At 40.2% G+C, this 72,089-nt stretch overlaps 2 protein-coding genes and 2 pseudogenes across 2 annotated transcripts; 2 read left to right on the top strand and 2 right to left on the bottom strand.

Annotated features, from left to right (window-relative positions):
- The first annotated feature begins 4,309 nt into the window (after nt 1-4,309).
- On the top strand, nt 4,310-5,325 carry LOC127102100 (26S proteasome regulatory subunit 10B homolog A). Its single transcript, XM_051039516.1, has 3 exons — nt 4,310-4,509; nt 4,591-4,676; nt 4,768-5,325. The coding sequence occupies exons 1-3, from the start codon at nt 4,377-4,379 to the stop codon at nt 5,035-5,037; spliced, it is 489 nt and encodes a 162-aa protein (XP_050895473.1). The 5' UTR covers nt 4,310-4,376; the 3' UTR covers nt 5,038-5,325.
- A 107-nt stretch (nt 5,326-5,432) lies between these two features.
- LOC127101899 (pectin acetylesterase 8-like) lies at nt 5,433-6,209 on the bottom strand (annotated as a pseudogene).
- A 16,531-nt stretch (nt 6,210-22,740) lies between these two features.
- LOC127105121 (26S proteasome regulatory subunit 10B homolog A) lies at nt 22,741-23,608 on the top strand. The gene is made up of 3 exons (XM_051042285.1): nt 22,741-22,861; nt 22,943-23,028; nt 23,120-23,608. The coding sequence occupies exons 1-3, from the start codon at nt 22,768-22,770 to the stop codon at nt 23,387-23,389; spliced, it is 450 nt and encodes a 149-aa protein (XP_050898242.1). The 5' UTR covers nt 22,741-22,767; the 3' UTR covers nt 23,390-23,608.
- A 176-nt stretch (nt 23,609-23,784) lies between these two features.
- LOC127101900 (pectin acetylesterase 8-like) lies at nt 23,785-24,563 on the bottom strand (annotated as a pseudogene).
- Between the last annotated feature and the right edge of the window lie 47,526 nt (nt 24,564-72,089).

Genomic DNA, 72,089 nt, shown 5'->3' on the forward strand with positions numbered 1-72,089 from the left:
CAACTTAATTGAAATTACAACTAATTAGATCGCAATCAAACGAAAAACTCCCTAAAATAAACAAATATGAATTAAGACCTAAGACCTGATATTAACCTATAAAAACATAAATAATTGAGATGAACAGGACCACACAAAAAAACCCTAAGGAAAATACTTCAGTTGCTGCAAATTTCAATCCATCAGCAAAGCTTGAACTAGACTGAGATTAAGGTTTCACACTGAAACCCTAATTCCTATGAGCTTAGCCTTCATCAATTACTAGAGGTACCTCGCAAAAAGGAAAAGAAGAAGTTATAGAGGAGAATGAAAAGAACAGTAGAATCAAAGGTGAAATTCTGGTATCAGATATGAGATGTCGAAGGTAATGTCACGACACTAATATCTGAATAATACAAACAGGATAAAAGATAAAGAACAGTAATGCAAGAGACACAAGCAATTGTTAACCCAGTTCGATGCAAACTCACCTACGTCTGGGGGCTACCAAGCCATGAAGGAAATCCACTAAATAGAATAAGTTCAAAGACTCTCAGTAAACAACAAAAGTTACAGTCTTTTTCACCTAATCTCAACCCGTGTGACTTCTACCTAAGAACTCTTAGATATGAGATCCCACTCACTCCCCTCAATCACACCAGTGATATAAAACAAGAATTACAATGAAAAGAAGACACTCTTCAAAGACACACACTTGATCTTACTTAACAGCTTCAATCAAGTAGACACACACTCATGCTTAAAAGCTTTGATGACAAATTACAACTCAAAAATTAGACCAATTCAATCATCTATGGATGAATTGAATGGCTTACAATTCACACTACCACACAAGACTTAAACCCTTATTCTCTCTCAATATTTCGTTCGTTATTTCTTGTGTCTCAAATCAGGTTTTCCATGTCCTTTTTATAGAAGCATTTGACTGGGCTTGGACATCATAAAACCCTAACACTATTCTCCATTCATATCTTCTCATGACAGTTGATTAGATCTCTTTGGAAAATAAGTTAATCTCGTTGTAATTACTAATTGATAGCGTGTTCACTCATGTCGCACCTCGAAAAAAATGGGGATACGACTTCAAAGCGAAACACAATCGCACGCTCGCAATGATGGACTAAACAGAGTCGCCACCGAACTTTATTTATTCCTAAAAAGGAAAGGGGAAATATCGATAAAACCCAAGACAAAAGAAAGGATAAGATATAGTCATCGCAACCAATATCAGGGTTCGGGAGTCGTTTACGCAAGGGGAAGGTATTAGCACCCCTCACGTCCGTTGTACTCAACGGGAACCATTAGGTCAGTTGTGTGCGTTAATGTTAGTTGAAATGTTAGGCTTTTCGATTTATTAGGTGGGAAAGAAAGAAAAGATGAGAAGAGAATGTTTTTGGATTTTTTAACAAAGGACTAAACCTAAGTTTTTTATTAGTGGGCCTGACAGGATTTAAAAATCCTGCTCCTACGTATCTCAAAAGAGAAATCAAGGCTTACGTAGTTCTGGGTAGAAAAATGTTTGTTTGTTGGTCGATTTTAGCGAAAGCTATCCTGTATTAATCGACGAAAACATTGTTTTACCCAAAACAGATAAGGAGTGGACGCATACCACACATCGAACGGATTTATAAATCTACATTCGGAAAAGCGTCATTATCTCTACTCAACAATCGTGGCCGAAACATTGTTTTGTATCACTTAAGACAAGATACCTTTCGTTTATGAAAAAGGTTTTTGATTAATCGCACGGAGGCAAGAAAAAAGTTTGATTGGTTGGATGTATTTTGAGTGATGGCGAGGACTTGGATGAGCGAGATATACATCTCGAATCCTAGCCTCAGGAGTGCATGGTATACACCATGTTCCATTTCCATCTTTATTGAAAGAGATTAAGATAGGAATTAAGTATTTTGGAATTTGATTGTGAAAGGGTTTGAAGAAACCGCATTGACAGTTTTAGATGATGGCGAGAGTTAAGATTGGCGAGGCATACGTCTCGAATCTTAACCTCAGGAGTGCATGGTATACACCATGTTCCATTTCCACCTTTATTGAAAAAGTATTAAATAAGATTTAGGTATCTTAGATTTGATTGAGAAAGGGTTTGACGAAACCACATTGACAATTTTAGACGATGGCGAGAGTTAAGATTGGCGAGGCATACGTCTCGAATCTTAACCTCAGGAGTGCATGGTATACACCATGTTCCATTTCCACCTTTATTGAAAAAGTGTTTAAGTAAGAATTAGGTGTTTTGAGTTTTGTTGTGAAAATGACTTGACCTAGATCAAGTATTGATGGACGTTTGAGAAATTTGAATGAGTGTTTGAAAGAAAACAAAGTGGATAAACTTGGATGATGGCGAGAGCTAGGATTGGCGAGATATACATCTCGAATCCTAATCTCAGGAGTGCGTGGTATACACCACGTTCCACTTCCATCTTTATTGAAAAGGTCTTAATTATGAATTAATATTTTTTGAGTTTTTTATTATGAAAAAATGGCTTGACGTTGAATCAAGCATTTGATGAAGTTTGAAAGAAATGGAATAGAATAGGAGAGAGAAATGAATTGATTTGTTTATTGAGAAAAATACTCGACGTTGGATCGAGTCATATTTTTGTATTTTTTGAAATGGTTGATTTTATTCTTGTGTTAGTAGCTAACTAAATAGCCAAATAATAAAGAAATAAAATAGTACAAGATTATTACACATCGGGGGAGTGGGGTACATTTTGTCAAATGGGGATTAAAAAATCATGAAATAATTAAATCGGACCCAAACAAATAATGCATGAGTGTAAGTGCAAGAGAGCCGGCTCATTGTAAGAAAGCCCAAGAGTAAGCTATGTGAGGTTGGCGGCGATGCTTAAAAAAGCAATCGACTTACAAGGGTGTGAAAAAGGGCTCGATATTAAATCGAGAAAAGTATGATTTTTATAAGTTAAAAAAATGGTTTCGAATGCATGATGCAATTAAAAGAAAAAAAAACAAATCATATTATTAAACAATATATAAAAAAAGGAAATAATAATAAAACATAAATATAAAAGAAAATATTAAAAGAAAGAAAAACTACACCTAGGAGTATCGAACCCACTACACTAAAGATCTAGAAGCCACTCCCCTCCACCAGACCACTTACTAACTAACTGATATTTTAATGCTAACTTAAATGTATAAACTAAGATAAACATAAAAAGAATTAAAATGAAAAAATTAAATAATAAAAAACTGTAGAGTTCCCTAATTAAATCCCAACCTCTGGCCGTTGGTTTCTTCAAAAAGAGAATGGGAAATGAAAATATTAATTGGCTGTACCTAGGAAAATTAAAAGATCCCTTTTTAATAATGTTTCTTTTTAAAACTAATTACTCTATTTAATACTAAATTGGAAAAAGAAAATAAAGGAAGAAAAACAAAAAAAAGGAATCGTCTCTCTCACAAAGCTCGTTCACTTCTCCACCGCTCGACTTCACTCTCGGCCGCTCCCCACCTCTCGCGATGCTCTCTCTCAAACACTCTCACTCAAACTCTCAAACTCGTCTAACTCTCAATCTCAACCGCTCTCAATCTCTGCAAGAAATCGTGGCTGAAAAGAAAAAGGAGCTCACCTCCGGTGATGGCGATGGCAACGATGAGGTTCGAGCCTCCCTCCTTCACCTCTTCACAAGGTTTGCTTTTGATTGATATCTTTTGATTTAGGGTTTTCTGTTTGGCCGCCTCTCTCTCAATTTTTTCGTCTCCCTCTCTCTGAATCGCTCTCTTCCTTTTATCCCTGCAGCTTAGGGTTTCAAACGGTACTCAAAAGTTCAAAGAAGAAAAATTCCAGAAGTGTTTTTTGGTGCTCAGAACCGAGTTATCCTGTTTGATGCTATTTTCCGGAAACGGTAATCTGTACTTAGCTTTTCCTAATCTCTTTTGTCTTAACTCCAATTTGGGTAATCTTCTGAACTTAACCGACTCAGTCATTATTTTGTTTACTGCAGTGAAGATCGGAGGTGAAGGAAAGTGAAGCTAGTTGATCCGTTGGACTATTGCTTTGTTGGGAAATAATTCTCAGGACATCCACGGCTTTAGCAACCTTAGCCTTGAGAGCATCAGGTGATTTTATCAAATGCGAAACTTCAGGCTGATCCAACACCAAAAGTATGCCGATAACCTCCCTGCGGTACCGACGAGCAGATGAACTGGTTGAGGAAGGTGCATTACGTCCTCTTTTAGACTGGTACCCCCTGTTGTAGCCATAATGTGGATTTTCAATTTATCCTGACCAAAAAAAATTTTATGCAGGAATGGCTTCGGTGTGATCGGTTATGGACCAGGGACACAACTGAAACGGGACCACAATAGAATTAGGATTTTTACATTCGCTGATGAGATCTGATATTCCATTGCCAAATGAACAATCAAGAATGGAAATTCTTAAGATTCATGCTGCTGGAATTGCTAAGCATGGTGAAATAGACTATGAAGCGGTTGTGAAGCTTGCAGAGGTAAGTCCGGGTGGCAGCTTGGGTTACGATAACTGACATTTGCTAAATGTATAATGTATCATCTGTTACAAAATTGACAGGGTTTTAAATGGAGCTGATCTCCGAAATGTGTGCACTGAAGTTGGAATGTCAGCAATTCGTGCAGAGCGGGACTATGTTATCCACGGAGATTTCATGAAGGTAAGCTCTTTTGCTCAGGAAGCAATTTTTCCTTTGTATGAATTTCTCTATGAAGGCTCTACCTTACTGTATCTCTTTACATTGCTTCTAGGCCGTAAAGAAATTGAATGAGGCAAAGCAACTTGAATCTAGTGCACGCTACAATGCTGATGGTAATCTCCAAGCTGTTTGTCGGTCCATCTCAGAATTGGTGTTAAGAAAGCCTGTAAGAAAGACATATCTTGCTCACCTTCAACCTTTGGAACGCAGGCTTTTTAAGTGCAACCTCTCCTGCTGGCCCCGTTGTTCCATCAGTGATATTTTGTTTAACTGCTCTAATGCATGCAGTAAAATCCCATGCTCCTTTGTGATAACATACTGACGAAATAAGACCCATGCATAGCAGGTGTGATAGATTGATCTTGAGAATAGAGTGACCTATCTTGTTTATGGACACGGAATTGGTTAGAAGGAAAGAGGTTTTGCCTTCAAGTTCAACTGTTCTGATTTTAAAATCGACGCCAATGGTGCTAATGTAGCTGTCAACATAAGAGTCATCGGCGAATTTGAGAAGCAGGCAAGATTTTCTAACGGAGGAGTCACCGATAATAAGAAACTTAAACAGGTAATCGTATTCGTTGCTCATGATGTCTTCTTTTCTGCTTTCAATTCCACAACCTCTTCTTCTCTTCATGGCATTAAGAAACAGAACCTTCTGTCACTCATCCAAGTCCAACCTCATCATTGTTATACGATGAACCCTTTTCGTTGTTTTGGCTAACCGTTGTAATTCTCAATATTGGAAAACTTCAGTTGTAATTGTTGGTTGTATGTCATGAAGATAGGTGTACTGATATATACGACCTCATTTTGCGAACAGCAACACAGCACAGGCGAAAGTCTTGATGCAAGACGAAGGCAAATTCTTTGTTGAGGCATGTGTTTGAACGGCTTGGCTGCAGAATTGTTCAATGTGTTGTGCTCCAGAGACCGCTTTTGCATTGATAAGATAACCGGCACCTGGGACGCATTTAACTTCAGCTGCTGCAGGAAGTGAAGTTCTAAAGCTATCACATTGTAAAATAGAAGTCCATTCTTCGGCAGAACATCTAGATAGAATTGTATTTTTAGCATTTTTGATTCGCTTTGCTTGTAAATCCTCAATGACAAATATTCTTCCTCCTCTGTAGTGCAAATTGGTTGCTGAATCAACAGCTTTAACACAACTGGTAAATGATGAACCGTCACGAAACCTAACCTTGATTTTGTTCCAATTGTAGACATCTGGATTAAAACTCTTTTTTTTTATTATTAAAAGAAAAACGAAAAGGAAAGTGATGTATCCATTTTCTTGGACGATCCTAATGGGGTGTCTCTACGGTTATCAATTCCGGCATCAAATCCCTTATCAAAGTGGTAGGTCGGTGGACTCCCATCCAACCAAATAGCCCCTTTTTGTGCTGCACTTTGAACATAAGCGATTGGCACAACAAACCCCTCAGCTGACCTTACTAACAGCAGTGTGCATATTACAAGACTTAACAAATGCTCCATATTTGCACTTTTCGTTATTTAACTGGTGGAAGGTTGAATGGAAGAAGAAGAATGAATTGTATGGTTAAAGTTGTAGTTTGAACTTGATGGAGATGATTGTGAAGAATAAGAATAGTTGCAACTTGGTTTATGGAAATGGATATTTGGTTCCAATGGATGCGGATTTTGCATTGTTATGCTTGAATGTTGAATGAAAATGTATGTATGAAAATGAGTTCGGAAATAACTGAAAGTTTAATGTTACTGAATGTCATGAAATGTGCGTATGTATTGTTTCGATTTGAAATGCATTATGGACACAAAATGGATTTTGGATTTTGGATTTTGAATTTTGATCATAAAAATGGATGTGGATTTTTTTAGGAATAATCCAATATTAGTTTGAATATCAATTTAATTACTAATCAAATCAGCAAAAAAACCAAATTAAAAACAAAATATTCTATAATTCATTTAAAATTACTTGGATATCAACTCTAACATTCATTTGGAAATAAAAATTGATTAGAGTTTTAATCATTAGTAAAAATAAACAATTAAGATTAAATTGACAATTGGAATTAAACTTAATTTAAAATTAAAATCAAATTAAAAATAAAAAAGAGAGTCAAGATATTAAAATCCATTTTATACTGATGAATGTATGCAAATGAACCTTAGGCCAAGTGCAAAAATAAAAGAAAAAATGGAAAAATTTCAGGATCAAAATCGGGGTATGACAGTTGCCCCTATTTAAGCGTCTTCAACTAGATCATATGAAGCAGGACACTCTTCATATGATCATAGTGGGAGATGGTTAAATATTAAGTAGACCCGGATTTTGATCCTGAATCCCTATGACATGATATGATATGATATGATATGATATGACATGATATGACATGACATGATATGACATGATATGACATGATGATTTTTTTTTTTTTTTTTTTTTTTAAATTTTCTTCCCTGCTAGGGATATGGTGGACCCTTGACAGGAGGTGCTACTAGACAGACCAATATGTGGGGAATGCTGATGATCCACAGGGAGACAGACAAATGGTAAGAAACAACTTGCTGGGAAAACATTCCTGCTGGAGAATCAGACGCACACTGGGGAGTATTCAAAGTGAGATTTGATAAACGACACCTAGAATACAAGGGATTTCGGTAGTAAGTTCACACATGACTTACCGAAACCAAATGAAGGAAAAGATGCTACAACAGGTTCATATATGACCTGACAACGCTGGGGAATAATCAAGGAGAAAACTCTTCAGAACAGGTTCATGTATGACCTGACACCGGAATAAGGGTTCAACAACAGGTTCAAACATGACCTGAATGGTATTGAACAAAAAGAAAAACAACTTCAGTACAGGTTCAAGTATGACCTGACACCGGAATAAGGGTTCAACAACAGGTTCAAACATGACCTGAATGGTATTGAACAAAGAGAGAAACAACTTCAGTACAGGTTCAAGTATGACCTGACACCGGAATAAGGGTTCAACAACAGGTTCAAACATGACCTGAATAGGATTGAACAAAGAATCTTCAGAGCAGGTTCAAGTATGACCGGACCCCGGAATAAAAAGGTTCAACAACAGGTTCACATATGACCTGAATAGGGTTGAACAAAGAATCTTCAGAGCAGGTTCAAGTATGACCGGACCCCGGAATAAAAAGGTTCAACAACAGGTTCACATATGACCTGAATAGGATTGAACAAAGAGAGAGAAAATCTTCAGAGCAGGTTCAAGTATGACCTGACCCGGAATAGCAAGAATTGGACTTTGACCGTAAGCAATGGACTACAACCAGCTTTTAACGGATTTTGCCAACAACAATTGGACTTGAAAATGACTGCGAAAACCAGATGTTGGTTTAAGGATACCAAAGACAAACTGGAATTAGAGGTCCAAGGACATAGGATTGACACCAAGACCTAGGTCAATGCACAATGAGCACGAAATACCTTTCGGCTATGCATGATTTGAATTTTTTTGATGTATGAATGATCATGATTATGAGAATGCTGACACTTGGCAGACGGGGTGTTTGTAGGGACAGAGATTCTGATTCCACACCACCAATAACTCATACTCGTACGATTAACAGGCGCATCCAGAGGAGAAACTATCATGATTGACAGTCATAAATAACCAAGGGTCCATCCTTCTAGAGGATTAATGAGTTATATTCCATGGGGACTTTTGTTGGTGATCCTGGAGTATTTATGCAAACTTTGAGCCTTTCGGGGAAACAAATGATTTTCCTTCGATTTTCACATGTATCAAAGTAAATTTGTTCTAAGTTTCAAATTCTTTTTCCAAGTTTCAAAATTTCATTATTAACAAATAAATGACATTTTGCATAACAAAGAAAGCATAGATGAACACAAATTAACAATGATTGGGAAAACTTGTATTTTATTCAAGAATGGTAGCACACAAATGGCATAGCTCCATAGAGTGTTACATTTTTTTGAAAATGGCAATAAGGAAAGGTTTACATCGAATTCAGTGACCACTAACATCCCTACTAGATATGACTTCCCAAAACCTTGCTTCTAAGGGGAGTGACTGGATTAATCTTCCACCTCAAATTCTTCGGTGTAAATCAGTAACAACTGATGCAGTTTATGCCTTTATGCCCCTAACTTTTGCCTGGATCGCCCTTTCGGGTTTTCGATCCACCGGGACGCTCCTTTTTGCCTAAGTCGCCTTTTCAGGTTTTCAACTTAGCGAGCTACCATTTTTATTCATCCCTAACTTTTGCCTGGACCGCCCTTTCGGGTTTTCAGTCCGCCGGGATACCCTTTTTTGCCTAAATCGCCCTTTCAGGTTTTCGATTTAGCGGGTTTTTATTAGGCATAGTATTTTTTAACTACATCAGAGTTCACGGGGTGTGAGAGCTCTTCATCATCCATAGTTGTGAGAATCAAGGCACCTCCGGAGAAAACTTTCTTCACAACATATGGGCCTTCATAATTGGGAGTCCACTTCCCACGTGAATCCTTGTGTATTGGCAAGATCTTCTTAAGCACGAGGTCTCCTTCTCTGAATTCCCGAACACGTACTTTCTTGTCAAAAGCCCTTTTAAGCCGTTTCTGGTATAATTGTCCATGGCACAAAGAAGTCAATCGCTTCTCATCTATGAGGTTCAACTGATCAAATCTATTTTGAATCCACTCAGCCTCTTCTAGCTTGGTTTCCATCAAGATTCTCATTGAAGGTATCTCTACTTCAATTGGGAGAACTGCTTCCATCCCATATACCAAAGAGAACGGGGTTTCCCCTGTTGAAGTGCGGACGGAAGTCCGATATCCATGCAATGCGAAGGGTAGCATTTCGTGCCAATCCTTATAGGTTTTTACCATTTTCTGCAGGATCTTCTTGATGTTTTTGTTAGCGGCTTCAACAGCGCCATTCATCTTTGGACGATATGGTGAAGAGTTATGGTGCTCAATCTTGAAGCTCTCGCATAATTCCTTCATGGTCTTATTGTTCAGATTCGTCCCATTATCTGTGATGATCCGGCTTGGAATTCCATAACGGCAAATGATCTCTTTCTTGAGAAACCGTGCAACCACTTGTTTTGTCACATTAGCATAAGAGGCGGCTTCTACCCATTTGGTAAAGTAATCAATGGCAACCAGGATGAAGCGGTGACCATTGGAAGCTTTAGGCTCGATGGCGCCAATCATGTCGATGCCCCACATTGAGAAAGGCCAAGGTGACGTCAAAACATTTAGCAGGGTCGGAGGCACGTGTACCTTGTCGGCATAGATTTGGCATTTATGACATTTTCTAGCATAATTGAAACAGTCGGACTCCATGGTCAACCAGTAATAACCAGCTCTCAAAATATTCTTGGCCATGGCATGCCCATTGGCATGAGTTCCAAAGGATCCTTCATGAATCTCCTTGATCAACAGGTCCGCTTCACGTCCATCCACGCATCTGAGCAGAATCATGTCGTGATTTCTCTTGTACAACACACCATTGCTTAAGAAGAATTTAGATGCTAACTTCCTCAATGTTTTCTTGTCAAGGGTTGTGGCATCTGTTGGATATTCTTGATTTTGCAAAAAGCACTTGATGTCGTGAAACCAGGGTTTACCATCGGCTTCCTCTTCAACTGACTGGCAGTAGGCAGGCTCAACTTTCCGCTCGATTTGAATGAGAGGTGCTTCATTATGGAATCTGACCTGGTACATTGAAGCCAACATAGCCAAAGCATCAGCAATTTGATTCTCAGTTCTCGGGATATGACGGAAAGTGATTTCGTCAAAGTATTTTATTAATTCCATGACATAGGCACGATATGGGATCAACTTGGTATCACGGGTTTCCCATTCGCCCTTGACTTGATATATCACCAAGGCTGAATCTCCACATACTTCAAGGATTTTGATTCGGAGATCAATGGCTGCTTCAATGCCTAGGATGCACGCCTCATATTCTGCTATATTGTTCGTGCAATCAAAACACAACCTTGCTGTGAAGGGAGTGTATCCACCATTTGGATTCAACAGGACAGCTCCTACGCCATGCCCCATGTAGTTGGAGGAACCATCAAACATGAGCTTCCACCGAGATCCGGGTTCAGGTCCTTCATCGAGTCCTGGGATTTCACAGTCTTTCACTACCATGATGTCTTCATCCGGGAAGTCAAACTTCAACGACTGGTAATCTTCAACGGGCTGGTTTGCCAAGTAATCAGACAACACACTTCCTTTTATGGCTTTCTGAGACACATATTGGATGTCATACTCAGATAGTAACATCTGCCAACGGGCGAGTCTTCCAGTCAAAGCAGGCTTTTCAAAGATGTACTTTATTGGATCCATTTTTGAGATCAACAAAGTAGTGTGGCAAATCATGTATTGTCTTAGACGACGAGCGGCCCATGCTAAAGCGCAACAAGTTTTCTCTAAGAGTGAATATCGGGATTCACAATCGGTAAACCTCTTACTCAGATAATAGATGGCATGTTCCTTTCGACCGGTTTCGTCATGTTGTCCCAACACACATCCCATTGACTTTTCAAGCACGGTTAAGTACATAAAGAGTGGTCTCCCTTGAACAGGTGGAATTAGAATAGGGGGCTCTTGCAGGTACTGTCCGATTCTCTCAAAAGCCATTTGGCAGTCAGAATTCCATTCAACTGCTTGATCTTTTCGAAGCAATTTGAAGATAGGCTCACATGTGGCCGTCATATGTGAGATAAACCTTGAGATATAATTCAAACGCCCCAGGAAGCCTCTAACCTCTCGCTCGGTGCGTGGAGCAGGCATCTCTTGTATAGCTCGGACTTTGTCAGGATCTACCTCAATTCCTCGTTGGCTAACAATGAAACCAAGCAACTTTCCGGATCGGACACCGAAGGTGCATTTAGCAGGATTTAGTCGTAGTCGAAATTTCCGAAGACGCTCAAACAGCTTCTGCAAGTGGTCTATATGATCCTCTTCACTTTGAGATTTTGCAATCATATCATCCACATAGACCTCAATTTCCTTATGCATCATATCATGGAAAAGAGTGACCATTGCTCTTTGGTAAGTTGCCCCAGCATTTTTGAGACCGAATGGCATTACCTTGTAGCAAAATGTTCCCCAAGGGGTGATGAATGTGGTCTTTTCCATGTCCTCTGGATCCATCTTAATTTGATTGTAACCCGAGAATCCGTCCATAAAGGAGAAGACTGCGAACTTAGCAGTGTTGTCTACTAGAGTGTCAATATGTGGCAGGGGGAAATCGTCCTTTGGACTAGCTTTGTTTAAATCCCTATAATCAACACACATCCTAACCTTTCCATCCTTTTTGGGTACTGGCACAATGTTGGCCACCCATTGAGGGTACTTTGCAACTGCTAGAAAACCGGCATCAAATTGACGTTTCACCTCGTCACAAATCTTTAGAGCCATGTCAGGTCTTGCTCTTCGGAGCTTCTGCTTCACTGGCGGACAATCTGGCTGTAGTGGTAGCTTGTGGACAACAATGTCAGTATCTAAACCCGGCATATCCTGATATGACCAAGCAAATACATCTACATACTCATATAGCAACTTGATCAATCTTTCTTTGATGCTTGCCCCAAGTGTAGTCCCAACTTTGACCTCTTTCTTATCTTCCTCGGTGCCAAGGTTGATTGTTTCCACTGGTTCTTGATGTGGCTGAAGGGCCTTTGACTCGTGCTCGAGCATCCTTTCCAGTTCTTCTGGGAAATCACAATCTTCCTCACTCTCCTCTTCCGCTTGGTAGATGGGGAGTTCAAAATTATAGGAAGTAGCGGGGTCATCGAATTCAACTGGTTTATTGATTATTCTGCATGTTTTTTAATGATGGTTTTTTTAGAAAAATGGAAATAACATGCAAAAGAAAGTAAAAAAATATTTTTGTAGTTTTGAAAGGATTGCCATTTTAAGAAAAATATCACATAAATGAACGACAAGAATTTGAACAAAATGCTCTTTATTCGTCATAATGATTTTTGAAATTCAAAAGGGGCCCTACAAATGATCCATTAGCCTTGGGCAGAGCTAAGGATTTTCAAAAAACACAAAGGAAAACAACAATTACTTTGACACAGGAAAAACTTCTGGAATCTCAACCGCTTCCCAGTTTGTCAAGGTTGCTTCACACCGGTATATTAGATTCGATGTTTCTTCATCCTTAGTGTCATCTTCCACTGCACCAACTTGTTCTCCATGGATAAATCCCTTGCTCAGGAAAACTTCTTGAATGCTCCGCACACGGTCCTTTGCAGGGACCAGGGCTCCTCCATTAGCAGAAGGCTTGTACCCCAAACCAAAACGGTCATTCTTTTCATTGACGTTGATAACTTGCCCCCAACCTGCAGGGCCTCCACTTTCAATTGCTGACTTTGCGCTCTTCAAAGAAGCGAATGACAAACTAGCTTTCTCAACAGGATCCTTAACCTCTTCAAGTGTAGCATTGGATATTTCAAGGGCTTGAAAGGAGGTTTCTAAGGCATCTTCATCAGCCTCAATGTAACGGAAAGAGGAGAGTTGACTGATAATAAAGTCCTCTTCGCCTGAGACAATAACGAGCTTGTTACCGACAACGAACTTCATCTTTTAATGTAGAGTAGAAGTTACTGCCCCAGCGGCATGTATCCACGGGCGTCCCAAAAGGCAGCTATAAGCTGGATTTATGTCCATGACTTGGAAATTGATGGGAAATACATGCGGTCCAATCTGTATCGGTAACTCTACCTCCCCCACCACTGTCCTCCGTGAACCATCAAAAGCTTTCACCACAAGCGCACTAGGTTTCAACTCCGAACCTTGGTAAGACAGTTTAGCAAGGGCCCTCTTTGGTAGAACATTTAGGGATGATCCAGTGTCAACTAAAACTCTGGCCAAAGCATCTTCTTGGCACTTTATGGATACATGCAAAGCACGATTGTGATTCTTCCCCTCTTTGGGCAACTCTTCATTGCTGAAACTTAGAGTGTTGCAGGCTGTGATATTGGCGACCACTCCATCGAATTGGCCAACCGTTATATCCTGGGTAACATGAGCCTGAGCAAGCACTTTTAGTAGAGCCTCCCTATGAGCTTCGGAATTCAGAAGCAAGGACAAGATAGATATCTTTGATGGTGTTTGATGTAATTGATCAACTATCTTGTAGTCAGATTTCTTTATTATCCTTAGGAACTCACTTGCTTCGTCTGTTTGCACAACCGACTGTGCCCCTCCCTGTTCTGGGGTAGGATTTACATTTGCAGCTCCCCTTGTTGGCTCTTGAGGATTCACATCAAAATTGGGAGTATAAATCCGACCACTGCGGGTCATCCTGCTTGTTCCTGCGATATTAGTGATGTCGGTGTCAAGACTCTCCAAACCTTTCTTACTTTCAGCATCTTTGGGCTTTCCATCCACCACTCCATCTAACACTGTTATGTCGTACTTCCAGGGTACCGCCTTGGTGCTCTCAAAAGGAAATGGGGTAGGCATACAAACTACCATGGGTGACGGATGAACAATGTCTCTCTTGTGATAAGTCACCTCAAATGGTTCTGGTATGTTAAAGACAGGTTCAATGACCGAAATTTCCTCATTAATTGTTGGACCAGAAATTTGCAAAACGCCTTGATCCATCAAGTTCTGAATATCCTTTTGTACTACTTTACATCCCTTCGGCTGAATGGCACATTCTTCACAGCTATCGTGACAGGTATCAATCAATCTAGCCCTCACCAATCCTGCATGAAGCACTAGCAACGGAGTTTTAACATCCTCCACATTCTTGATTACACACACATCAGAAGCATCTTCGACGGCATTGACATCACCATGTGCTGGCAAAGGGTTGTTCTTGACATTGGGTCCGACGTCTCGAAAGGACAGAATCTTCTTTTCAACCAGGTCTCGCACAATATGCTTTAAAGCATAACATCCTTCTAAATCATGTCCAGGGGCACCCCCATGGAAAGGACAATGAGCATCTGGATTGTACCATGGCGGTAAAGGATTTGGTGGAGGACCCAAAGATCTGGGCGTCACTAACCCTTTTTGTAGCAATGACGGGTACAATTCAGTGTATGTCATAGGGATTGAAGCAAACGGAACTCTGCTTCTTGGCACCCTATTCTGATTTTGAGGATTTTGCGGACGAGGAGCCTGTGCCCTCGGCTGTTGATAAGCAGGTGGCGCGGGCGCTTGCTGATATATCGGCGCTTGTTGAGCAGGAACAGGTTGATAAATTGAAGCTTGTGGTTGGTTAAAATTTGGTGTGACAGCTGCCACATATGGTTGTTGAACATATTGGACCGGGTAAGCTGGTTGTTGTTGAGAAAATTGGTGTTGTTGAGTAAATTGGTGTTGTTTCTTCCATGACTGACTCCTTCTTTGGCTGGTTGACACTGCATTCGTATCCCCCTCCTTCTTTCTTTGAAATCCTCCAGGAAACTTTTTGGCATTACTACCAGATGTTTCAGAGGTAGTCGTCATCTTTCCATTCTTTAATCCAAGTTCGACCTTTATGCCTACAGCGACCAGGTCAGAGAAACTTGCAGATACGCTACTTACCATTCTTTCATAGAACACAGGTTTAACTGTATCCATGAACCAATCCGCTAATTCCTTCTCAGCCAGAGGTGGTTCGACTTGCGAGGCCACTTCCCTCCATCGTTGCGCATACTCCTTAAAAGACTCCTTGTCTTTCTGGGACATGCTGAGCAGTTGTCTCCTATCTGGGGCCATATCCATGTTATACTTGTAGTGTTGGATGAAGGCATCCGATAAGTCCTGGAAACACCGAATCCTACTCTGATCCAGGCTTAGGTACCACTTGGAGGGAGCACCCCTCAAGCTGTCTTGAAAGCAATGTATCATGAGTTTATCATCCTCCACATGCGCAGCCATTTTTCGATAGTACATAATGAGGTGACTCTTAGGACACGAGTGGCCCTCATACTTATCGAAATCTGGGGTCCTGAACTTTGCAGGGATCACAAGATCGGACACCAGGCACATCTCCTTAGCTGTAGCACCAAAAACTTGGTCACCTTCCATAGCCCTCAATCTCTTCTCAAACAGCTGGTAGTTCTCCTTCATCCCTCTTAGGTCCTCCTGCCTTTCCTCATCTTCATCTGAAAAGTGTGGGGCATGTTGTTGGTCCTCAAAGTAGGGTTGCACGTGTGCACGAACGAGAGGAGGTGCGAACGTGTGAACCACTGGATGATCTTCATTGATGGTCGGTAGAGGAGCTGTCTGCTGAGCAGGTGGTGCAAAACCAGGGGCGCCTTCAACTGTAGGCGTGAAACCGGGAGGTAAACCATAGGTTGGCCAGGTTGTTGGTACCGCCCTCGCAGGTTGGGGTTCAATCGATGGACCTGCGATTTCAGAAACAACCGTTGTTTGGGTGTCTAACTTTGCCCTGATGACCTGTAATATCTCCATGACCTGCCCCATGTTTCCACGCAGGTCTTCGAGCTCTGAGCTCACTCGCTCTAATTCATGCTCTTGATCTGCCATCCTTTGACGAGCTCGGGCACGAGTATTATATTGATGTTGAAAATTCAGCGTGAAACTGGAGGAAGAAAGGACAGAATGAGACTCTGTTTTGAAAAATGCATGAATGCATGTATGAATGCATTTTGTTTGCAAAACTCTTGGTTAGTTTCAATCATTCATTTCAAAATGTCACAACACTTGTTTGCAAATATTTAAAATAATAAGGCAATGAAACACAATAAAACGAATCTCAAAAGCGATTTTTCATTAATCTCATATTCAAGTTCAAATACAAACAACGTGCTCATGGTTTATGGGCTTTCCGAACCGTAGCAAGGTCGGTAGTTAACCCTTCTAACATTGCCTTACAAAACTTAATGAAATTATAGACTTGATGCGGGGTGTTTTCTGGACACATGCACCAATCAGCTTCCTGCAGCTTCTCAGGTAGCTCTTGCATGATGGAACTCGCAAATCCGGACAACTTCAGAAATTTGCCCTTCCACTCAGTGTAAAGCCCTTGGAGATCTTGGATAATGCGCACGTCTTCAGCCTTTGTCACCTCTATGTCCCTATAGAGGTTTCTCCAATATCTGCATTCATTCAGCAACACCATATAGGCAGCATCCTGATGCCCACCTTCAAGCGCCTGGATTCTGGCATCGGCTCGATCCAAATGATGTTTCAATCGTGTGCACACTCTTTCTGACTCTTCGGTCTTCAGCTTCTCACGTTCCAGTGTATCCTTGTATTTTTGAATGGTATTCTCCAGCTCACGAGTACGAATCTCGGAAATTAGCCGTGCTTCCCTTTTCATCTCAAGGGTCAGCTCCAAAGTCTTGTTGAGTTTCTGAATCCGGAGTAGAGCTCTATCCAACTCCTCTTCCTTTGATTTGAACACAGATTTAGTGCTATAGAGTGCTTGTCCAAACTTCTCCCTCCTCGCTTCAGACTCTCTGGCTCTTTTGTTGGAGACTTCAAGCTCTTTGTCCTTCTTTTGTTGATCGTCTTTCAAGTTCCCATTTTCTATCGAGACTCGGCCAAGCCTGATTCTCAAATCAGTATTTTCCAACTCCAACTCCTTGATACGGGCATTGAGCTTCTCTACATCTTCAGGTAATATGGGCTCTGGCTCAGGAACCACTGGATAGATGGAAGGATCAAATGGATAAGGGAGTTTAATCATCTGAACCCTCTCTCTAACCCAACAAGTGTAAGGCTCTTGGGCAATGACATTTCTCTTACCCAACTACTTACCCTTTCTGATGACTGCTTGCTAAGACCTCTTGATCTTTTTCACCATGGGATGATCCGCTTCAATACCATGTAAGATGAAAGGCTCTAGAGCTTCAGCTTTTGGAGGGCCATTCATAGGGTATCCATGCTGCCTTAGAGATAACATGGGGTTATAGTTGATGCAACCCTTGGTTCCTATCAACGGCACATTGGGGAAGTCTCCAATGCTGACAATCACATTCTCGGTTTCCCAATCCCTGATATACCACCTAACATGACTGGAGGTGAGGGAAGCTAACTTCTGGAAAGGCTTGAGTTCCTTGGAGACAAAAGGACCTTCTTCGGGCATATGGGTTCTGAACCAGGCATGTAGCAACTGTGCACAACATAGGACGATTCCTCCCTTCTTCTCATGACGATCATGGAGAGTGTAGTAGAGATCTGCCAAGAGGAACGGTACAGGGTTACCAGAGAGGAAAATTCTCACCGCCAGGTGGTCCACGAAATGGTCAATATTTGGGAAGAGGACTATCCCATATATCAACACGGCTAACACAGCATAGAAGGATTCCCAATCCCCTTCTTTTTCCATCTTCTTGGCCTGATCTTCCATGAACTTCCTAGAAAAACCACTGAAAGGTCCTTTCACATCCCAATTGTCCACGACTTCGGCAACTTTCAGACCCAAAGCTGAAGCTATTCTCTTGGGAGGGATATCTTCATCGAACTTAGGAAATGGGTTATGGTCCTTCAAGCTCCGGCCTACGATCCTCTCAACCTCCTCCAAGGTAGGAGCTAACTGGAAGTCAGAAAACGTGAAACAACGTAGAGGTGGATCATAGAACTGAGCAATAGTCACTGCGGTCATCATGTCCATCTTCTCATTCAGGATGTCCAGAATTCTTCCATAGTTTTGTACAAAGCTGTTGAGTTTGAGTGGTGTTATTTTGGCACTCAACTTCTGCAGGCTGGTAAGGTCCACGTTCTTGTATTTGAACTGAAAAGTGCCTCTTCTCTCAGGATTCATCTTGCTAACAAGTCTTGGACTCCTGAAATAATGCGAAACAACTAAGAGCTTTGCTTTTTATGCATATGCAATGAATGAATGGATGCAATGCTTTTTTTTTTTTTTTTTTTTTTTTTTGGATAGGTTCAACGGTTCGAGGTATGGATAAATTTGATTGCTTTTCCAAAACGGGGTTCTCACCGGGTATGATCTAGGGCTTTGTTACAAAGGATCCCCAGAGTCATTGATTCACAAGACTGTTTGACGCTTACGGGAAATACTTCCCGGTCGTCAACTCCATCAAGGGAATCTATTCTGGGTGAGGTTCTCGTACCGACTCTTACGAAGTATACACCTCGCGAGTCCGTACTACGCAACCATCGACTGGGTTCTAGACAGGGTACTCAGAGTCATGGATTCGAAAGACTGTTTGACGCTTACAGAAAATACTTTCCGGTCATCAACTCCATCTAGGGAATCTATTCTGAGCGAGGTTCTCGTATCGATTCTTACGAAGTATACACCTCGGGAATCCATACTACGCAACCATCATTTCTAGTTGGCCAAAGGTTCAATGTTCTAAAAGGTCCTTAGAGTCATGGACCCCTTTGAAACATCGGCGCTTACGAGGTATACACCTCGGGCGACAATATTTGCAAAAGGATCTACTCTAAGTGAGGTTCTCGTACCGACCCTTACGAAGTATTCACCTCGGGAGTCCGTACTACTCAACCATCGTCCTATCTTATGTTTTTCACTCTAGACTCGGGTGTAGAGTCTTTCCCACATGGTTTGCAATCAAATACCCAAGTACCAACAATCACAATAGAACCAATATTCAACAGATATATCAATATAATAATAAAGATCATAACAAACAATAAATAAGGAAAAGCCACACAATTAAACAAACAAAGGCACACAAACGTCCTAACTAGGCTTGACTCACTTAGGGACTTGATATTTCCCCAGCAGAGTCGCCATCTGTCGCACCTCGAAAAAAATGAGGATACGACTTCAAAGCGAAACGCAATCGCACGCTCGCAATGATGGACTAAACAGAGTCGCCACCGAACTTTATTTATTCCTAAAAAGGAAAGGGGAAATATCGATAAAACCCAAGACAAAAGAAAGGATAAGATATAGTCATCGCAACCAATATCAGGGTTCGGGAGTCGTTTACGCAAGGGAAAGGTATTAGCACCCCTCACGTCCGTTGTACTCAACGGGAACCATTAGGTCAGTTGTGTGCATTAATGTTAGTTGAAATGTTAGGCTTTTCGATTTATTAGGTGGGAAAGAAAGAAAAGATGAGAAGAGAATGTTTTTGGATTTTTTAACAAAGGACTAAACCTAAGTTTTTTATTAGTGGGCCTGACAAGATTTAAAAATCCTGCTCCTACGTATCTCAAAAGAGAAATTAAGGCTTACGTAGTTCTGGGTAGAAAAATGTTTGTTTGTTGGTCGATTTTAGCGAAAGCTATCCTGTATTAATCGATGAAAACATTGTTATACCCAAAACAGATGAGGAGTGGACGCATACCACACATCGAACGGATTTATAAATCTACATTCGGAAAAGCGTCATTATCTCTACTCAACAATCGTGGCCGAAACATTGTTTTGTATCACTTAAGACAAGATACCTTTCGTTTATGAAAAAGGGTTTTGATTAATCGCACGGAGGCGAGAAAAAAGTTTGATTGGTTGGATGTATTTTGAGTGATGGCGAGGACTTGGATGAGCGAGATATACATCTCGAATCCTAGCCTCAGGAGTGCATGGTATACACCATGTTCCATTTCCATCTTTATTGAAAGAGATTAAGATAGGAATTAAGTATTTTGGAATTTGATTGTGAAAGGGTTTGAAGAAACCGCATTGACAGTTTTAGATGATGGCGAGAGTTAAGATTGGCGAGGCATACGTCTCGAATCTTAACCTCAGGAGTGCATGGTATACACCATGTTCCATTTCCACCTTTATTGAAAAAGTATTAAATAAGATTTAGGTATCTTAGATTTGATTGAGAAAGGGTTTGACGAAACCACATTGACAATTTTAGACGATGGCGAGAGTTAAGATTGGCGAGGCATACGTCTCGAATCTTAACCTCAGGAATGCATGGTATACACCATGTTCCATTTCCACCTTTATTGAAAAAGTGTTTAAGTAAGAATTAGGTGTTTTGAGTTTTGTTGTGAAAATGACTTGACCTAGATCAAGTATTGATGGACGTTTGAGAAATTTGAATGAGTGTTTGAAAGAAAACAAAGTGGATAAACTTGGATGATGGCGAGAGCTAGGATTGGCGAGATATACATCTCGAATCCTAATCTCAGGAGTGCGTGGTATACACCACGTTCCACTTCCATCTTTATTGAAAAGGTCTTAATTATGAATTAATATTTTTTGAGTTTTTTATTATGAAAAATGGCTTGACGTTGAATCAAGCATTTGATGAAGTTTGAAAGAAATGGAATAGAATAGGAGAGAGAAATGAATTGATTTGTTTATTGAGAAAAATACTCGACGTTGGATCGAGTCATATTTTTGTATTTTTTGAAATGGTTGATTTTATTCTTGTGTTAGTAGCTAACTAAATAGCCAAATAATAAAGAAATAAAATAGTACAAGATTATTACACATCGGGGGAGTGGGGTACATTTTGTCAAATGGGGATTAAAAAATCATGAAATAATTAAATCGGACCCAAACAAATAATGCATGAGTGTAAGTGCAAGAGAGCCGGCTCATTGTAAGAAAGCCCAAGAGTAAGCTATGTGAGGTTGGCGGCGATGCTTAAAAAAGCAATCGACTTACAAGGGTGTGAAAAAGGGCTCGATATTAAATCGAGAAAAGTATGATTTTTATAAGTTAAAAAAATGGTTTCGAATGCATGATGCAATTAAAAGAAAAAAAAACAAATCATATTATTAAACAATAAATAAAAAAAAGGAAATAATAATAAAACATAAATATAAAAGAAAATATTAAAAGAAAGAAAAACTACACCTAGGAGTATCGAACCCACTACACTAAAGATCTAGAAGCCACTCCCCTCCACCAGACCACTTACTAACTAACTGATATTTTAATGCTAACTTAAATGTATAAACTAAGATAAACTAAAAAGAATTAAAATGAAAAAATTAAATAATAAAAAACTGTAGAGTTCCCTAATTAAATCCCAACCTCTGGCCGTTGGTTTCTTCAAAAAGAGAATGGGAAATGAAAATATTAATTGGCTGTACCTAGGAAAATTAAAAGATCCCTTTTTAATAATGTTTCTTTTTAAAACTAATTACTCTATTTAATACTAAATTGGAAAAAGAAATCAAAGGAAGAAAAACAAAAAAAAGGAATCGTCTCTCTGACAAAGCTCGTTCACTTCTCCACCGCTCGACTTCACTCTCGGCCGCTCCCCACCTCTCGCGATGCTCTCTCTCAAACACTCTCACTCAAACTCTCAAACTCGTCTAACTCTCAATCTCAACCGCTCTCAATCTCTGCAAGAAATCGTGGCTGAAAAGAAAAAGGAGCTCACCTCCGGTGATGGCGATGGCAATGATGAGGTTCGAGCCTCCCTCCTTCACCTCTTCACAAGGTTTGCTTTTGATTGATTTCTTTTGATTTAGGGTTTTCTGTTTGGCCGCCTATCTCTCAATTTTTTTCGTCTCCCTCTCTCTGAATCGCTCTCTTCCTTTTATCCCTGCAGCTTAGGGTTTCAAACGGTACTCAAAAGTTCAAAGAAGAAAAATTCCAGAAGTGTTTTTTGGTGCTCAGAACCGAGTTGTCCTGTTTGATGCTATTTTCCGGAAACGGTAATCTGTACTTAGCTTTTCCTAATCTCTTTTGTCTTAACTCCAATTTGGGTAATCTTCTGAACTTAACCGACTCAGTCATTATTTTGTTTACTGCAGTGAAGATCGGAGGTGAAGGAAAGTGAAGCTAGTTGATCCGTTGGACTATTGCTTTGTTGGGAAATAATTCTCAGGACATCCACGGCTTTAGCAACCTTAGCCTTGAGAGCATCAGGTGATTTTATCAAATGCGAAACTTCAGGCTGATCCAACACCAAAAGTATGCCGATAACCTCCCTGCGGTACCGACGAGCAGATGAACTGGTTGAGGAAGGTGCATTACGTCCTCTTTTAGACTGGTACCCCCTGTTGTAGCCATAATGTGGATTTTCAATTTATCCTGACCAAAAAAAATTTTATGCAGGAATGGCTTCGGTGTGATCGGTTATGGACCAGGGACACAACTGAAACGGGACCACAATAGAATTAGGATTTTTACATCCGCTGATGAGATCTGATATTCCATTGCCAAATGAACAATCAAGAATGGAAATTCTTAAGATTCATGCTGCTGGAATTGCTAAGCATGGTGAAATAGACTATGAAGCGGTTGTGAAGCTTGCAGAGGTAAGTCCGGGTGGCAGCTTGGGTTACGATAACTGACATTTGCTAAATGTATAATGTATCATCTGTTACAAAATTGACAGGGTTTTAAATGGAGCTGATCTCCGAAATGTGTGCACTGAAGTTGGAATGTCAGCAATTCGTGCAGAGCGGGACTATGTTATCCACGGAGATTTCATGAAGGTAAGCTCTTTTGCTCAGGAAGCAATTTTTCCTTTGTATGAATTTCTCTATGAAGGCTCTACCTTACTGTATCTCTTTACATTGCTTCTAGGCCGTAAAGAAATTGAATGAGGCAAAGCAACTTGAATCTAGTGCACGCTACAATGCTGATGGTAATCTCCAAGCTGTTTGTCGGTCCATCTCAGAATTGGTGTTAAGAAAGCCTGTAAGAAAGACATATCTTGCTCACCTTCAACCTTTGGAACGCAGGCTTTTTAAGTGCAACCTCTCCTGCTGGCCCCGTTGTTCCATCAGTGATATTTTGTTTAACTGCTCTAATGCATGCAGTAAAATCCCATGCTCCTTTGTGATAACATACTGACGAAATAAGACCCATGCATAGCAGGTGTGATAGATTGATCTTGAGAATAGAGTGACCTATCTTGTTTATGGACACGGAATTGGTTAGAAGGAAAGAGGTTTTGCCTTCAAGTTCAACTGTTCTGATTTTAAAATCGACGCCAATGGTGCTAATGTAGCTGTCAACATAAGAGTCATCGGCGAATTTGAGAAGCAGGCAAGATTTTCTAACGGAGGAGTCACCGATAATAAGAAACTTAAACAGGTAATCGTATTCATTGCTCATGATGTCTTCTTTTCTGCTTTCAATTCCACAACCTCTTCTTCTCTTCATGGCATTAAGAAACAGAACCTTCTGTCACTCATCCAAGTCCAACCTCATCATTGTTATACGATGAACCCTTTTCGTTGTTTTGGCTAACCGTTGTAATTCTCAATATTGGAAAACATCAGTTGTAATTGTTGGTTGTATGTCATGAAGATAGGTGTACTGATATATACGACCTCATTTTGCGAACAGCAACACAGCACAGGCGAAAGTCTTGATGCAAGACGAAGGCAAATTCTTTGTTGAGGCATCTGTTTGAACGTCTTGGCTGCAGAATTGTTCAATGTGTTGTGCTCCAGAGACCGCTTTTGCATTGATAAGATAACCGGCACCTGGGACGCATTTAACTTCAGCTGCTGCAGGAAGTGAAGTTCTAAAGCTATCACATTGTAAAATAGAAGTCCATTCTTCGGCAGAACATCTAGATAGAATTGTATTTTTAGCATTTTTGATTCGCTTTGCTTGTAAATCCTCAATGACAAATATTCTTCCTCCTCTGTAGTGCAAATTGGTTGCTGAATCAACAGCTTTAACACAACTGGTAAATGATGAACCGTCACGAAACCTAACCTTGATTCTGTTCCAATTGTAGACATCTGGATTAAAACTCTTTTTTTTTTTATTATTAAAAGAAAAACGAAAAGGAAAGTGATGTATCCATTTTCTTGGACGATCCTAATGGGGTGTCTCTACGGTTATCAATTCCGGCATCAAATCCCTTATCAAAGTGTTAGGTCGGTGGACTCCCATCCAACCAAATAGCCCCTTTTTGTGCTGCACTTTGAACATAAGCGATTGGCACAACAAGCCCCTCAGCTGACCTTACTAACAGCAGTGTGCATATTACAAGACTTAACAAATGCTCCATATTTGCACTTTTCGTTATTTAACTGGTGGAAGGTTGAATGGAAGAAGAAGAATGAATTGTATGGTTATAGTTGTAGTTTGAACTTGATGGAGATGATTGTGAAGAATAAGAATAGTTGCAACTTGGTTTATGGAAATGGATATTTGGTTCCAATGGATGCGGATTTTGCATTGTTATGCTTGAATGTTGAATGAAAATGTATGTATGAAAATGAGTTCGGAAATAACTGAAAGTTTAATGTTACTGAATGTCATGAAATGTGCGTATGTATTGTTTCGATTTGAAATGCATTATGGACACAAAATGGATTTTGGATTTTGGATTTTGAATTTTGATCATAAAAATGGATGTGGATTTTTTTAGGAATAATCCAATATTAGTTTGAATATCAATTTAATTACTAATCAAATCAGCAAAAAAACCCAAATTAAAAACAAAATATTCTATAATTCATTTAAAATTACTTGGATATCAACTCTAACATTCATTTGGAAATAAAAATTGATTAGAGTTTTAATCATTAGTAAAAATAAACAATTAAGATTAAATTGACAATTGGAATTAAACTTAATTTAAAATTAAAATCAAATTAAAAATAAAAAAGAGAGTCAAGATATTAAAATCCATTTTATACTGATGAATGTATGCAAATGAACCTTAGGCCAAGTGCAAAAATAAAAGAAAAAATGGAAAAATTTCAGGATCAAAATCGGGGTATGACAACTCATCTTATCATTCATACACAGATTAGCATTAAAAACGCAATCACATAATAGATAACATTCAGACTAAATGTTCTGTATACAGATGTCATGACATCGGGTCTGACATCCTGGTAAAATCCTGCATAATTACATTTTAAACATCTAGCAGATACATGTTATGTTATGTTAAGATAACACATGTGACCTCTTGTTAACACTTTAGGTTTTACCAAAATTGCTGCCAACACAAGAACCAACAAACTCCCCCTTTGGCAAATTTTGGCTAAAACATATATCAGTCCATTTCTTCACAAGAGTAAACGCATATCAGCAGTTAAGAAGCAGCAGAAGCAATAAACACACTATTACTAGCTATAATAGCAACTAGTAATAAACACACATTAAACACATGGGTGCTTTTTCTCCCCCTAAGTATGTTCAACACATACATCTCCTTCAATAACAACTGCACTTGTAACATTCAGAATCTCCTTCTGACATCTCCTTCAACATCCCCTGTACAACACAGAACATTATTCTGTTCAACATCAGTTGTCTATTAACTGCAGCTCTCCACATCTCCACACATTAACTGCAACTCTCCACATATTAATTTATCCCCCTTTTTAGTCAAAATGGACCAAAGTGACCAATTAGACAAAATAAATGTCAATCAGTCCAGCAGAGAATGTCATAAAGGATGTTATAACATATAAAATGTTAAAACATAAATGTCAGGTGGTACATACCCATAATTATACACAGCTGCATTAGCTAAGATAATCAGAAATCCAGAGAACTCATAAAGAGCCCAAAAATTACATCATGCATCAGAAAGGACTGCCAAAAAAATTAGAAACATCAAACAGAAAACATCAGAGCATCCAATCATCCAAGCATCCAGAACACACATCATTAAAATAGGGGGACCATCAACACCACAACTTAGTCTGAGGAGGTAGCATCTTCATCACCTTCAGATCCACAACTGCCACTAGATTGATCTTGAGAATCAGACCTCTCATTTGAGGTGTGGGCATCTGTTTCCTTGGCTTCACTAACATTGTCCATCTCTTCTTGCTCTAAGCTACTAATTAGAACCTCTAAAGCCTCTTTCCTAGCCTTAGCCACCCTAATCCCAGTTTCCAACTCTTTACAGGTTTCTCTTAATTCAACAATCAAGCCACCTTGAGAGGCTGGCTTCTTCATTGCAGATGTCATGACAATGTCATTGACATGACTGCCTTCAAATAACTTGTAATGAATTGACAGTGGAAGCTTCCTTCTACTGGGGATATCACTGGTGCTTAAAATACCAGGTTGCTGACTTAGAATTATCCTACAAATAATTGAGGGAAAGGCAATTGGCAGCTTCACTACATTTGTGAAAGCATGTCTAACAATTTGTTCAAACATGAACCTTCCAAAATCAAAGTTGAGCATGGTTCCAATAGCATATATTATCCTTCCAAGAGCATTAGATATTGTTGAGATGTGGTTTGTTGGCACCCAGTTAGCTGATCCTATCTTATGCAAGATAACATATTTTACAGTTAATTTGCCATCAGAGAGATGCTTTTTGCTTGGCTATTCCTTGACTTGTCCAGTAGTGATTGTCCTACAGACTTCATTGTCTGTGGCCTCTAATTCAACAATTCCTTTTGTTCCTCTTCCTAGGAACTTATTGATTACAGTTGGGGAGAATCTTACACACCTTCCTCTCACTAACACCTTGCAAATTTCTTTGCTTTTCTTGTCAGAAATATCCTCTAGGATGTTCACCGTAAACTCCTTCACCAGACCTTCAAAACATTGGGGCAATGCACTAACTGTTTTCATTAAACCAGCAGACGTGATCAATTCCATAACCTCCTTCACTTCCACATCCTCCTTCCCTAGTTCCCTCTCCACAGCAACTCTCCTTTGTATCACAAATTTCCACTTGGCTGCACCATCTTCTAGATGGAAGGAAATGTTATCCAAATGCACAACAACAACCTTAGCTGGAGATTTTCTAGCAGTTTGCTTTTTAATAGGAGAGATGTTTGGGACATCGTCTTCGACATCATCTTCAGAGTCAGAAATTTCTCTGACCTTTCTCTTCTTGACTTCCACTTTATTCCATGATTTTGAAGAACCTACAACAACAGCCTTCTTACTAGTTCTGGCTGTCATCATCTCAGCCACAAACCTCTCTTTCCTAGTCTTCATTCTCTTTGTAACCCTTGGCTCCAAGTGATGAAGCAAGGTGTCATCTTCACCATATGAGCTTTCTTCCTCCAAATCAATCACCTTTTTAGCAGAGTCATGCTTCTTAGATTGAGAAGCATCTACAGGTTTCTTACTAGGCAAGGTTTTTCCTAGAGAACACAGTCCCTTAGCAACAATATCTTTCTCTGACCTAGATGAATCATCATCTTTCTCATTTTGGTGTTCCACCTCAGGTGAGGGGTCGCTCTTAGACAGAGGAGTTGAAACTCCCTTGACTTAGTGTCCTTCATTTAGGATCCTTCTTACCAGATTCCTAATGACACGATCTGTATAATGCATGTCATCCTTAGGAGGAGGGTTATCAAAACTGTTACCTTGATTATTTCTTGCAGTGTAAGAAGGACCAGGGGCGTCGCCTGGGATTACTGAAAGAGGAATAACTTCCAAAACGTCTTCATCCAGAAAATCCATGGAGGGAGTTCTTGCTTTGTGAGTGGGTTTTGAACCAGAAGATGAAGGATGTTGTGACATTTTGTTGAACTTGTGAAATAATTTTTGTTACCCTAGCAGAGATGGTCGATACAGTTTGATGAAGATGGAAGTGGTTGTGCTGAGGTTGAGTGTGAAAGTGGTATAGATGGTAGTTCCAATACTAGGTAATGATTTACCATAAATGGGGCACTTTCTTTTAAGTGGGCAGACAATATTTTAATTACCTTTTCCACTCCAAATTAATCGCTATAAATTCTCATGAATACAAATCCCCAATTTCCCTCTTAAACATTCAAACTGATTAACATCCAAAGCCTTTATAAATATGTCATCTAATTGCATTTCAATAGTAACATGCTTCAGTGCTATGATTTTCTCTTCCACAAGTTCTCTAATGAAGTGATGACGAATATCAATGTGCTTTGTCCTGCTGTGCTGAATAAGATTCTTGGAAATATTTATAGCACTCAGGTTGTCACAGTATAATGTCATGACATCTTGTGTGACATTGTATTCAGTCAACATTTGTTTCATCCAAACCAGTTGAGAACAACTACTCCCAGCTGCTATGTATTCAACTTCAGTAGTGGATAGGGACACACAATTTTGTTTCTTACTAAACCATGAAATCAGGTTGTTCCCTAAGAAGAAGCATCCTCCTGATGTGCTTTTCCTATCATCAACACTTCCAGCCCAGTCAGCATCACAGTAACCAGTCAGCATAGACCTAGATCCATGAGTATACTGTTGAAAAGTATATCTTCGGCAAATATTTTTGTATCGTATCCACAGAGATTGGGTAATATTACCGCCGTTCTATAATTCAAATGTTATAAGTTTAGAAAGTAACAGGGTTGTTTTGTTTGGAGAAATATTTTGTGAGTGAAAATTAACAAAACTATGAAGTGATTTTGGTCAAATATAAAAGCTTGGCAAGATTGGAGTTCACTATTTCAAATGTCTATGATTCCCTATGATAAATAAATAGATTCAAGATTATTGATGATGTTCAAATATCCTCTCAAAGTCATTTATGTCTAAATGATATCGTGATAATCACTATATTGATCCTTAGACGATCTCTCCACCTAACTATCAATATAGCAATCTTTAATGTTCAATATCAAAGAATAGTAATGAATAAATCTATCTCTACAACTTATTCACTACTTGAAAATCTGTTTTATGTCTAAACTCGAGTAATCTCTCTCGACAACTACTCAAATCTGGTTTTCAACTTAAAGCAAAAACAGTATTCAATACATCAACAATCTTTATCTCATATATAAATCAAAGTGAATACATAAACAGATGAGAATAGCTACTACCTCCAATCTTGACAAAAGGGAGTTTAGCTCCTCATCATCATTGTTACAAAGCAGAAAGTTCAAGCAGAAAAACTCTGTTTTTCCCTCTTTCAAAAGCTCTCCAGAACAATGTATGAAAATGAATATGAAATATGTTTCAATGCCCTAGGTTAATGTATTTTGTCTCTACCAAAAAAGGTTGACATTTCCCTAATTGGACTTTGTCATCTAAAGCAGAAAAGCAATTCCCAGGCAGACATCAAAATGGCAATTAACTTTTCCTGCACAGCAGCACTTTTGACCCTTGGTCAGCTTGCTGGATTCGCAGCCTTCGCGGCGCGAAGGAAGTTCGCGGCGCGAACTGTTGCTTCTCCAGCTTCCTTGTTTGGCAAGCTTCCTCCAAAATGTATTGTTGCAATCCAAGGTCTTGCTTATCCACAATTCTACAAAACTAACATAAAATGTGAAATAACTATTCAAAACAAAATAAATTAAACCTAATTGCATTTATACAAAATAATGAAGATAAAAGTGTGTGATTAAATCAAAACATGGTAAAAGGGACCAATAAAATGGTATAAAAAGTAGTACAAATTGGTCCCTAACAACTCTCCCCAACTTAGCATTTTGTTTGTCCCTAAACAAAAGTTTCCACCCTTACAACCAAAGTCATGACACCAAAGATTCAGACAAGAATTTATCAAGGACATTCAAATGGTTCAAAAGTGTTTGGCATTTTCTCAATTCACCTATCTCAATTCTAGACAAAATATGAATAAGGGAAATGGTAAAGTGCAAAAATCATTCCAAGGAATTCAAAGCCATATATGTCAAAATTGAATCAAGCTTACACACACATCATAATAATGATGAATAACATGAAGGGTTACTTTCACTCATCCAAGCAATTAAATCAACAACAACTCAAATCATGCGGTTATCACAACAAGTACCAAATCATGTGAAAAATGAGAATCAAGAGGTCTTTCAAGGGTTGTAATGTGGCTTAGGTTACAAGAAAGGATATGATTAAGACAATTTAACCAAATTGCCTATCCTAAGGGAGCATTCCCAAAGATTCACTCTACACAATTTCCCTTTCTTTGTTCCCTATCTTTTTCTTTTTCTTTTTCTTTTCAAATCCACACAACCATGAGCATTTCCTTTGTTTTTCTTTTTCTAATTTTTTTCTATGCTCTATGGTTTCAAGGGTGATTTCTTTTTCTTATTTCTTTTCATATTTTTACCCTTTCATAGAAACTCACTTTTCCAAGTTTCTAATCAACTTTTCACTTTACTCTCCCCAACTTTAGATTCCAAAACCACATTCATTCAATAATGCTCCCTACTTAGACATAAGCAAAAGGCAAAATTTTGCAAACAACTCGGTTTGAGGTTTCAACTGATACGAAAGAAATTAGGATTCATTTATTCCACAATTTTCAATTGATTTTACAATGATCAATCAAATGAATCCTAAATTAAGCTCAAAGGGGGTTAACTAAGGATTATTCCTCACAAGGTTAGTTGATTCAAGCTTTTTGGTCAAGTAGTTTTTCTCACAAACAATGCCTCTATCATTTTCAAAAATTTCACACAAAATTAGATTGATGCATGATTTAGCATGATAAGAATGAGTTAACATAATGCTCGGTTTCCCGCTTTTTAGTGCACAATGGAAAGCCTCCTCACAAATGGTTAGGTCCTATTTTGATTCAAAGATGACATATATTTCAATGAATTTATGAAATGGAATTTGCACACAACATCAACCTACTCATGTTAAGTCTAGAAAGCGATAAAGTGTACCTTAAAATGCCGACACTAATTCTTATCATCACCACTCGAAGTAGCCTATGCCTCTTTCTTTGCGAACAACTCTTGGTTGCTTTAAGCTTGACTTACGAGTAAGAACAATTAAATAGAGATGTTGGTAAACCAATTTGATTAAAAACACACTTAAATTTCAAAAAGTACTCATGCAATTATAAAAATACTAAAGAAAAATTAAAGTGCTAAGGTAAAGTCATGGTGAACTAGAGCCACCCAAAAGTACATTACAAAATTCCCAAAAACGAAAACAGAATTAGTAAAAAGAAACTCAAACATACAACACTCTCAAAACTCCACAAATTCAATCCTCCTCCTCTTCATCACCACCTACACTTCCGAGAACATCTTCCATCTCCTCATTTGGGTCAGCACTACCTCCTGCACCCCCCATAAAATTTGGCCTGCCCACAGGCCAATTAGCATAAGCTGCATAGTCAGCTTGCGATGGAAAAGTTCGGGCCTCTGGTGCCAGAAACGTGTTCTGGAACTGCTGCTGCATGGCATCGAAAAGAAAGGATTGAGACCTCCTGGAGGCCTCAAAGTTCTCACAGCAGTAGTTGGCAAATGTCATCTGATCAAAACCTGGGGTACTTTGAGGTTGAGGTTGAGGTCGGGATCTGGCTCGGGCTCGAGAGGAAGAAGTACCAGATGCATCAGTCTTTTCATTTGGGTTTTGCAAAAACCTGTTCAAATAAGCGTCACTGATCACACTGGTGATCGAGAAGTGTACTTCCTCAGGGATGGGAACATTTGCCCTACGGCACAGTCCCATGATAAGTCCTGGATAAGCTAGCACACCAGCTTTGCCCCCGAAATTGGTTCCGCTTAACACTATCTTTCTCAATTCTCCTGCAATGAGGGCTGCGACATCCACCGACTTCCCGATCATGATGCAGTACAATAGACACCCGACATCCATAGGAATTGTGGTGGTGTGGCTTCTTGGTCTGATATTAGTCAACAGTAGCACCAAAAAAGCCCTAGCTTCCAAATTGAAATTTTCCCTTTTCCACAATTTCGGATGCCCTTGATCATTCACTTCATAAGATTTTCCACTGAGACATAGGGTGGCATTGACCGCTTCCAGATTCCACCTGTTGGCTACCTCCATGATATTGTACTCACAAATCTCACCCTCTCCAAGAGTTAAGGGATGACCTAGATAAGAATTAATGTCATCCCTTCCAAATGAAACAATCTTGCCCCTTACCCTGGACCGGTAAATGAAAGTCGTACCCTCCTCGCGATGCATCGCATTCGCATAAAATTCTCGGACAAGGTCGTAGTTGATTGCGGCTTCCGGCTCGCATAACTTCATCCACTTTCGTTGCTCAAAAGCCGCAACCACGCTGTTATACACCCCGGTTGGAGCTAGCCGAATAAACCTTTCAGGCAAAATGGTTCTCTTGACGAGGCTCTCAAATCGTGCTTCGTGTTCCTCACTGATGAACCTTCGGATAGAACGGGCCTGAGGAGGTGTCATGGTCTTAGTTCTCTTAGACATCTGCAATCAACACCAGAACAACCACAGAACAGATATGAACAGCATTAGCCAGCAATTAACAAAAAGAAAATGGCTCTGGAATTCACAGTTCGCGGCGCGAAGGGTAGTTCGCGGCGCGAACTCTGCGAATTCAGGAAATCCCCAAACTTCCTAGGGTTCCACCATTGAGGGATTAAACTACTCCCAACCAGCCAAATTGCTCAACCCTACACTAATCCTATTCTAAATCAAGCATGCAAAGTGATTTCAAGCAGTATTCAACAGAGAAATTCGATTTCTAACCAACCCTAATTGAAAAACCCAAAAAGGGATTGGAAAAGAGAAATTTAAGAATACATACCTTTTGAATCGCTAAAGCTTGCTAAAGATGAAGATTTGAACAAAGGAAAATGAAAGATTTTAAGATTTGGTGGGATTTTGAGATTGGGGCGAAAGCGCGGCAAAGTGATTTGAAATGAGGAATGTTTAAAATGAGAAAGAATTGACCTAAACAGTATTTAAATGATTTCTGTCACGCAAAGTTCGCGGCGCGAACTGCATAAAACAGAATCACTTAAAAAATTTCAATCAGTTTGCGGCGCGAACAGGGGGTCGCGGCGCGAACTGCAAAAAACAGAACCCACTCAAATTTATTCATTCAGTTCGCGGCGCGAACAGGAGGTCGCGGCGCGAACTGCAAAAAACAGAACTTTAAAATTCTAAAACTTTAATCAGAGCTAAAAATCACAGAACAGAGAAAATTAAAATGCAACTAACAACATTGGGTTGCCTCCCAACCAGCGCTTTGTTTAACGTCGTTAAGAGCTCGACGGTACCTCGATTAGCTTGATCCAGATAAGGAAAGGACACACACATCACGGTTTATGTCACCGCTATGATAGATTTTCAATCTTTGACCATTGACAGTCCAGCTTTCTTGCGACTTTGGGTCCTCTATCACAATGGCTCATAATTCCGTACTTCCTTGACAACAAATGGTCCTGACCATTTAGACTTCAATTTACCCGGAAACAACTTCAACCTTGAGTTAAAAAGCAATACCATCTGTCCAACATGAAACTCTTTATGGCGGACCTTTCCATCATGGTACGCTTTTGTCTTCTCCTTGTACAGCTTATTAGAATGGTATGCATCGTTCCTTAGTTCCTCCAACTCATGGAGTTGACCTTTCCTTTTTTCTCCAGCTAGAGTGGAGTCGAAGTTCAAGAACTTAAGAGCCCATAATGCTCTATGCTCCATTTCAACTGGAAGATGACAAGTCTTCCCATACACCAGTTGAAACGGAGTCAGCCCAATAGGTGCTTTGTAAGCAGTGCGATACGCCCACAAAGCCTCATCAAGTTTTAAGGACCAATCCTTTCTTGAGTTCGAAACTGTTTTCTCAAGGATCCGTTTAATTTCCCGGTTTGAAACCTCAATTTGACCGTTCGCTTGTGGGTGGTACGGAGTGATCACCTTATGCTTTACACCATAATGTTGCAGAACTTTTTCTAAGGGTGTATTGCAGAAGTGTGAGCCTCCATCACTCACCAACACTCGAGGCACACCAAAACGTGAGAATATGTTCTTCTTTAAAAATTTGATCACAGTTTTGGCATCGGCCTTGGGTGAGGCAATTGCTTCCACCCACTTCGAAACATAATCGACAGCTACTAAGATGTACTCATTTGAGAAAGAAGAGGGGAATGGGCCAACGAAATCAATACCCCAACAATCAAAAACTTCTAATTCTAGCATGTTGGTTAGAGGCATTTCATCCCGTTTTCCTATTCCTCCACTCCGTTGGCATGCATCACAACTCTTCGCATGTTCGTGCGCATCTTTGAATAAAGATGGCCAATAAAAACCCGATTGGAGTACTTTAGTGGCTGTTCTCAAACCACTATAGTGACCTCCATACGGAGAGTTGTGACAGTGCCACAGAATGTCTCTTGACTCCTCAATTGTTACACACCTTCTCAAATTATTGTCTGCTCCTACTTTAAAAAGATAAGGGTCATCCCAGACATAATATTTTGCATCAGCTAAGAATTTCCTTCTTTGATTGCAAGTGAGGTCTTCCGGTGTTAACCCAGTTGCTTTGTAGTTAGCAAAATCAGCAAACCAAGGCCTCACTTGAATCGCATAGAGTTTTTCATCTGGAAATTCTTCTCTCACCTCTTCTTCTTTGTTTGTAATTTCTATATTGACCAATCGAGACAAATGATCTGCCACCAAGTTCTCGGAACCTTTTTTATCCCGAATCTCTAGATCAAACTCTTGTAATAAAAGGATCCAGCGAATAAGCCTTTGTTTTGAATCCGGCTTGGTAAGCAGATATTTTATCGCAGAGTGGTCAGTGTAGATTACAACTCTTGAACCAATCAAATAAGCTCTAAATTTTTCCAGTGCATATACTATGGCTAGTAATTCTTTTTCAGTTGTTGCATAATTAACTTGCGCGTCATTCAACACCTTACTAGCATAGTGTATGGCATGGAAAACTTTATCGCTTCTTTGTCCTAACACCGCACCAACTGCATAATCGCTAGCATCACACATGAGTTCAAAATCAAGGTTCCAGTTTGGTGCTACGATTATTGGTGCGGTGATCAACTTTTCTTTCAAATCTAAGAAAGCTTTAAGACATGACTCATCAAAAAGAAAAGGCATACCTTTGTTGAGCAAATTGCTCAATGGCTTTGCAATCTTTGAAAAGTCTTGTATGAATCTCCGGTAGAAACCGGCATGTCCTAGAAAGCTTCTTATTCCTTTAATGTTAGTTGGAGGTGGCAGTTTTTCAATAACCTCCACCTTGGCCTTGTCCACCTCTAGCCCTTCAGAAGAAATCTTGTGACCAAGTACTATACCCTCAGTGACCATAAAATTGCATTTTTCCCAGTTGAGCACTAGGTTGGTCTCCACGCATCTCCCCAGAACTACATCAAGGTGCTTTAAGCACATTTCAAAAGATGATCCATAAACAGAAAAATCGTCCATGAACACCTCAATGCATTCTTCTATCAAGTCTGAAAATATAGCTTGCATACACCGTTGAAATGTGGCCGGTGCATTACATAATCCAAAAGGCATTCTTCGGTAAGCAAAGATGCCAAAAGGACACGTAAAAGCTGTCTTCTCATGATCTGCCGGGTTCACTGAAATTTGATTATACCCCGAATATCCGTCCAAGAAACAGTAGAAATTTTTGCCGGCGAGCCTCTCCAACATTTGATCCATGAAGGGTAGTGGGAAATGATCTTTCCTTGTGGCTTGGTTCAACCTTCTATAGTCGATACACATTCTCCACCCTGTCACTGTTCTCGTCGGAATCAACTCATTTTTGTCGTTTTTAATCACCGTCATTCCGCCTTTCTTGGGGACCACTTGTACCGGACTCACCCATGCACTATCAGATATAGGATAAATCATTCCGGCTTCTAAAAGTTTGACAACTTCTTTCCGAACCACCTCTTTCATTGATGGATTCAGACGCCTCTGAGGTTGCGCAACTGGTTTGAAATTTTCCTCCATCATTATCTTGTGCATGCAATAGGCCGGACTAATACCCTTCAAATCGGATAACACCCACCCTATCGCACCTTGGTTCTTTTTCAAAACTTGAATCAACTTATCTTCCTCTTGCGTGGACAATGTGTTGCTTATAATCACTGGTTTAGTACACTCATCTCCAAGAAACACATACTTCAAGTGTGACGGAAGCATTTTCAATTCTAACTTTTGCTCTTCAGTTTCCTTCTTTGCATCCAAATCTTCCACTAATTCTTCTTGATAGGCCAGCTCACCACAAGATTCTAGCTCGTGCAACATCGCTTCGATCTCTCGTTCCTCATTGTCGGTTAACACATTGTATGCTCCGATAAGGGATCTTTCAAGAGGGTTAGAAATATGGATTTGATTCACGACCTCCACTACTTCCTCTTCACTTGCATCGATTCGGAAAGAATCATGCTTGTCGGTTGGATGTTTCATTGCTTCGAAAAGGTTAAAAGTCACCTCTTCATCTTGCACTCTCACCTTCATTAACCCATCATCTATGTCGATCATCATCCGAGCTGTCTTCATAAAAGGTCTTCCAAGAATTAGGGGTACATCGCGGTCCTCATCCATCTCCACTATTACAAAGTCCACCGGAAACAAAAATTTGTCCACTTTCACAAGCATGTCTTGGGCGATTCCGTATGGTGAGGTTGTAGACTTGTCTGCTAGTTGGAGGGTCATTCTTGTTGATTTAATCTCCACATTTCCCAATCGTTTGACAATGGAAAGGGGGATTAAATTTATACTAGAGCCCAAATCTATCAAACCATTCCCAACGTATGTGCTTCCAATGGTTACCGGTAGAACAACCCGGCCCAGGTCGGACTCCTTCCTTGGTAGAGTCTTCTGGATGATGGCGCTACACCGTGCATCAAGAAGTATGGTCTCATCTTCCACGTGTCGCCTTTTCTTGGTAAGAATGTCCTTCATAAATTTAGTATACCGTGGCATTTGTTCTAATGCATCAGCAAATGGAATGTTGATTTGGAGTTGCTTGAAGATGTCCAAGAACCGTGCATAATGCCTAGCATTTTCCTTCCTTGATGGAGCATGTGGGTAGGGTAGATGTTGAGTTGGAATGACGCTCACTCCCTTCTCAGATTTCTTCTTTTTCTTTGATTCAGCATCTTTTTTCCCTTCTGGATCAGTCTGCACATCAGTGGGCAAAACCTGCTCTTTTCGCGGCGCGAAGGTGGTTCGCGGCGCGAACTGAGCATTTCCAGAATCATTTTCCCTTTCACCAACTATATCTGTTTCTTCCAGCATCCCATCAGTGGTGTTCTCTTCTACAATTTCTTCACCTTTTTCACTTTCCAACGCTTTACCGCTCCTTGTGACGACTGCTTTGCAATGTTCCTTTGGATTCGGTTGAGTGTTAGCAGAGAAAGAGGGCCCTGCGTTTTGTTCCGACAGTTGCTTCGCGAGTTGGCCTACTTGATTTTCCAGATTTTTAATTGCCGCTTCGTTACTCTTCTGATTTGCCATGGAAGCTTGCATGAATTGTTGAAGAGTGTCTTCTACCTTGGAATTTCCTCCTTGCGACTGCTGTCCCTGGGAATTTGGCTGTTGCTAAGGACTTTGCTGTTGAAAATTCTGATTGTTGAACCTTGACGGTTGATACCCTTGATTGTTTCTTGGTTGATAGCCTTGATTGTTAGGCTGTTGTCTTTGATAGCCCTGATTTTGATTGTTCACATAACTCACTTCTTCTTGGGGTGGAGGACAAAAACCAGTAGGGTGATCCCCTTGACATAATTCGCAACATGCTACCTGATGCTGAACTTGAAACCCTTGAATCTCTTTTATTTGCTGTGGAAGCTTGGCCATTTGTTGAGTAAGAAGCTCCACTTGTTGAGAGAGTAACTTGTTTTGAGCAAGGATGGCATCATTGGTATTCAACTCTAGAACTCCAGGCTTACGTTGCGAAGGACTACGATCATGTTGACCTTGATGATCATTTCGGGCCATTCGTTCAATAATGACTTTAGCTTCTTCCGCAGTTTTTGATATAAGCGACCCACCCGCGGTGGCGTCCAGAAGTGTCTTATGAGTTGATTGGAGACCATTTAAAAAAATATGGATTTGAGTGAGCTCATCAAAACCATGTCCCTTACATTTCCTCAACATTGATTTGAATCTTTCCCAAGCTTCATTTAGAGACTCGTTGCCTCCTTGAGTGAATACCGCAATAGCCGTTTTGGCTTCCATGAATCGGGATTGAGGGAAGTACCTTTCCAAGAACTTTTCTTCTAACAAATTCCAATCCGTCATCACTCTTGATTCTTGATCAAGGTACCACTCTTTTGCCTTTCCCACTAAGGAGTGTGGGAACATCCTCTTGAATAATGTTTCTTCACCCGCTTCGTCTATTCCCGTAGAACCCGCAATCTCATAGAATTTGATGAGATGGGTATACGGATCTTCGTGATCCATTCCGGTGAATGGATTTGCATAGAGAAGTTGGAGGATTCCGGTCTTCATCTCCGTATTTCTTCCTCCACGGGAAAATTGAGCATTCCTTCTTGGACTATTAGCGGACATTTCGGTACGATTATCCTCCGCCATGTTTCCGTCACAAGCCTCTACAACCACTTCTTCAATTGGAACAAGTTCGGAAGTAGATGCTTCTTCTCTCCGGTTCCTCTCTTCGGCTAGTTTCCTTCTTCTTCGTGTTTTGCTATTGAGCTTCCTAAGTGTTCTTTCAATTTCAGGATCGAATTGAAGTTGCTCCTCGGTTACTTTTCCTCGCATACACTAGAATCTACAAAACTAACAAACCAAGTGAAACAAAAGAGGTATAGTAATAAGTGTAACACAACTTAAAAACAAAGAATTATTGCAATGCTTGTAATATCGACACCAATCCCCGGCAACGGCGCCAATTTGTTGAAAAGTATATCTTCGGCAAATATTTTTGTATCATATCCACAGAGATTGGGTAATATTACCGCCGTTCTATAATTCAAATGTTATAAGTTTAGAAAGTAACAGGGTTGTTTTGTTTGGAGAAATATTTTGTGAGTGAAAATTAACAAAACTATGAAGTGATTTTGGTCAAATATAAAAGCTTGGCAAGATTGGAGTTCACTATTTCAAATGTCTATGATTCCCTATTATAAATAAATAGATTCAAGATTATTGATGATGTTCAAATATCCTCTCAAAGTCATTTATGTCTAAATGATATCGTGATAATCACTATATTGATCCTTAGACGATCTCTCCACCTAACTATCAATATAGCAATCTTTAATGTTCAATATCAAAGAATAGTAATGAATAAATCTATCTCTACAACTTATTCACTACTTGAAAATCTGTTTTATGTCTAAACTCGAGTAATCTCTCTCGACAACTACTCAAATCTGGTTTTCAACTTAAAGCAAAAACAGTATTCAATACATCAACAATCTTTATCTCATATATAAATCAAAGTGAATACATAAACAGATGAGAATAGCTACTACCTCCAATCTTGACAAAAGGGAGTTTAGCTCCTCATCATCATTGTTACAAAGCAGAAAGTTCAAGCAGAAAAACTCTGTTTTTCCCTCTTTCAAAAGCTCTCCAGAACAATGTATGAAAATGAATATCAAATATGTTTCAATGCCCTAGGTTAATGTATTTTGTCTCTACCAAAAAAGGTTGACATTTCCCTAATTGGACTTTGTCATCTAAAGCAGAAAAGCAATTCCCAGGCAGACATCAAAATGGCAATTAACTTTTCCTGCACAGCAGCACTTTTGACCCTTGGTCAGCTTGCTGGATTCGCAGCCTTCGCGGCGCGAAGGAAGTTCGCGGCGCGAACTGTTGCTTCTCCAGCTTCCTTGTTTGGCAAGCTTCCTCCAAAATGTATTGTTGCAATCCAAGGTCTTGCTTATCCACAATTCTACAAAACTAACATAAAATGTGAAATAACTATTCAAAACAAAATAAATTAAACCTAATTGCATTTATACAAAATAATGAAGATAAAAGTGTGTGATTAAATCAAAACTTGGTAAAAGGGACCAATAAAATGGTATAAAAAGTAGTACAAATTGGTCCCTAACATATACAACATCCCATAGTCACTGGTGCCATTGCCATATTTTAGTATTCTCTTCACTTGGTTTATGTGACTGACTTTTGGTTCAGCTTGATATCTAGCACAAACACCTACAGCAAATGCAATATCAGGTCTGCTTGCTATGAGATATATCAGACTTCCTATCATGCTTCTTGACAAACTTTGATCTACACTAACACCATTTTCATCTTTGGAGACTTTCAAATGTGTATGAGCAGGTGTCCTTTTATGACTTGCATTCTCCATGCCAAACTTCTTCACAATGTTCTTGGCATATTTGCTTTGAGATAGAAAGATAGAATCTTCCATCTGCTTGACTTGTAACCCAAGGAAATAGGTCAGCTCTCTAACAAGGCTCATCTCAAACTTAGACTGCATTTGTATAACAAAATGTTCGACCATCTGATCTGACATCCCACCAAACACAATATCATCTACATATATTTGTGCCACCATGAGTTTTCCTCCTTCATTCTTCAGAAATAGGGTCTTGTCAATACCTCATTTCCTGTATCCATTGTTAGTGAGGAACACTGTGAGTCTCTCATACCAAGCCCTAGGAGCTTGCTTCAAACCATAGAGGGCTTTCTTCAATCTATACACATGCTTTGGAAGATTTGGATCTGTGAATCCTTTAGGTTGTTCAACATATACTTCCTCATTTAAGTAGCCATTCAAGAAGGCACTTTTTACATCCATTTGGAACAGTTTGAATTTCAGAATACATGCCACTCCAAGAAATAGTCTAATGGACTCAAGGCGAGCTACATGAGCAAATGTTTTATCAAAATCCACTCCTTCAACTTGAGTATATCCTTGTGCTACTAATCTTGCTTTTTTTTTAGTAACCACCCCTTGTTCATCAGATTTATTCTTATACACCCACTTTGTACCTATGACATTTATTGCTTCAGGTATAGGAACCAATTCCCATACTTCATTCCTCTTGAATTGTCCTAACTCCTCATGAATGGCATTGATCTAGAACTCATCAGTCAAGGCTTCCTTGACATTCCTAGGCTCAATCTTGGACACAAAGCAGCCATGTGAGATCACTTCCCTTGATCTAGTTGTGACCCCTTTATTTAGATCTCCTATAATGAGATCTTTGGGATGATCCTTCTGAATTCTGATGGAGGGTCCCTTGTTGATTTGGTCATCTTCAGGTTCATCTTGAGGAGGTTCACTCTCCTTATTTTTGTCTGAGAAATCAGTTGGGGGATCATTCAGAGATGTCTCAACATCGTCTGTGACATCAGTCTGTTGGTCATCAACCACAACATTGATAGATTCCATCATTACTTTTGTTCTGGAATTAAAGACTCTATATGCTCTGCTGTTTGTTGAGTAGCCCAGAAATATTCCTTCATCACTTTTAGGATCCATCTTCCTTCTTTGCTCACGATAAGTCAAGATATATCATTTACTACCAAACACATGAAAGTATTTGACTGTAGGTCTTCTCCCTTTCCAGACTTCATATAAGGTAGTAGGAGTCCCTTTCTTCAAGGTTACTCTGTTATGAACATAGCAGGTTGTGTTCATAGCTTCAGCCCAAAAGTGGTAGGGAAATTTCTTAGCATGAATCATAACTCTAGCTGATTCTTGAGGGGTTCTATTTTTCCTTTCCACCACACCATTTTTCTGAGGAGTAATGGGAGATGAGAACTCATGATGAATTCCTTCTGAAGAATAAAATTCAGCAAATTTTATGTTCTCAAATTCCTTCCCATGATCACTTCTAATTTTGATAACTTGACTTTCCTCTTCTCTTTGAAGTTTGAGACAAAGATCTTTGAAGACTTCAAACACCTCAGATTTTTCTCTTATAAAATTGATCCAGGTGTATCTGGAAAAGTCATCCACCACTACATACGCATACTTCTTCCCACCAAGGCTTTCCACCTGCATGGGTCCCATCAAATCCATATGGAGGAGTTCCATAACTTTGGAAGTGGTGTCATATCTGAGCTTCTGGTGTGACATCCTTGTCTGTTATCCAATCTGACATTCCCCACAGACTTTTCCTTCATCAATCTTCAAGTTGGGAATTCCTCTAACAGCTTCAACAAATATAATCCTCTTCATACCTTTAAGATGCAGATGGCCCAATATTTGATGCCATATCTTCACTTCTTCTTCTTTGGATGAAGTACACATTGAAGAATAACCAGTTTCTTGAGAACTCCACATGTAACAGTTGTCTTTAGACCTGACTCCTTTCATGATCACTTCACTTTCTTTGTTAGTAATCAGACATTCAGTTTTAGTGAAGTTTACATTTAGACCTTGGTTACATAGTTGACTGATGCTTATTAAATTTGCAATCAATCCCTTAACAAGTAGGACATTGTCAAGGTCAAGAACTCCAGGACAATCAAGCTTACCATTCCCCTTGATTTCACCCTTCACTCCATCACCAAAGATTACATAGTTGGTGGCATGAGGATGAAGGCCAGTTAGCAGGTTTTTGTTTCCAGTCATGTGTCTGGAGCACCCACTGTCAAAATACCAATCTTCTTTGGCTGAAACTCTGAAGGAAGTGTGAGCTATCAGACCTGTAACATCAGTCCTAGGAACCCATTGCTTTTTGTTGACAGGTCTGTGATGTTTGGGTCTAGGTGGATTATGAGCAGGACTAGGATAGCCATACAACTTATAGCAGAATGGTTTTATGTGGCCAAAATTTTCACAGTAATAGCATCTCCATCTTTGATGTTTCCCTTTCTATTGTCTTCCTTTATGATGTTGTGATATATGATGTGACATCTATGGTTTGCTCCCAGTGTGACTGCACTTAGGTTTGGACTTTGGTTTGCTACCAGAGTGGCTACACTCAGGTTTAGATTCATTGAACCCAATGCCAGACTTGTCTCCTGTTATTTGTCCAGTCTGGAGAATTTTGTCTAAGGTGTCAGATCCATTGTTTAGCATTCTTACATACTTGGTTATCTCATCCAGTTTAGAATTCAAGAATACAACTTCAGTCTTTAACTTGGAGGTGGTTTCCACATGTTCTGCCTTTTCATTCTCCAACTGTGCTATCACTTTTTTTTGGCTTTCAACTTGTTAACACACTTCTGCACTTCTGTGACACAACTTTCTGTAGGTAGTGGCCAACTCTTCAAAGGTTACTTCATCATCACTTGAGTCTTCATCAGAACCCCATCTTCCAGTCAAGGCAGTCACAAGATTTATAGGTTCTTCTGTTTCACTTTCATCAGATCAAGTGGCAGCAAGACTCCTCTTTTGTTTCTTGAGGTAGGTTCCACATTAAGTTCTAATGTGTCCATACCCATCACATTCATGGCACTGAACTCCTTTTCCTTCTTTGGGCTTTTCATCTGACCTTGTTCTTCTTCCAACATTGTTGGATTTACTGATGTATGATGAGATTTTCTTGACATTAGCCTTAGATCTTACATCCATCTTTTTCAGAAGTCTGTTGAACTGTCTTCCCAGCATTGCTACATCATTAGCCAGAGCTTCATCAATATCTTGACCACTTTCCTCCTTTTTTTCCTCAGTGTTTGACATGAAGGTTATGCTTTTGACTTTCTTTTCAGATCCATCACACATTCCCATCTCAAATGTTTGAAGGGATCCAATTAGCTCATCAACTCTCATATTGGAAATGTCTTGAGACTCTTCTATGGCTGTCACTTTCATGGGAAATCTCTTAGGAAGTGACCTGAGTATTTTCCTCACTAATTTTTCATCTGACATCTTCTCACCCAGGGCTCCTAAGGCATTAGCAATTTCAAGGATATTCATATGAAATTCATGAATATTTTCATCTTCTTTCATCCTTAAATTTTAAAACTTGGTAGTGAGCAACTGCAGTGTAGACATCTTCACTCTAGAGGTGCCTTCATGAGTGGTTTTGAGAATGTCCCAAACGTCTTTAGCCACCTCACAGTTGTTTACCAATTTGAAGATATTCTTATCTACTCCATTGAATATAGCATCCAATGCTTTAGAGTTCCCAAGGGCTAAATCATCCTCCTCCTTGGTCCATTGTTCTTTAGCCTTCTTATCAGTAGTAGCTTCTCCATTCTTAGTAATAACTGGATGTTCCCAGCCTGTTAAAACAACCTTCCAAGCCTTATTATCCAGATATTTTAGGAAGGCTACCATTCGAGGTTTCCATTAGTCATAGTTGGATCCATCCAAAATAGGTGGCCTGTGAACAGATCCTTCATCTCTCTCAATAGTACCAGAAAGTATTGTCCCTAGATCTCACCCAAAACCAGAGTAGGATGCTTGCTCTGATACCAATTGAAATTCTGGTATCAGATATGAGATGTCGAAGGTAATGTCACGACACTAATATTTGAACAATACAAACAGGATAAAAGATAAAGAATAGTAATGCAAGAGACACAAGCAATTGTTAACCCAGTTCGGTGCAAACTCACCTACGTCTGGGGGCTACCGAGCTAGGAAGGAAATCCACTAAATAGAATCAGTTCAAAGACTCTCAGTAAACAACACAAGTTACAGTCTTTTTCACCTAATCTCTACCTGTGTGTCTTCTACCTAAGAACTCTTAGATATGAGATTCCACTCACTCCCCCTGAATCACACCAGTGATATAAAACAAGAATTACAATGAAAAGAAGACACTCTTCAAAGACACACACTTGATCTTACTTAACAGCTTCAATCAAGTAGACACACATTCATGCTTAAAATCTTTGAGTGACAAATTACAACTCAAAAATCAGACCAATTCAATCATCTATGGATGAATTGAATGGCTTACAATTCACACTACCACACAAGACTTAAACCCTTATTCTCTCTCAATATTTCGTTCGTTATTTCTTGTGTCTCAAATTAGGTTTTCCATGTCCTTTTTATAGAAGCATTTGACTGGGCTTGGACATCATAAAACCCTAAAACTATTCTCCATTCATATCTTCTCATGACAGTTGATTAGATCTCTTTGGAAAATAAGTTAATCTCGTTGTAATTACTGATTGATAGCGTGTTCACTCATCTTATCAATCATACACAGATTAACATTAAAAACGCAATCACATAATAGATAACATTCAGACTAAATGTTCTATATATAGATGTCATGACATCGGGTCTGACATCCTGGTAAAATCCTGCATAATCACATTTTAAACATCCAGCAGGTACATGTTATCTTATGTTAAGACAATACATGTGACATCTTGTGAACATTCTAGGTTTTACCAAAATTGCTTCCAACACAAGAACCAACAAAAGGAGACCAGGAAGGGTTGTTTTACCTTTTTACCAGGGAACTTCTCGTCCTTGTTGGTTGGTCTATGAAGTTCCATAAAATTTAATTGTATCATTATTTTATTGCCAATTGTTTTTTTGGATTGTTGTGACTGTTAATGTTAATTCTGTGGTAACTGAAAGGGATTAAAGTTAGAAAATTTTGAGGATGATTTTGAAGGATTAAGGGTTTGATTGGGGTTTGGGAAAGGTTGATTTTAAATCGGCCAAGGATTAAGGTTTGATTTGGGTAAAGTTTGATATTTTTGGAAATTTAGGGTTAGGGTTCATGTTTTTAGGGTTAGGGTTCATCAGGGAAGAGGGTTAGGGTTCCTCGCAGGATAAGGTTCTTAGGGTTCTTGATGAAGCCAAATTAGGGTTCATGTTATTGAGACTTAGAGTTCTTAGGTGTAGGGGTTTCTGGGTAAAATGTTCTTAGGATTCTTGAGGAACCTAAGTGTCTTGGTTAACTTGTATGAAGGAATGAAGATTCCTGTAAGACCCCAATTTTGTCCCTAAGATCCCTCATGACATCATAACATTACACTTGCATTGCCTCAAGGATCATTAGCATCTTGGTTCCCTTTGCCTTTGGGTGGGACCTTTTGTGAGTGGTTTGAGATCACAAAGTATGCTTGAATTGTATATCATTGATTTTTTATTTACTAACCAAAAGCACAAAAATATGTCACTAACATCTTTTATTTGTAGCTTAAGCAATCACCAGGTCAAGAGCTTCAAGGAGATCATTGGTACAAAGACATGGTCAAGAAGAGATGATAGCAAGCATGGTAATGGTTACCAAAGCTCTCATCCATCAAGTATGCCTCCCTAGCATCTCAATTCATCATTTTGATCAAAGCAAGTCAAAGGGTTTGAGGTTTGTGCCCCAAGGAAACCCTAATTCATCTGTGCACCGCAATGCCTTGCTCTTGAAGCAACCTCAGCCCATGATCAAATACAATCAAGGGAAGTTCTTTAATTCATCATTTCATGCATAATTGAACTTATTTGAGTGTCCTCAATCATCAATTCATCAAGATATGAGTCATGGACTTGAGGAGTTGATCAGTCAATTCATCTAACTATTTTGAAATGCACTGAGACCTAACGTTTTATGTGTTGGTCAAATGGAAATGGTTCCAAAAGCAAACTTGTTCTTAAGAACAATATTAACAACTTTCATGTTCATAAAAAATTGATTTGAAGCTTGGAAGGCCATCTCCCATTCCAATACATTATAGGTCATTTTGACTGAAACCCTAATTTTGGGTCAACTTCCCAAGGACATAACTCATTCATTCTTTATGATTTTGAGGTGGGATCAAATTAATTGGAAAGCTTAAGATGTCTAATTCAAATGTTATGCTGAACAAAAGTTCAAAATCTCTAAGGAAATACATGTGATAATGCAAGACATTATAGGTCATTTTGGGCCAAATGCATTAAAAGGCAAAAAAGTCCAACTTCAAGTGCCCATAACTTCTTCAGAAAAAATCCAATTTAAGTCCATTTTGATTGCCTTGAAGAGATATACAACTTTGATGTTGGAGAGTTTTTCATATGAGGCTTGCATCATCAAAACAGAAGGGCTTGAACACTAGCCAAATTTAGAAACTTTGCCTTGACATGTTTTGCACATTACACTTTAAACTCAAAATTCACTAATTTCCACACCTCAATTGGATTTTTTCTCAACATAAAAATTGTTCCTTACATCAAAACCTTTCCAACCATTACTCACATGATCATGTTTGGACTTGGCAAATGGTGTTTTCGAAGAGGAAAAGCTTTTGGTTCAATTATGCATAACACTTCAAAATCCCATGCACAAGCATTTGCCATTCAAATTACACGTCCATTTCACCTTGGTTTGATTTCAGATTGCATTTGGCTTTGGTTTTGGGCCTTGTGCATGATCATGCAAGCCCATGCAAGGATTGTCCAAATTCATGCACACGGCTTTGATCACATTCTCCTTGCCATTTCCTCTATAAATAGAGACCCTATTCCATTCAAAATAGACACCCGATTCAACCTGAATTGCTGCAGAAATCAAAACCCAACCTCTCACCAAAGAAGCAATTTCATTTTCTTCAAATTTTTCAGATCCAAAATTCAACTACATCTGGTTGAATCTTTGGATCTAAAGCTTTTAAACCTCTATCATTTAGTTCATTGATCTTCTGTTTTGGCAAAGCAGGCAAGGAATCAAGCTCTAGTTTCCAGAATTCAAGCTTATTCTTCAACTGGTATTTGCTTCGAATCTCTCATAGTGTTTTATGAAGTCCTCACTTGAGAGGCAAGCTAGTGGTAGCTTCAATTTCGTTTTTCTTTGATCTGCATTTTCCATACCTGAATCTTCCACCTCAGATTTCTCAACCTATAGGAATCTTGAGTGTGATTCAAGGTTATAGGGGTGATGTACATCACCCCAGCTTCATTTTGGTACAAGGATCGTGTACTTTTGTTGCCTTTTGAATCTCTGCAATTTTTGGCCGGAAAACGCTTGCTCACCGGAGAAGAAGGTGGCTCCGGTGGCCGTCTCTCTCAAGTTTGAATCTGAGCCATTGGATTGAGTTGTCCAGATCTAATCCTGGCCTTTGTTTCTTATGACTTGTTTTAATGCTGCCTGTGGTTCAGTTGACCAAGGCGTATGGTGGGAGCGCGCCTCTGGAGCGTGTGATCTGCCAGCTCAATTAATGAGCTCAGATCTAACGCTCCTTGTTTTTTTGCATTTTCTATTATCTGATTTTATTTCCTTTAATTCCTTTTATTTCAAAAAATCATATCTCTCTCATTTTTAATCCAAAAATTATGGGACCAATTGCATTAGTCTCCAAATAAATTCTAGTTTCTATTTCTGATTTTTAATATTTTTTACTTCATCATTTGATATTTTTGGTTAATTTTCTCTTTTCTGGTTGTTTTTAATTCATTTTAAATAGTTTTTGATATTCAAAAAATACAAAAATATTTTCCTAACTTATTTGAATGATGATGAATCTATGAAAAATATTCTCATCAATTTTCTAATTGATTTGAGATTTATTTGAGATTTTAGTTCAATAAGGTTATTTTTATTCATTTTTAATTGATTAAAAATAGTTTCTGACATTTAAAAATGCTGAAATTTTTGGTCAAACGTTGTTTGACCTTGTTGAACTTGGGATAAATTACTTGGACCTTTCAAGGTTGATTTGAAGTGATTTTGAAGTTTGACTTTTCCATTATTTTTAATTCAAGTTTATTTTAATATTAAAAATGCCAAAAATATTTTGCGTATTGTTTGATCTCCAATCTTCATCTCATTTCTGATTTATCATTGTTTGACTTTGACTTTCAATGTCATTTGGTCAATACGTTTGGATTGGTACATCTTATTTCACTTTATGCATTTTGATCTTTCCATTTCCTTATCCATTCTTCATCTCCTTCTTCTTCTTCTTCTTTTTTCTTTTTGATCAATGAGTTGAAGGTTGATAAGTTAGCATTGATTAGGGAGACTTAATCTTCCTTGATTCAAATCTAATTCATCTTGATCAATTGATCAAGTGAGTGGCTTTGCATTAAGGATAGGTTGTTTTTTAAATCATGCAAAAGGCTTAAACCAATACAAGATCAATTCTCTTTTTCTTTTTTTGGCATGGCAAGTTGTTGGAACTTGGTTCACTAATCAAGACTTCTAACTTGTGTTGTTGCCTACATTATTATTGACCAGCCTCAGATAGTTGTGACTTCTACATAAGTCCAATTACGATTGCTTAACATAGCGCTAAATTTGCCTTATGGCACACTAACTACTAACACTAACTATTGAGTATTAACATTTACTTTTTGCTCTTTACTTTTATGCAATTTACTATTCTTGCACATTTTATCCATTTGCTTTTTTCCCTTTGCTCACTTGAGCACATGTTTATGTTAATGCCATTTGCCTTTTGCTCACTTGAGCACATAATTGTGTATATACTATTATGCTTGTGTTTGTTTTGATTGTTGTGAACCAAATGCAAAGAAATGGACTTAGTTTCTAGGACTTCCCCTATGCAAAGAATGGAGAATTGGACTTAGATTCTAGGACTTTCCTTATGCAAAAATTGGAGTAAATGGACCTTAATGATGAAGATGGATTAGAGGGACCAAATCTCTAAACTCACTCTTGTCCATTCTTGTTTTACTTCATGGAACTTTTGATGTGTGTGCTTTTGTGCTAGGGGATTCTATGAGCTCAAATTGAAGGACCATTGCTATGTTCATCCAAAGTGAAAGATACAAGATACATTGAGGATCTCTTAAGAGACTTGTTTGATTGCTTATGCTTTGTGATTTCTTATTCCAAAAGATGGGAGCTACTTGGATCATCAATATGATCTCAAGAGAGGAACTCCATTGTGGGTTTGTTTCTTTATCCCTCACCTTTTTGTTTTACTTAGGACTTAGCCCTTCTTCTTCTTCTCTCCACTCTAACCCAAGCCAAAACTTTTGTGCAAACATTTAACAATTGTTTTCAACATTAGAAACCTAAGCCTTATGCTTTTGATTTTCAAACCTTCTTTTCATAATACGTATTCTTGAATTGAACTTCTAAGTCAACTTTGACCATTTTTGTACATACTTCTAATTGGTAAATATAACCCATTCAAATGTCTTTTGTGGTTCCAATGGCCACTTCCTTAATCAAATTTTTCATAACCTTTAGCTATTAGGTTTGAGTTATCCTTGTGGTAGATGCAATACTCACCTATATCCTTAGTGATGGACAATGAGTCTTCCATGCTTATTATAGGGTTAACCCCTCACTAGCATGTTGAAGTTATCCTCACATGGTGGATTTGTGGTTTTAAGTTGAGTTTTCTCCCTTGGATAACAAAAGACATTAAGGCTTTTGGACCAATCAATTCACCAACTCATTTTTGATATTTTTACCCCGAACTACGAGGTTTTGATCCTAATCTTTTTTAAGATGGTACGTAGGCAATGGGTTTATCCATCCAAACACAAAATGTAAATAACTTGTACATTCTCCTCTCATCTCTTCAATCATGTTTGCACAAACAAAAATTTTACAAAAAAAACAACCTTTACAACAAGTGTGAAAAGGGCTCCCTAGGAGTACCTAGGATGTTTTTGGTGCCTAACACCTTCCCATTACATAACCAACCCCCTTACCTAGATCTCTGTTCTCTTTTACTAGTTTTTCTTAAAACTATTAGGTTTTTGTTCGCTTTCTAACCATTCCTTTGATAAATAGAAGTGCGGTGGCGACTCGACTTGTATGATTTACCTTGGATTTAGTCAATATCTCTAATGGTAACGAATACCCCGCTACAGAAAAGTGGCGACTCTGCTGGGGATCTCACATTGCCTAGTGGGTTTTGCCTACTTTTCATATTTGTTGTATTGTTGTGTATATTGTCTTGTGACATATTTTTGTGCAATTTGGGATTACTGTATTGTATGTAATGATTGATTTGCTTGATATTGATTCCTTGTATGCTTGGTGATCTTTGTGAGATGAGTTCTATACCCGGACTCGAGTGCACTTAGGATAGGAGAATGGCATAGCCTTGTTGACTTGTGTGGAGTTATTCCTTAGCAAGTTGACTTGCAAGTCCATTCACTTGGTGGAGGTCATGTTGGGATCAATAATGTCACACAAGTAAGTTGTGGTTAGACATTACTCTTTCCAATATAGACCTTAGAAGCCAAGGACCTTAGTTTACCAAGCCCATCTTGGCCTATTCTTAGGATGTAGTGCGAAAGTCGTTCAAGTGTAAGATTTGATACGATTGTTATGCGATAGTACACTCATAAGAGTCTCTCTTGAGAATATTTTTGGAATACTAGTAATCGTTTCTCTAATAATATCTGAAAGATGGGATGATGACTATGGGAACCTCTTGTAGAACATGTTTGACAGGTTTAAACCCTAGTACATTCCCTTTGGGTGGTTCTTAACCGAGACCCCATGCTCGTGACTTGCAACAAACCCTTGATTCATGGTTGATACGTTCATGTATCCTTAATATCAATGGAACTTGGGTGTTGATAAGGTGTAAACCATAATCCACCAAAATGGACGATTGATATTAGGGATAATATGATCCATCCCATGACCTTTGTTTGGTGTGCTTTGCTTGATCCTTGAGTGTGATTGTTGCATTCATGCATTCATGCACTCATTTTCATCCATATCATCATTAATGAAGAAATTTATCAAGGAACTTAAGGGGTTTATTTGCAAATTTTGAGACATGGAAAGACAAAGAAGGAATACAAAGAAGTACAGTTTCAGACAACCAGATTTGAAAGAGCTAAGGAACTTGACATCCTATGTATTAGATCCTTTGGGTTTCAAGGCTCGTTTTGGGAAGCTTCTTCCTCTTCTGACAACTCAGTTGGACGAAGGGTGGTGTAGCACCTCAAATTTGCACCCTACCTTTTGTACATTCATGTCATATTAGGTCATAGCATAACATGGTCCATTGCATAGCATTGCATATCCATTTGCCCAAGTGCAAGCTCAGCTGATGAATTAGGTCAAACTGGTCAGGAGAATCAGTCAAACCAGCAAGCCAGTGCTATTTTCATTGGAACAAAGCCCTATGGTTGATTTATCCGGTTCATATGGTCTAAGGATCATTGTGAAGTGATTTGGACAAATATTGGATGCTCAGAAGTCATCGGTCAAGCTGGATTTCAGCTGGGACCATAGAAAGTCAACTATGGTCAACTGTGGTCAACTGTGCCTGATTTTATGGATTGGAAGGTGGGAGATCGTTTGAAAGGCTTCATTCATGTCCATACAAGTCTCATTTGACATATCAAAGACCAAGGTTGAAGAATTGGAGGTCAGATCAAAAGTTTCCTAAAATGGCAGGTGACCTGTAATTTCAACTGCCCAAAATGGAAAGTTTTTCTCCCCAAAATAACTTCATCATACATGCTTCAAATGGAATTTTGTCCAACATGAAAGTGGAAGATCTTGATCTCACCATTCCAAAAAGTCCAAGAACTTGAAATTCCCATGTGTGGTTAGCAAGATATGGTCCAGTCATTTTCCAAAAATGCCCGAATTCAAAATGGCATAACTTGCACATGGAGTGGCCAAATTGGATGGTTTTTCTTTGAGAAAATCACATTTAATGTGTATTTTCATAATCCATCATCACATTTTGCCAAAAGCATTCACACAAAAAGGCCATTTTTCAAGTGCACTAATTAAAATCCAAGGGCAAAATGGTCCAATTTGAGAAATAATTGGAATTTTGAGATGGGACTTTTTGCAACACTTTCTAAATGTCATTTGTGACCTGTTGGAACCAAGTTTGGGCAGAAAAATCAGCTGGTTTGAGAAAGGGCATTTTGGCCAAAAGTGGTGAAATTGCACATTACACTAATTCTCCAATTTTGCTAATCTTAATTAATTTTGGATTAATGGATTGGTATATAAGGCTAATTGTAACTGTATTCACTAAGCACTAATCATTTTTCAAGATCCAAACAGAAAATCACAAAAAACTCTCTCAATTCTCTCACTTTTTTCACTTTGAACTCTCACTTTTTTTTCCAAATTCATCAATAATTCATCAATTTTCTTGCAAATTCGTGGTGTAGTTCTCATTTGCAGGTGTTAATCAAGAGCTGTTTGCATCAATTGGAGCTCAAAACCATCAAAAACTCCAACTGTCCAAGATTGTTCATCAATGGCAAATCAAGAATCCAAACGTTTGGAGTGTTGTTGAGCTACCAAAGCTGTGCCAATCATCTTCCTAATCACCATACTTCATCTGTTTTCGTGAATCGAAGCAAAACGAGCACAAATTCCGCGACTGCCATCGAACAAGGTTGGATTTCGAATCTCACCGTTTGCCAAATTGAGATAGGGCATTTGTAGATCTTTCATTGTAGAGTAGCATAGAGCTTGTATCATGCGTTTTCATCAATTATTGAGAGAGATATCTTAGATTTAAGATTGTATGCCAAAACTTCATTCGTTCGATTCGCTTCGCATATGAGTTTCTGGACGATTTCATAGTCATATTTGGAACGTACGTGTTTAGACCTTTCCAACGGTATATCATTTGTGTGTTTTCATTGAGATTTGATCGAAACCGTAGCTGGGACTCAAGAACTTGAACGCGAGGAAGAACGAGAAAAATCTGGAAATGTTTCACGTTGAATCCGTTTCTGTTCATGGCACTTTTGAAAATCTTGTTTCCCTCCCATAATAGCCAATGAAACGCTGACACGCAATAAATGAGTATTGTACCACGTTTTTGGACTAATTACGAAAATGCCATTGCAAGCTTAATTAATTCGTTAATCATTAGATAATTATTCAATAATACTCCAAAACTTATAAAATTCATATAAAATCCATTTTAAGTCCAAATTTAGTGAGACTTTTTTTGTTAGCTTCATAATTTCGTCTAGAATTTTATAGGTATGATAACTCAAGTTGTGCATGGAGAGTTTTTGCTTGGCCTATGGATCTTTGTCATGTGTGCATTTTTTGTATGTTTCACCATTTCTAACATGAAATACTCATACCTTATCCAAATTGAATGAAATTTCACATGCTAATTCTTGACTCCTTGCTAGTTATTTTGATGTATAGTTTGTGAATTTTGGATATCTGGTTTGGTAGTTATGGTGTGTGCAAGTTGAGTGTGACAATTTGTGTCACACTAGGTTAGGTCAATTTCATGATTTTATTTGACATGCCTAGGCTTTTCCAATTGATCTCAAATTTTGTATGCTGTGTCTTGTATATGTCTTGTGTCACCATGAATTTTTGTATGAATTTTTGATTCATTTTCCATTTAATTGAGTTTTTTTTTTGCTGGTTAGACATATTTGGTCTTTGCTTGACTACTTGACTTCCATGTCTCATGAAATGCTCATACTATATCATATGAATGTGAAATTTGATGGAGTGATTCATAACATGTTTAGGTGTAATTTGGCTTTGGTCCCATTAATTTCTTAATTGTTTTCACTGTTTGGCATTTGATTGAAGTTGATGATCATTTTGCTACCATGTATTGACTTGTTTGGATTGCTGCTGACTTTATGATTTTCATTGACCTACTTCCTGTTGTCCAAATGGCATGAAAATTGATATGTAGCTCATTGAATGTGTCCTGTTTAGGATGGAATTTTTGTGGAATTTATTGAGCTGTTTAGGTATTTGTTTGAGTGATATCATTCTGTTTGCTCCTATATGACTCATAATTGCCTAGCTTGATTTAAATTGTGCATGAAATTAATTTGGTGTATGGTTTAGATGTGAGACCAATTGGATTCTCTTTGTATGTGATTAATGTTGATTTTGATCATGTTTCACTTGCTGTTTTGACTTTTTTCCTTCTTTTTGACCCTAGGCTTGTCCTAGTGGTCTTGTATCTCATATTTGGATGTGATTTTCAGGTTAAGAGGCAAAACACCTTAAGGAGGTGGATTCACTTTTGATTGAGATGTCATTTGACATTGTACACTAACTTGTTTTGTTTTGTAGGATGTTTGGCTTTTGAGTTGCTTGCAATTTGGTGCATTGGATTGTGTTGTCTGTTTATAGTTAATTGTAAACCATTTGCTATTTAGTTGTGTGATTAGTATACTGATGATATTTGATTGATTTCAGGTACATTAGTTGTTAATATTGCTTTGCTTTGCTTGCTAAGCAATTTGCACTGAGGTATAACATTCTTGTCTCCATGTAGTCTGGAAGACCTGGCCTGTTACTTGGCCAGGCAACTGTCTGAAGTCCTCCTTAAGAGGCGATGTTTGTGCTTGTTTACATTTGTGCCAAGCAGGGAAAGTCCTTGATTAAGGCAATTGGCGGAACCCAAGGGATATGCAATCTATCCCCCGCTATTCTGTTGAGTCGTCCCTCTGCTCACACCACTGTGTTGATGCATTGGGACACAAACCCAAGATCTTGTACAATGTACAGTTGTGTCAGAGTCTCGAGTGTAGAAGGGTTCCCACATTCTGAACCCACGCTCCTTTGTCTTAAGCTCTCCCTGACCAGGGATAAGAGCTGTGAAGTCTTATCTTCACTCACCTTTCATCTGCTTCACCTTAGCCCCTCAATGGCAAGGTTAAGAGCAAAACCTCACCTGTACAGTTGGCTTGCCTTTGCAGCCTTACCCCTTGTTTGAGCCTCACTTGTGTGCATATAGCGTGTGCTACTTGTGAATGCTTGATTTACTGTTTGTGCTGAATAGGATAGGCTTGCTTCCTGTGCAAGTTAGCTAGAAACCTTTACTTAGGGACAACTTTGCATGATAACATCTAGGCTCGAGTTAGTCTCCCTAGTTGTGTTTCCCTCTGTCATCTGGTTAGGCTAGTCTTGTGTCCCTTCGTAGGGGAACTACGTCGCCCTGATCCTCATACCAGATGAGGTACGTAGGCAGGAGATGAGCAGATCTCTCCGGGCGCCTGTGTCTTTGTTTTGTGTTGTTGTGTGCTTGGAAGCTGATGTAAGTCCATCGAGTGGCGTTCGGGTTCCAGTGTGTGTATGTTTTGGTTCGGATGCTGATGTAAGCCCAATGATTGGCATTCAGGCTCCACGCTTGCCTTCTTGTGTATGTTTTGGTTCGGATGCTGATGTAAGTCCAGTGATTGGCATTCAGGTTCCACGTTTGCCTTTGCCTGTGTTTGTTTGTGTGCGTGTTAGCCGAGCTACGAATGCTCTGATTCTCTTTCGTCCAAAGGAGATACGTATGCATAGGATGCGATATCCTAGCGAGCATGTGTCGTTTCCCCAGTCCGAACTACTTTGACTCTGATGTCTATGCCTGATAGACTAAGTAGGCCCAGGATGCGGTATCCTGCCGAGTCAGTCTTGTTTGTTTTCTTGTGTCTCTTTCAGCCTGTGTAGATGTTTATTTGAGCAGTGTTTTAGCAACCATTTACCTTCCTATTGTGCGTGGATCCCGTCGAGTACGACGGATGCGTAGGGGTGCTAATACCTTCCCTTCGCATAACCGACTCCCGACCCCATTCTCTTTGGTCGCGAGACCACGTCTTTTCCAGGTTTACTCTGAGCGTTTCCTTTCCCTCTTTTGGGATAAATAACGCACGGTGGCGGCTCTGTTGTTCTTGTTTCCCGCCGATTTTTTCGCGTAATGCGACAGCTGGCGACTCTGCTGGGGACATAGAGAAGTCGACCTGTGCTGGTCCTTCTTCCCTAAGCGAGTCTCTCCTAGCGCTCTCTAGGTTAGGGCTTTGGTTGCTATCTGCTGTTATTTATTGCATTCATTATTCATTGTTTGCAATCAATGTGTGCATTAATGTTTGCATTCATTTATTTCATCTGCTGTGTTGGCTGTGTTTTCTCTGATTGGGGGTGGGAGTTACTCGAGGTAAAAGGCCCAATACCCAGGCTATGAGTGCAATCTAGGAAACCTAGGAATAGAGTGATTCATGGGAAGCGGGTGGTATGCGCCACTTAGCGGAACATTGACATCACGAGCAGTTCAGATTCTGATGGGGTATCATCGGTGCATACATCTGGTGTGCACAGGATGATATTCTTGAAAGGGTTGTTTATCCTGCGTTTCTTTTGACCTTACCCTGGCCTAGATGACACCCGTGAGTAGGAGGGGATGATTATTACAGGTATTGTTGCTGACTTGTTGGTGACTGGTTGGTGACTCTTGGTACTGATGATGACTGTGAATTATGGATATTTATTTCTGGGACGCCGGAGTTCTGTCCGTGGTTTATCAGCGGGTTCCGTTTATTTCGGATCCCCGGGTTGAGTTGAGAGTACTTGTTCAGAGGATCCGATTGTCATCCGTTCAGTGGATGTTCCTGTGATGATAGTGATGTAATCTCCAGTTCCGTTTATTTCGGAACTCCCCAAGTCGGATTTATGATGACTTGGTCCCACAGATGGGACTGGTTCAGAGAAGTGATGGGTCTTCAGAGGAATTGGTGGCACAGTAACTTGCATTCATGCATTTGCATCGCATTCATCTGCATTCAACCCATGTCTATCCGTACTCAGGGGCCATTATTTTTAACAGAGACTCAGGTTGAGAGACATCCAGATGTCATTGTTGATAAAATTTTATCTGTCTCGATGAAACCGGAATCAAAGGACAGAATATTCCTAGTACGGACAGACATTGCATGTGTGAGTCATACTAACCTGTTTACTGTTTTGTAGGTTTCAGTATTCAACCGGTGCGCATAGCTCGTCTGCTCAGGCATCCTGCTAGAGGCAACAAATCCGAACCGATGGATCCTCCCAACGCCGACATCCTCGAACTGAAAGAGATGGTGAGAGATTTGTTCAGTGTTGTGCAAGGGCTTGCCCTGGGGCAGAAAGCCATGGCCGAGAGATTGGAAAGGATTGAGGGCTGGATGATCAAGGAGAAAGTTCAGGGAAAAGCTCCATCATCCGAGGTGACAAATCCCTCTGAATCTGTAGCAAAGAAACTCTCTGGTAGTGGTCCACTCAAAAAAGAGGTTGAGTCAAGTGGTGTGCCAGCAAAGAAAGAACGCGGTAAGGATCGTTATCATCCTTATGTTGTTGCTGTAACCGCTCCTGTTGGTAATCCACCTGTACCACAGCAACAACCACCACCTCAACAGAAGGCACCGAGAGCTAGGAGCCAGGTGAAGAAGAAAAAGGAGGAGCGTCAGTTTGAGGAGCCGCCTGTGACGTACACCCTTCTGTTCAGGAGATTGAGGGATTTGGGGTTAGTCCGACCAAGGATTTTGATTCCCATAGCACAACAGAAGAGGCCTGCACACTATGATGAGAATGCCAGGTGCGAGTTCCATTCTGAGGCACCCGGGCACAATATTGAGGGTTGTAGGGCTTTCAAGCATGTCGTCCAAGACATGGTGGATTCCAAGACCATCAGCTTGGCACAGATAATGAATGGGGAGGCCAACCCTGTACCCAGGCAGGGTCCTGTGAAAGTGAAGATGGTGAAAAAGACCAAGAGAGGAATGGAGGTGACTGAGGAAGATCAGTTAAAGGTTCCAATGGCGGTGGTCCCAAAACCTCTGGTACAAGATGGAGCTTTCCCTGTTATTGATAATTGTTGTGCGGCCGTCGCCACCGAGGGGTGTGCATTGATGAGAGATACAACCCAGAAGACGATGGAAGTGGAAATGGATAGTGAAAAAGTTGAAACACCCAGTCAAGCAATTGAAACCATCAAGGTAGAGAATGTTGTTGTTATTGGGAAAGAGAAGACGCTGTCCATTTCTTCGTATAAGCAAGCTCTAGAGGTGGTGAAGAACAAAGAGGCCCGAGGTTGGGGAAGGATCATTGACATAGTGGTGAAGGCAGACATGTTTGGGATTGGTTATCCAGATCAAGAGTCGTCTAGACCAAACAGAGGACGTCGTCCACCGTACATCTTCGTCAGTGCAGGAATGCTGAATTCTGATCATGCTTGTTCAGTGAGTGAAGAGATCGACCGCGACCGCGAGCTCGAGCTGTGGATAAAGTCGTGCGTACCAGGCGATTGGAAGGCCTCCAAAAGCATCACTGTCGCTCATCAGGAAGAGTAGTTTTTCTGTGTTAATTTTGTTTGCATGAAAGCCATACGTTTTGCCCGAAACGTACTGGTCCATTGTAAGGGCCACCTCATGTGTCTCATTTTGCAACATTTTGCATCAGTAATAAATGGATGTTTTTGTGATCAAAAGCGGTGTTCCCTGTTTTTCATTTGTTGCAGTTTTAAAAAATAAAAATGGCAATGTTTTTCGTTTTTCTTTTGAACTTGTCTTGTTCCAACCACAAAAGTGATTACCCTCCTGATCTCATCGATAACAATTTGGGTACACCTCTATATGACTTCGACAATCCAAGCTAGCATGCCGAAGAAGAAGGCGAAGAAGATTGTGATCTGCTGAAAATAGCCAGGTTGTTGAAACAAGAGGAGAAGGTGATTCAACCATACGAGGAGCGAGTCAAGATGGTAATCCCAAGTACCGCCGAGGTCAGAAGGGAAATGAAAGTTGAGGCCGCTTCAGAGGCAAGTCAAGAACAGAATGGTAGCCCTGTCGAAAGAGCAGGTTGATATCTTCACCTGGTAGCATCAAGGTACACCAGGGTGGAATACCCCTGTTGTGGGGCACGAGCTACCATCGAGAGAAAACTATCCTCTAGTGAAGAAGAAAACCGGCGCCACGGATCAAAGGGCTACGGTGACTTTGTTTCATGATATGACTCATCGTGAAAGCGAATGCCATGTTGATGACATGATGACAAAGTCCCAAGCAGAAGAGGGGCATCCGGTGGATCAAGTTGTTTGACAGGTAGAGATAACTCATACTGTTGAGTCCGAATCAGTGCACTTATGGAGTGCTGTCCGGTAAGCTGCCGAGGCTTATTATGAGCGTATAAGAGGAATCGAGGTCGATCCTGCAAAAAAAAAAAAAAAAAAAGAACAATACTAGAAACGCCTGAACCAAAAACAAATAAAAGAGAAAAGAAATCAAATGGTCAGGTGGAATGGTGACTGCCAAGGGGCATGGAAAGGAAAATAAGTAGCAGGAACCTCCGATTCTAATGCCTCCCGTGGAAGAAACAACTGTTAATCTGGTACTTGACAGCCCTCAAGGGGTCTATGAGGCGTATTGGGTCAGCATGACTAGTCTTGTCGAAAAGAGCATGCAATTTACCTAAGCAAAAAGTTTATCGACCGTGAGACAATACACTCACTGCTCGAGAAAACTTGATGTACTTTGGCATAGGCTGTTCGCCGACTGAGACAGTATGCTGGCTCATACCACTTTGTGGATGTCCAAATTGGATCTGATCAAGTATGTGCTTGAGAAGTCAGCATGGACCGGACGGGTTGCGAGAGGGCAAATGGTGTCGACTGAATACGATATTCGGTATACCTCCCAGAAAGCAATCAAGAGGAAGGTATTGTATGGTTATCTCGCCCAACAACCCATCGATGATTCTCAACCAAGGAAGTTTGAAGTCCCTGATGAGGACATCTCGAGGTACTCAAATCGAAAGATTGAGAGTGACCGATCCCGGAGGAGGGTCTTGACCCTGAATCCGAACGGGTTCTGATGTCTGATGGGGAGTTTAAAAGTGAATAAGCTAGTGCTTCCCCGATAACATTTGAACGCACCAACGATGGTGGCCGAGTACGAAGTTGATATCCTGAGTGTCGTAATTCGGTGCGTGCATCCACTGGGGCAACGCCTTTCTCACTCAGGTATGGGATGAGAGTTGTACTACCATTTGAGACCCAGGTTTCGTCGTGGAGAGTCTTGGTGGGACATAGAATTGAGAAAGGCTGAGCGGATAAGGACTCGGTATGACGCATGGAGCCTGGCCGAGGAAGAGGGCTGACAGTTACTTGTCATGGGGTAGTTGTACCCAATAAATGAAGCGTGTTGTTAACCGAGAAGTGGGACCTCGTGGGTAGTATGGAAGAGATGTGACGTTGAAAAGGATCCTTCCTCCTCAAGACGATCGTGGGACAAGTGGATAAACAGTTATGAAGGTTTGTTCGTGGTCAAAAAAAGTCTCCTCTGACAGAGCTTTGTTGTTGACGACCACGAATGATGAAGATTTTCCATCCCATGTGAATGTGGACGCAGTTAGAAGATACTTCGTGAAAAAGAGACCCGCTGGACAAAAAGAATAAAAGAGTCCAGGCAAAAAAGGGCATCCCGGCGAACCAAGAAAAAAAGAGAAAGGTTCGGGCAAAAGTTAGGGATAATAAAAGAAAAGAACTGTACACCCGACAAGTCGAAAACCCCACAAGGGCGACTTGGGCAAAAAAGGGTATCCCGGTGGACTGAAACCTGAAAGGACGATCCAGGCAAAAGAGGGAATGAAACGAACAACTGCGTCTAGCATGATCGTTTGAGCTTTAGATGACTCGGCTAATCTCCGACAGAGATCGATCGGAAGCGTCTGGTTCAGAAGGACGAAAGTGCGGAAAGTCTAGAGGACATATGGGGTGTAACCGAGTTGGAACTCGACGAGATCACGGTTTCACATTGCCATTAGGGTAGATTTTTCCTTTTATGCGCAATCACCTCGTTCCAGGGTTTGCTTCCGGTGTGTTGCTCAATTCTGAGCCACTTTTTTGTTTCAGTCAATAAAATGCGTATTCAGTCAAATAGTTTTGTTTTTGTTTTCATTACCGCTTTGATTACGAAAACATCCGTTTATTTTGATAAGAATATTTGCATTTTGAAACATAGAGGTCCCTTCCGATGCATGCTTATAAGATTGAAATCTGGAAATCTTATTCGGAAGTTGGAGTGACCTAGATGTTGAAGTGTTGGCACGCCTGGGGCACGCTTTTATCTAACAATCTCTTGTGCAGGTGCTGTTAGATATCTTCATTCGCTGGCAAGTAGTGATATGAAGCCTTTTGACAAAAGATCCCCACAGAGTCCAACCAGGGGCAAGGGATAGACGAACAATGAAAGGACGGTGAAGGATTACGACGACGATCCTGGAGGGTTAATCAAGAAGACTCTTCAAAGCCTAAAGACTGGAAAGTTGTATGAATCCCAGGAATTTGATCTTCGAGGGATGGATCAGAAAGTCCAGGTGGGTCTGGGAGTTCTCAAAAGTGGAAAGCTGACATTGTGGGTGGACGATGGAGCCGCTGTTCGACAACTCGACAGGTGTTCCGTGCCCAATAGGCCGTATTTCCCCAATGGGTTTGAGAGTGTCATCTCCCTAGCAGATTCGAGATCAGTGCCTCCTCAGCAAGCCTGAAGATTACCGTATCCCCAGCGGAGTTGTGATTCTGAAGCTGTCTTCCCAGCAGAGTTTGTGTTGATGGTTCTCCCCCAACAAGGTCCCCAAGCGGATCGAGTCCGGTGAAATCATCCCTAGTAGAGGTAAGGGTTGGTTGCCTCTTCTAGCAGAGTAATCTCCATGCAGTTCGGGTTCGATGGAGGTCATCCCCAGCAAAGTTTGTCTTTCCCCAGCAGGGTGGAAATGGACGTGGTAATGAAAGCTTCAACGCAGTTCTTGGAGTTCCCCGGTGTTGTCTCTGGAGGAGACGTGTGTTTATGCATCCATCATTTAGACAAGCATAGCATATTGCATCATTAGTGCATAGCATTTCCATGATCATGGGGCATTGTGTAAAACAAAAAAAAACTCATGCATCAACATTGCAAATATACCCATTAGCCCCAGGCCGTGGTGACCAGCCAAGATTGGGTTGTTGGAAAGAGTTTAGCATCGCGCCATTGGATCGGCTTCAGAGTTGGGTTCCTCCGCGTGGTTGGGAGGTTGGTGTTTCCTCAACAAGTGACTCTGCAAGTGAGTGGGTATCCCCAGCGTTGTTACTCCCCGATTGGTAGCATCTTGCAAGCCTGGATTAATTCCCCTAGCAGGTGTGGGTGTGTCTGATCTCTCCATGTAGAGTTGACCCCTTAAGCAGAAAGTGTCTGTCATTTCCTTCTGCGCTCCCCATTGAGTTATACCCTCGTGGATGACGGTTGTTTTCGTTCCCTCCCCCTCGGGATGGGTTTTCCCTATTGAGTTCTTTCCTCATTAGGATGAGTCTTGATCCAGTCTGCCTTTTCGGATCGATCCTGAATTGGCCTATTTGGGCTGTCTCCTGTTTTTCCCTGGGGCATAAATGAATAGTTGCTCACTAACCGGCACTCATTCATCTTATCCTCAGCGGAATTTGTTGGCTTCTACCTACAAACCGGTAGCTGTAAGTCCTATCGTCGTGGTTTTCTACCAACAAGCTGGTAGTTGTAAAATCCCACTTTCATCCCCTAGCAGAGGTAACCTTTGTGGTTCATTCTGTTTGTTGGCCTCTACCTGCAAACCGGTAGTTGTAAGTCCTATCTTTGTGGTTTTCTACCTACTAGCTGGTAGTTGTAAAATCCCACGTTCTCCCCTTGGTGGAGTTGACCCTTTGTGCTCATCCTGATTGAGGACGGTTACCTTTTCCGTGGTTTTCTGCCTACAAACCGGTAGATGTAATCCCCTCTTTGCAGTTATCAGTACCCAGTTTGCGGTATTGATAGTCTTGTCCCCTCTGGATACTTGCCTTGATCAAGCAGTATTGTCCCCGATGGGTCTTCCCCTTCCTTTTGGATATTTGCTCCGAGTAAGCAACTTCATCCTCTTTTGATTGGTCATCTTTGCATACCTATTCCGGGTACCCCGATGCCTTTCTTTTCGGTCACTTATCCATTTAACAACCTGCAACCCGGTTATGGATAATCTTCCATGCGAGTCTATTATCTACGTTTTGACGGCTATAGATAATATGTCTCATGCACTCTCTGGTCAGTCTTTTGATTGATTTCTCCAGCAGAGTAAGATTCGTATTCCTTGTGGAATCGAATTTCCATCCTTTAACAAGTTTGCCGTTGCTCTCTTCAGGATGATGTCGGTTGATCTATCCATTTTACAACCAACCCGGTTATGGATAATCTTCCATGCGAGTGTGTTATCTACGTTTTGACGGCTATAGATAATGTATCTCATGCACTCTTGGGTCGAAGTCGTCCTCCCCAGTTGAGTAAGATTCGTATTCCTTTGTTCGGAATCGAATGTCCATCCTTTAACAAGTTTGCCTTTGCTCTCTTCAGGATGATGTCGGTTGATTTATCCATTTAACAACCAACCCGGTTATGGACAATCTTCCATGCGAGTATGTTATCTACGTTCCGACGGCTATAGATAATATGTCTCATGCGCTCTTGGGTCGAAGTCGTCCTCCCCAGTCGAGTAAGATTCGTATTCCTCGTGGAATCGAATGCCCATCCTCTAACAAGACTGCTTTTCTAGCCCTCTTCAGGATGTTGAGTGTTTTGGAACACAAACCAATTCACGCTTTGGTCGGTCACCCGTTTCATGCCTACAACCCGGTATCCTTGGTGTTCCTTCCTGTTTGCTCGCTGTCGTGACCTTGATCCCCATTGAGATCCCCTGCAAGTGTGTAGCCTTGCCCGGACATGTAGATGTCAGTATCCTGTCAGCACCCGCGTGTGTTTGTTTCTTTGGTGTCGGTAAACACCATCTTTCGGTGATTTCCAGTCATGCGTAGTGTCTGGTATTCTTTGGTGTCGGCAAACACCATCTTTCGGTGCTTTCCCAGTCATGCGTAGTGTCTGGTCTTCTTTGATGTCGGTAAACATCATCTTTCGATGTTCGTAACGTCGTCCCTTCCCTAGGTGAAGTATCCTCCTCTCCGTTGGTGTCGATAAACGTCGAGTTTTTCCCGATCATTCGTTGATGATTCGGTTGTGTTCACTCTCCTCAGAAGAGTCCTCCTCTCCATTGGTGTCGATAAACGTCGAGTTTTTCCTATGCGTCCGTTGGCGTATAGTTGATATCTTTCCCCACAGGGTCGTCCCCAGAAGATTTCTCCTCTCCGTTGGTGTCGATAAACGTCGAGTTTTTCCTATGCGTTCGATGACGTATAGTTGCTTATTCCCTACAGATCATTTGGTAACGCCAGATGTGTCCCCTCAGAGTTGTTCCTCCTCTCCGTTGGTGTCGATAAACGTCGAGTTTTTCCTATTCATCCTATGATGTCTAGCTGTACCCTTCCCCATGTGGATTTACCTCCCCGTTGGTTTCGATAAACGTTGAGTTTTTCTCATTCGTCCGATGACGTCTGATTGTATACCCTATTCCCAGTCATTCATTAATGACTGGTTGATTTCCCAGCCAGAATCCCCAGTAGACGTCCTATTTGGTGTCCGGTTGTGGTCTCCCTTTCGTCCGTTGGCGTCTGGTTGAGTTTCTCCTTCTCCGTTGGTGTCGATAAACGTTGAGTCTCCCATTCCGTCCGTTGACGTCTAGTCGAGTTTCCTCCTTCTCCGTTGGTGTCGATAAACGTCGAGCTTCTCCCTTTCGTCCGATGACGTCTGGTCGAGTCTTCCCATTCATCCGATGATGTCTGGTCACCTCTCCGTTGGTCTTGGTAAACGTCGAGTTTTTCCTGGTCGTCCCGGCTGATTCACCTCTCCGTTGGTTTTGGTAAACGTCGAGTTTTTCCCATTACGTCCGCTGACGTATGGTTGTATCCTTTCCTGATTATCCCCAGTAGAGTTGACTTACCTCTCCGTTGGTCTTGGTAAACGTTGAGTTTTTCCTAGTTGTCCGCCGGCATCTAGTTGAGATTTCTGTTCCCATTCATCGTGTGTCGATGTCTGGATGTGGATGTGCCTCCGAAAAAAAAAACAATAACAAAGACAAGAAGAGACAAATCCCAGCAGTGTGCAAATTTCTACGGTTCTTCGTATTCAATCCCTGTTTACCCTGAAAGTCTGACAGCCGTGGCTCTCATCCCTTCGGGTTCCCAGTTGATTGAATAGGGGCAGCTGTAGCACCTCAAATTTGCACTCTACCTTTTGTACATTCATGTCATATTAGGTCATAGCATAACATGGTCCATTGCATAGCATTGCATAGCCATTTGCCCAAGTGCAAGCTCAGCTGATGAATTAGGTCAAACTGGTCAGGAGAATCAGTCAAACCAGCAAGCCAGTGCTATTTTCATTGGAACAAAGCCCTATGGTTGATTTATCAGGTTCATATGGTCTAAGGATCATTGTGAAGTGATTTGGACAAATATTGGATGCTCAGAAGTCATCGGTCAAGTTGGATTTCAGCTGGGACCATAGAAAGTCAACTGTGGTCAACTGTGGTCAACTGTGCCTGATTTTATGGATTGGAAGGTGGGAGATGGTTTGAAAGGCTTCATTCATGTCCATAAAAGTCTCATTTGACATATCAAAGACCAAGGTTGAAGAATTGGAGGTCAGATCAAAAGTTTCCTAAAATGGCAGATGACCTGTAATTTCAGCTGCCCAAAATGGAAAGTTTTTCTCCCCAAAATAACTTCATCATACAAGCTTCAAATGGAATTTTGTCCAACATGAAAGTGGAAGATCTTGATCTCACCATTCCAAAAAGTCCAAGAACTTGAAATTCCCATGTGTGGTTAGCAAGATATGGTCCAGTCATTTTCCAAAAATGCCCGAATTCAAAGTGGCATAACTTGCACATGGAGTGGCCAAATTGGATGGTTTTTCTTTGAGCAAATCACATTTAATGTGTATTTTCATAATCCATCATCACATTTTGCCAAAAGCATTCACACAAAAAGGCCATTTTTCAAGTGCACTAATTAAAATCCAAGGGCAAAATGGTCCAATTTGAGAAATAATTGGAATTTTGAGATGAGACTTTTTGCAACACTTTCTAAATGTCATTTGTGACCTGTTGGAACCAAGTTTGGGCAGAAAAATCAGCTGGTTTGAGAAAGGGCATTTTGGCCAAAAGTGGTGAAATTGCACATTACACTAATTCTCCAATTTTGCTAATCTTAACTAATTTTGGATTAATGGATTGGTATATAAGGCTAATTGTAACTGTATTCACTAAGCACTAATCATTTTTAAAGATCCAAATAGAAAATCACAAAAAACTCTCTCAATTCTCTCACTTTTTTCACTTTGAACTTTCACTTTTTTTTTCCAAATTCATCAATAATTCATCAATTTTCTTGCAAATCCGTGGTGTAGTTCTCATTTGCAGGTGTTAATCAAGAGCTGTTTGCATCAATTGGAGCTCAAAACCATCAAAAACTCCAACTGTCCAAGATTGTTCATCAATGGCAAATCAAGAATCCAAACGTTTGGAGTGTTGTTGAGCTACCAAAGCTGTGCCAATCATCTTCCTAATCACCATACTTCATCTGTTTTCGTGAATCGAAGCAAAACGAGCACAAATTCCGCGACTGCCATCGAACAAGGTTGGATTTCGAATCTCACCGTTTGCCAAATTGAGATAGGGCATTTGTAGATCTTTCATTGTAGAGTAGCATAGAGCTTGTATCATGCGTTTTCATCAATTATTGAGAGAGATATCTTGGATTTAAGATTGTATGCCAAAACTTCATTTGTTCGATTCGCTTCGCATATGAGTTTCTGGACGATTTCATAGTCATATTTGGAACGTACGTGTTTAGACCTTTCCAACGGTATATCATTTGTGTGTTTTCGTTGAGATTTGATCGAAACCGTAGCTGGGACTCAAGAACTTGAACGCGAGGAAGAACGAGAAAAATCTGGAAATGTTTCACGTTGAATCCGTTTCTGTTCATGGCACTTTTGAAAATCTTGTTTCCCTCCCATAATAGCCAATGAAACGCTGACACGCAATAAATGAGTACTGTACCACGTTTTTGGACTAATTACGAAAACGCCATTGCAAGCTTAATTAATTCGTTAATCATTAGATAATTATTCAATAATACTCCAAAACTTATAAAATTCATATAAAATCCATTTTAAGTCCAAATTTAGTGAGACTTTTTTTGTTAGCTTCATAATTTCGTCTAGAATTTTATAGGTATGATAACTCAAGTTGTGCATGGAGATTTTTTGCTTGGCCTATGGATCTTTGTCATGTGTGCATTTTTTGTATGTTTCACCATTTCTAACATGAAATACTCATACCTTATCCAAATTGAGTGAAATTTCACATGCTAATTCTTGACTCCTTGATGGTTATTTTGATGTATAGTTTGTGAATTTTGGATATCTGGTTTGGTAGTTATGGTGTGTGCAAGTTGAGTGTGACAATTTGTGTCACACTAGGTTAGGTCAATTTCATGATTTTATTTGACATGCCTAGGCTTTTCCAATTGATCTCAAATTTTGCATGCTGTGTCTTGTATATGTCTAGTGTCACCATGAATTTTTGTATGAATTTTGGATTCATTTTCCATTTAATTGAGATTTTTGATTGCTGGTTAGACATTTTTGGTCTTTGCTTGACTACTTGACTTCCATGTCTCATGAAATGCTCATACTATATCATATGAATGTGAAATTTGATGGAGTGATTCATAACATGTTTAGGTGTAATTTGGGTTTGGTCCCATTAATTTCTTAATTGTTTTCACTGTTTGGCATTTGATTGAAGTTGATGATCATTTTGCTACCATGTATTGACTTGTTTGGATTGCTGCTGACTTTATGATTTTCATTGACCTACTTCCTGTTGTCCAAATGGCATGAAAATTGATATGTAGCTTATTGAATGTGTCCTGTTTAGGCTGGAATTTTTGTGGAATTTATTGAGCTGTTTAGGTATTTGTTTGAGTGATATCATTCTGTTTGCTCCTATATGACTCATAATTGCCTAGCTTGATTTAAATTGTGCATGAAATTAATTTGGTGTATGGTTTAGATGTGAGACCAATTGGATTCTCTTTGTATGTGATTAATGTTGATTTTGATCATGTTTCACTTGCTGTTTTGACTTTTTTCCTTCTTTTTGACCCTAGGCTTGTCCTAGTGGTCTTGTATCTCATATTTGAATGTGATTTTCAGGTTAAGAGGCAAAACACCTTAAGGAGGTGGATTCACTTTTGATTGAGATGTCATTTGACATTGTACACTAACTTGTTTTGTTTTGTAGGATGTTTGGCTTTTGAGTTGCTTGCATTTTGGTGCATTGGATTGTGTTGTCTGTTTATAGTTAATTGTAAACCATTTGCTGTTTAGTTGCGTGATTAGTATACTGATGATATTTGATTGATTTCAGGTACATTAGTTGCTAATATTGCTTTGCTTTGCTTGCTAAGCAATTTGCACTGAGGTATAACATTCTTGTCTCCATGTAGTCTGGAAGACCTGGCCTGTTACTTGGCCAGGCAACTGTCTAAAGTCCTCCTTAAGAGGCGATGTTTGTGCTTGTTTACATTTGTGCCAAGCAGGGAAAGTCCTTGATTAAGGCAATTGGCGGAACCCAAGGGATATGCAATCTATCCCCCACTATTCTGTTGAGTCGTCCCTCTGCTCACACCACTGTGTTGATGCATTGGGACACAAACCCAAGATCTTGTACAATGTACAGTTGTGTCAGAGTCTCGAGTGTAGAAGGGTTCCCACATTCTGAACCCACGCTCCTTTGTCTTAAGCTCTCCCTGACCAGGGATAAGAGCTGTGAAGTCTTATCTTCACTCACCTTTCATCTGCTTCGCCTTAGCCCCTCAATGGCAAGGTTAAGAGCAAAACCTCACCTGTACAGTTGGCTTGCCTTTGCAGCCTTACCCCTTGTTTGAGCCTCACTTGTGTGCATATAGCGTGTGCTACTTGTGAATGCTTGATTTACTGTTTGTGCTGAATAGGATAGGCTTGCTTCCTGTGCAAGTTAGCTAGAAACCTTGACTTAGGGACAACTTTGCATGATAACATCTAGGCTCGAGTTAGTCTCCCTAGTTGTGTTTCCCTCTGTCATCTGGTTAGGCTAGTCCTGTGTCCCTTCGTAGGGGAACTACGTCGCCCTGATCCTCATACCAGATGAGGTACGTAGGCAGGAGATGAGCAGATCTCTCCGGGCGCCTGTGTCTTTGTTTTGTGTTGTTGTGTGCTTGGAAGCTGATGTAAGTCCATCGAGTGGCGTTCGGGTTCCAGTGTGTGTATGTTTTGGTTCGGATGCTGATGTAAGCCCAGTGATTAGCATTCAGGCTCCACGCTTGCCTTCTTGTGTATGTTTTGGTTCGGATGCTGATGTAAGTCCAGTGATTGGCATTCAGGCTCCACGTTTGCCTTTGCCTGTGTTTGTTTGTGTGCGTGTTAGCCGAGCTACGAATGCTCTGATTCTCTTTCGTCCAAAGGAGATACGTATGCATAGGATGCGATATCCTAGCGAGCATGTGTCGTTTCCCCAGTCCGAACTACTTTGACTCTGATGTCTATGCCTGATAGACTAAGTAGGCCCAGGATGCGGTATCCTGCCGAGTCAGTCTTGTTTGTTTTCTTGTGTCTCTTTCAGCCTGTGTAGATGTTTATTTGAGCAGTGTTTTAGCAACCATTTCCCTTCCTATTGTGCGTGGATCCCGTCGAGTACGACGGATGCGTAGGGGTGCTAATACCTTCCCTTCGTATAACCGACTCCTGACCCCATTCTCTTTGGTCGCGAGACCACGTCTTTTCCAGGTTTACTCTGAGCGTTTCCTTTCCCTCTTTTGGGATAAATAACGCACGGTGGCGGCTCTGTTGTTCTTGTTTCCCGCCGGTTTTTTCGCGTAATGCGACAAGTGGATGAGTGTATTGGTACAGTTTTATGATCCTTTGTATTGTTGCTTCACGTTTCTGGATTTCTAGCTTTTACCTACACTTGAGGAGTATGCCTACCTTGTGGGTATACCGATTCTAGACCAATTGCCGTTCAGTGGCTTGGAGAGTATTCCTACTTCTCAAGAGATAGCAGACATGTTGCACATAGATGAATCTCTGGTTGGTGCTCATATGACTACCAAAGGTGGAATTCAAGGTCTCCCTTCTGAGTTCCTCATTGCTCAAGCTACTGTATATGGGAAGGCCATGAGTGAGGATGCCTTTGAAGCCATATTTGTACTTCTCATCTATGGATTAGTATTGTTCCCCAACATCGACAAGTTTGTGGATGTGAACGCTATTATGATTTTCTCTACTCTTAATCCCGTTCCGACTCTGTTGGGTGATACCTATTTCTCTTTGCATATGAGGAATGCAAAGGGTGGTGGTGCCATTGTGTGCTATTTGCCTCTGTTGTATAAGTGGTTTATTTCTCACTTACCGCAGACGGTCGCCTTCAAGGAGAACAAGGGATGTCTACGGTGGTCCACGAGACTCATGTCTCTCACTAATGATGATATCTCTTGGTACAACCGTGTGTATGATGGTGTGCAGATTATCGACTCTTGTGGTGAATTCTCCAATGTACCTCTTCTTGGTACATGTGGTGGGATTAACTACAACCCTGTTTTGGCACGTCGTCAGCTTGGGTTCCCCCTAAAGGATAAACCCAATAACATTTTGTTAGAGGGTGTGTTCTTTCAGGAGGGTAAAGATCCCCAAGGCTTGAAGGGCAGAATGGTCCGCGCTTGGCGCAAGATTCATAGGAAAGGAAGGAAAGAGTTGGGTCCTAAGAATTGTGTTGCTATGGAGCCATACACTGCTTGGGTTAGGAAGATAGCGTTTGAGTATCTCATGCCTTACGAGTATCCAAGACCTACACCTTTGGTTATGGCTGGGCCTTCAACCCTCCCTAATCAAGGAGTAGAGGAGTTGAGAGACGAAGACCAATCACGTGCTTGGATCCGTGAAAGGGAGGAGTTGCTTCAGCAAATCAAGGAGAAGGATGCTTTGATAGAGTTCCTCGAACATCAGGTTATTGATGATCCTAATGATGCATGGACTTCTCTGCTTCCTTAGTCTTCCAAGTTTTGGAAGAGGAAGTACGACCGAATCGCCAAGGAGAAGGCGGATATGGAGGCAGCCTACGAGAGGGAGGTGAAAAGGCTTCGCGCATCCTATCTTCTTGTGTCCCGAGCTTTAGACGATTGTTTCTAGGGATCCATAGGATGATTATTTTCCTTTTCTCTTGTATATGATTGACAATGATGTACTTCTTTTCCCTGATACTATTTGATGAGATATTTCCATATGTGATAAATGTTTAATATTTCCAAAATTTGCGAATAAAACCCTAAGAGTTCCTTTGAAATAAAAAAACAAATCATATGCATGAGCATTACATGCATCATGTGCATAAGCAGGTTTTGTTCCCGGCTTCTTGTCCTACGGTCTAACTCTGTGTTCTTCATT

The sequence above is a fragment of the Lathyrus oleraceus genome, chromosome 7 (genome assembly GCF_024323335.1).
Source record: "Lathyrus oleraceus cultivar Zhongwan6 chromosome 7, CAAS_Psat_ZW6_1.0, whole genome shotgun sequence".
Lineage (NCBI taxonomy): Eukaryota > Viridiplantae > Streptophyta > Magnoliopsida > Fabales > Fabaceae > Lathyrus > Lathyrus oleraceus.

Coding starts and splice junctions, on each gene's coding strand:
- LOC127102100 (XM_051039516.1), top strand. CDS start 4,377: ATGAGATCTGATATTCCATTGCCAAATGAACAATCAAGAATGGAAATT. Junction 4,510..4,590: donor TGCAGAGGTAAGTCCGGGTG/GCAGCTTGGGTT, acceptor TTTTAAATGGAG/CTGATCTCCGAAATGTGTGC. Junction 4,677..4,767: donor TCCACGGAGATTTCATGAAG/GTAAGCTCTTTT, acceptor CATTGCTTCTAG/GCCGTAAAGAAATTGAATGA.
- LOC127105121 (XM_051042285.1), top strand. CDS start 22,768: ATGGAAATTCTTAAGATTCATGCTGCTGGAATTGCTAAGCATGGTGAA. Junction 22,862..22,942: donor TGCAGAGGTAAGTCCGGGTG/GCAGCTTGGGTT, acceptor TTTTAAATGGAG/CTGATCTCCGAAATGTGTGC. Junction 23,029..23,119: donor TCCACGGAGATTTCATGAAG/GTAAGCTCTTTT, acceptor CATTGCTTCTAG/GCCGTAAAGAAATTGAATGA.